General features: G+C 34.2%; 4 protein-coding genes and 1 pseudogene across 5 annotated transcripts; 3 read left to right on the top strand and 2 right to left on the bottom strand.

The window, feature by feature from the left end:
* Positions 1-4040: 4040 nt before the first annotated feature.
* Positions 4041-7513, bottom strand: LOC121980803 (subtilisin-like protease SBT3.9). The gene is made up of 10 exons (XM_042533019.1): positions 7055-7513; positions 6896-6987; positions 6712-6809; positions 6482-6637; positions 5759-6369; positions 5624-5676; positions 5245-5514; positions 5058-5175; positions 4798-4969; positions 4041-4723 (listed from the first exon to the last, which is right to left on the bottom strand). Exons 1-10 carry the CDS (start codon positions 7145-7147, stop codon positions 4167-4169), a joined length of 2220 nt encoding a protein of 739 aa, XP_042388953.1. The 5' UTR covers positions 7148-7513; the 3' UTR covers positions 4041-4166.
* Positions 7514-47886: 40373 nt separating this feature from the next.
* On the top strand, positions 47887-50380 carry LOC121980802 (50S ribosomal protein L35, chloroplastic-like). The gene is made up of 3 exons (XM_042533018.1): positions 47887-48222; positions 48300-48416; positions 50092-50380. The coding sequence occupies exons 1-3, from the start codon at positions 47971-47973 to the stop codon at positions 50167-50169; spliced, it is 447 nt and encodes a 148-aa protein (XP_042388952.1). The 5' UTR covers positions 47887-47970; the 3' UTR covers positions 50170-50380.
* Positions 50381-51153: 773 nt separating this feature from the next.
* On the top strand, positions 51154-58805 carry LOC121980801 (BRAP2 RING ZnF UBP domain-containing protein 2-like). The gene is made up of 12 exons (XM_042533017.1): positions 51154-51457; positions 51580-51695; positions 51807-51915; positions 52011-52125; positions 53294-53391; positions 55101-55207; positions 55303-55552; positions 55671-55724; positions 55856-55999; positions 56983-57047; positions 58266-58320; positions 58638-58805. Exons 1-12 carry the CDS (start codon positions 51158-51160, stop codon positions 58803-58805), a joined length of 1581 nt encoding a protein of 526 aa, XP_042388951.1. The 5' UTR covers positions 51154-51157.
* A 571-nt stretch (positions 58806-59376) lies between these two features.
* LOC121980800 lies at positions 59377-65700 on the top strand (annotated as a pseudogene).
* Positions 65701-66139: 439 nt separating this feature from the next.
* LOC121982967 (probable WRKY transcription factor 40) lies at positions 66140-67733 on the bottom strand. 2 transcript variants are annotated; one of them, XM_042535963.1, is made up of 5 exons: positions 67552-67733; positions 67333-67398; positions 66996-67244; positions 66772-66888; positions 66140-66707 (listed from the first exon to the last, which is right to left on the bottom strand). In XM_042535963.1, exons 1-5 carry the CDS (start codon positions 67621-67623, stop codon positions 66396-66398), a joined length of 816 nt encoding a protein of 271 aa, XP_042391897.1. In that variant the 5' UTR covers positions 67624-67733; the 3' UTR covers positions 66140-66395. The 2 variants fall into 2 exon arrangements, with proteins under 2 accessions (XP_042391897.1, XP_042391896.1); XM_042535962.1 differs by having other exon boundaries at positions 66996-67262; positions 67552-67730.
* Between the last annotated feature and the right edge of the window lie 4356 nt (positions 67734-72089).

Raw genomic sequence — 72089 nt, 5'->3', positions numbered from 1 at the left:
TCTATTTAAAAAAAAATTAATTTAAAATTTACTTTTTAATTTTCAAAAATACAAAAAAAATTTATCGAAATTAAACAAAATAAGTTGATTAGTTTACTAATTTTTCTAAATATATAAAATAAATTATTTAATGACATGAAAATAAAAAATTTTAAATTTCTATTTTCTTAAATTTTTAACATTAAAAATTAACTTTTCAAAAAATAATCATAAAATTTTTATTGTTTATGAGAAAATTCTAAAAAAAAAGTTCCCTCAACAAAAATACTACTGTTCTATTAGTATAAAAAATTTGAACAAAAAATTCAAATAGAAGATTATTCAAAAAAGATTTTTTAATCAAATAATTTCTACCCTAATAAATAAAATGAGGAATTTAATCTAAAAAATATTTTGGAACTCAATATAGATTTCTCCCTATTAGATTCACTAAAAATTTTGATGGTACATAATTTTTTTAGAGATTTTCATTATTTGCCCCTTATCATTTCTAATATACCAATTAATTTTGAAACTTGATTTTCGAAAAGCATTCAAATTCTAACCTGCATTATTTTTCATTTTCTTTATTTGTGCTTTTAGTTTTCTATTTTCTAATTTAAGGGTATCATACATGTCTAAAGGATATGAATTTATTAAATTTAATTTTAATTTAACATTTTATTTCTCTAATTCTACTATATTTTTAAAAAGTATTTTAATAAATTGAAATAATTTTTCAGGAGGTAATGCACGTACCTTACTAATCTCGTGGTCTAATGCTCCCCTTCGTCACTGCTTTTTTCTAAAGATCCTCCCCCTTCGTCACTGCTTTCTCCTGAAGGTCCTCTCCCTTCATCACTATTTTTTTCTGAAGATCCTCCTTCGTCGATGCATATTTCTGAGGAACTTTCGTCGTTCCTCTAGTAGTCTACCATCATGGCTAATCTGGCGTATTCTTCTAACTTCGATTTTGATGATGACGATTCATCTCATATCGCTTTTAGGGTCTTGTGCTTCAATCTTGTTGGTCTTTTTCCCTTGTCTTTCTCTTTTCTTTTTAATTTTGGGCAATCGTCCTTGATGTGCCCTTCTTCTTGATAGTTGTAGCATCAAATTTTCCTCTTGCTCCAAAGGTGGTGCTTCGCCTATGATTTATTCAATTTATTAGCTTTAAGAAATTTACTAAAATTTCTTGTCATTAAGGTTGCCTCGTCTTCGTCGATGGATGCTTCAAAGTTTGGATCGTATATTCTTGCCTTCAGGGCAATTATCTGACTTGGCTTCTTCTTTAATTCTGCACATCTATGTTAATGAATTTCTAAAGTGGAAAATAAACTTTCTAATGTACTTACCTCTACACCTTTAGAAATATAGTAGGAGTCGATTATTTAGGATTATTGGGTATTCTCATAAAAACATTCAATTCATACCTTAGAGAATCTCGATTTGTTACATTTTCTCCAAGATTTGTGAGTCTGGTGATCAGTTCCTTTAGTTTGGCGTACGGTTGCGCTACTGACTCTCCTTCTTTCAGTCGAAAGTTCACTAGTTGGTTCAGTAGCAGGTCTCGTGTCACAAGTTTTACTTCGGGCATTCCTTCGTGTAGCTCCAAGAACTTGTCCCAAAGTTCTTTTATTGATTCATAGCTCCAGCCTGAAGTGGAAGTACGCTCAGCAGGTGAAACTCAGCTCATCCGTTCACTACAAAGTCAATTTGTTCTTTTTTAGTCCACTGATATTCTTCCTTTTCAGTTCCTTATTGATCTTTGGGAACTATAAAATTATATTTTATTATTAGGAAAATTTTAAAATCAGTTTTGAAACATACTTTCATTCGCTTTTTTCATTGGGTAAACTCCCCCTCAAACTTCAACGGATAGATACTCATCCGGCCATCATCTTATTTATTTTTGCCACGATTAGTCCTTTTGAAACGGTTAGGCTCTGATACTAATTGTTGATCCTGGTGCGATCGCCGAAAGGGGGTGAATTGTCTATAAAAATTAAACAAGTCCTTTCGCTATCTTTTGGATTTGATTAATTATGCACAATTAATTAAATAAAATAAGAATACATAAAATTAACAATTTCTAAGAGAATAGTAAGAAGGCTAAATTTATTTGGTCACAACTTAGATGGTTGTTAATCCAAAGTGTTGAAAAACTCCACTAGAAGTCTCATTTGTTAAAGGCAAAATAGCCTCTTATGGACGATGATAGCTTAAAAAAAACTAGGAAGTGATTATAGAAGTTGTAGTTGAGTTGTTGTTCATTTTTTAACTCCAAAGATCTTTTTATAATCCTTGGAAATATCTATCCGTGGCTCAGAGGTGCCTTCATGTAGATGCAAGGCGTCTTCAATAGATTAAGTTTTATCTGTCGAAGATAAAACTTTATTTTCAACTAACGGGTATTGAAAGTGCATTCCATGAGACTTTGAGGGTGCCTTCCATAGGCTTAGAGGCGTCTTCCACAAGGCAAATCAACCTCTAGCTGGTCTTCTTCGTATGGGTGATGCTTCGGTTATCCGGAGTTGAGCTCATCCGAACCCAACTCCGACCTTCTCCCTAAATAGACTTCCTCCTCGACTTCTCATCCTCGCATGTGTCTTTCTTATCCACCGATGTACTCTTCCATAGCTTCTCATCCCTCGGATGCACCGAACCCGTTGACTTGATTTCCGTATCATCCTTCTCATCCACTGTATCTTCTGCTCGACTTCTTATGCTCCTATGTTCCTGCACACTTAGACACAATACATCAAACACAAACAGGATCTAACTTAACTCGATTGATCACATCAAAATAACCACGGGATACTTACAGACTCCACACAATAATCTAATCGAGTTAGGCACTAATTGTTGCAAGGGGATATGAAAATAAGAAAAAACTTTCGAGAAAAGGGGGTGAAAGAAAAAATGGAGGCCGACAAGGAACTGATCCTTGGAAAAGGCAAAATAGCTAGCCGGGGGGAGATGGGGTCGATTTGTTGAATTATAAAGTGATGTTTTATTTTTTTGGTTCGCAATTTTTTAGTTAAGATTTAAATATTTTATTTTATAATTTGAAAGGTTAATCATTGTCTGAGTCTTTAATTAGGATAATCTTGTCCGAGTCTTTAAGTGATTAGAATTTATCTTTGTGATCCTAATTTATAGGATCTGGTCTTACGTGATCCTATTTTATAGGATCTAGTGATAGTTTGTAAAGCCTATTCATAGGCTCCTTCTTTTCTGAATTTTAATGCAAGAGAGTCTTTATTATTCCATCGTCCAGTTTTTTATCTCTTAAAATTTCTTCATATCAAGAGCTTCTTCACGGTAAGTCACTTCGATATTCTTGGAGTGACGGAAGTTTCGTCGATTCTGGTTTTCTATACACGATTGTGGCTAGAAGGGATGACTAAGTAATGGTCATGAGAAATGTGATAGGTTAAACGCAGTTGGTTCACCTCCTCGCTTTTGAAGTAGATGTGGTGGATGTGTACCAGAGCCCATGAATAACGACAGAAGGAGCGGAAGCCATAGAAGGGGAAGAAGGTTGAACAAGAAACTGAAGAGAAGGAACTTATGATAAAAACAAAGGACTTTGAGAATCACCGGCGACAACCGATGGAAAAGGTGAGGAGAAAAATACGAGAACGATGAAGTGGCGTTAAGACATGAACCTTGAAAACCCTACTAAGGGTTCCTAAGAACCATCCAATCAAGTACGAAGGAGAGAGAATTAACCTAGATCATTGAATTTGAACCATTAACAGTCACATCGTATCTCAACAGATGTCTATCACATCAGATATTCTTTTCATCTATTACTACTGTTCATCAATGTTCATCACATTCGACTAGATCACTAGCGTGAGCATCGGAACGCCTACACCGTTCCCTGACCTAGTTGCTAGCGTTATTTTTAATACACAGGAGCGCTTTGAAGTTCTTCTTTGCAGTAAGGAGTCCTCATTCAGTCAATATCAGAGCTATGTAGCAAACAAGCCGTCTTCCCCATTTTCAACCAAGATTATCCAACAGAACAAGAGGGCCAATTTAAGAAGCATCAATTCCCATAACTTAATACTAAACTTTTATTCTACTTCACGGATAACAAGTCATAAGTAGTTGGGATCGAGGAGCTAAGAACTAGCGGTAATTATCACATCACACAGAAACACAACGATGTGTAGCCCTTAAGAAGTGTCGGCATACAAATCCTCAATCACCGTACGCACTGCAATGGGGATCCTCACAAAATGAGCAGCGCTATCGTGCCAAGCTAAGCTCCCAAAGCGGTAGATTCCCTGCACCCTATGGATTGCGGTGAAGGTCACGTTGAAGGTCTTCACCTTCGCATTTGCATCAAACACCAAAGTCGACGGCTGCACCACCATTCTTACACCTGCCGGGGCCTCTACGATGGCCTTGTACACTGCACGTGCATCATCGGCCACGTTGGTGACTGTGCGCGTCACGATGAGCTCCTTCTTCAGGTAAGGGAGTGCAATGGAGGGGAGATTGAGATTGTGCAAGGGTTCGTTGAACTTGAACGGGCAGTTTGCATCAATGGATACACCTTTGTTGCAACTGATTTTTCCATAGTTGTACCGTGGGTCAATGTCGTAGATGAGGCCTGGATCCACAGCTTTGTTTGGGTTCACTTGGCCTCCACCGAAGTCGAAAGGATCAGCCAATTTACGAGGAATTCCCTCAGCCACCAACGGCATTCCGTGCGCATCAGTCACGGACGCTGCAACCAGAATTGAGTCATCGATCTCATGGAGAACAAGGTTAAAAGTGTTTGCAAAGTTGAGAAAAAGAAACCTGTAGTGACTAGTGCTGATTTGATTGCAGCGGGAGACCAGTGGGGGTGGATGACCTTGAGCAATGCAACTACAGCAGAGACATGAGGAGCGGCCATGGATGTTCCTGAAAGGACAACAAACTTATCCTCGCACGCTCCAATTATAGCGTTTCCCGGCGCAGCTATGTCGGGCTGTGAACATTGCTTGATTGTATTCATCATTGAAAATAAAAAATCTTTAAGCATCAAAATCTTTAATTGATTTAGGTTTCATGCGTACTTTGAGTATCTCAGGTTGCCTTGCACTTGGTCCTCTCGAAGAGAATGACGTGACCCTAGGTGCCGCCTCTCGGCCGATCGAATATTGCGTCGGCATTATTTTCACTACCGGCTGAGTCCTGCAACCGCGACCCATCAATCTTGGATTTAATGGCTTTAAAGTCTTTATGGAGTTTTAAAATGTGTACCTTGAGCCGTCTAAGTAATCTGAGATGCGTTGTGCGATCTCGAAGTCGACCAGAATACAGGGAATGCGTGCAAGAACGCATGGGGCAAGATCTTCGATGTGATTGAAAGGATACTGTGCAAAGATGAGCCCTTTGGCTCCCTTATCCAACACTGCAGAGATAGCATCCGGCAGCGTCTTCGTCGGCAGGAAGCCTTCCGAGTTGAAAGGATCGTAACAAAATACCATTTTTCCCTTTACCTTGAGGCCTTCGAGTGTCCCGTTGGAGCAGCTGCATATAATTTACTCATGATCAAAAAACAGAGTGTGTAGCTGCATATAATTTACTCATGATCAAAAAACAGAGTTAGTAAATGATGGAATGATTGGTGATAGATTACTCTGGGGCTACTAATTCAAGATTCTTCGTCCTGTTTCTGAACAATGATTGTCCCTGCGATTATGAAAACGCATAGATGTTTCATGTTTATAGTTCTGACAAGCTAATTATCGATTGAAATTTTGATTTACACTACCATTAGTTTTTGGCCGTCTCCAAGGGCAAAGGCCGTCGGAAAAGAGCGGTCGATGGTCGTTGCTGCCACTGTGATCGCCCATGGCACCTCGTTGGTGACCGTCATCGGCGTCGGGCCGTCGTTTCCGCCGGCGAGGATCACCGGGATCCCCTTCATCACCGCGTGCAGCGTCTCCAAGGGGTACCCGAGCCCCCTAATCGACATCGAGATCAAGTCGACCCCGTCGTGGATTGCGTCGTCGATGGCCTTGATCACGGCGGCCTCGACGCACGTGCCGCCAGCCCAGCAAGCCTTGTACATCGCGACGCGCGCGCGGGGAGCGCCGCCGCGGGCGGCGCCAGCGGGCATCCCGACCACGTCGACGTTGGGCACAACGTTGCCAGCCGCGATGGAGGCGACGTGCGTCCCGTGGATATTGGAGTCGCGCGCGGAGAGGTAGACGCCCTGCAAGAGCTCGGGGGCGACTCCACGCGTGTAGTAGCGGGCGCCGATGAGTTTGCGGCTGCAGTTGTGGGCGTCGAAAGCTTCGCCGGGCACGCACTTCCCCTTCCACCGCGTCGGCACCGGGCTGTAGCCGTCATCGCTGAAGCTCTTCGACTCCGGCCACACACCTGTAGCAACATGTAGACACGCCGGCACAAAAACGCGTAGGAAAATTACGATGGAACTACCGTAAGTGGACGGAAAATTGACTCCGTTAGGTTTTAGTTTCCAGCAATCGACCTGAATCTATGACTCCAATGATGATATTCTCGCCGTAGTTTGCCTTGTGCAGTAAGCCGGAAGATTCGAAATAGTTGACGCCGAGGAAGTCCCAACTGCGCGTTGTCAGCAGTTTCCCCGTCCGACTTGGCTTCACGCTTATCACCTCTGGCAATTCTATACATGGCACACCCAGCGAACACAATTAAACGGACCATATCAAATCTAGTCACAATTTAAAACATTTGAACCTGCAATTTTCTGAGCTTGAGACTTCGACAGCTTCGCTGCAAAACCAGAGAATCCATGTCGATAGCTGTAGACGATGGATCTGAGTGCTTCCTCTTTGCTGTTCCCATCACGAAATCCTTAAGCACTTACCTTTCACAATCTACGACTGAACTAACTAACTACTAAACAGTGAAGTAAAATTACCTGCCAAGAACAGAAGTGAGCATTCGACTGTGCGATTCCGTGACGAGCTCCGGATCATCATGCTTCCTTTCTCCCAAGTAAACAATATATACCTTCAATAGTTTTTAAGAGACATTCAGACATCGAGTTACCAAAGGCTTCGTGAGAAAGTTTTAGTACCTTATCTGATGATGCTTTCACTGTAAGAAAAATCGATTGGAAGCAGAGCAAAACAAGGAGAAGGATAAGGGAGGAAAGTGATATGCTACCCATTTGCCTTAGCAATCACTAACACTGAGATGAAGAGGATCTTCCGAATAGCACGCTTAAAAAGAATGAAATGATGCTGATGGCGAGCCTAAAGGTGGAAATGCTTTGATTGAGCTGTGTCAAATGCAATAAAGAGTACGTGTCTGGAGATCTTGTTGGATTTTGGCATTGGATGAGATGTCTTTGCTGGATGCAATTTGCAGACGAGGAGAGTGGAAGTGGGGAGGATATTAGTTTTTTAATTTCTAATCTTCTGCCACGATATTCCCTCTGTTTTGTTCGGTTTCTTCCTCTCCTCTCATGTCATCTTTATCTGGGTCCGTAGAGGTACCTCGAAGAGCGTGAACACTGAACGGTGGCCTGGGACGATAAGAAGATTAGGATTAGCTATATAGTGTTCATCATACTGTGTAATTTTGTATCTATTTGATCAGAAGGATATCTGATCTGTTAAATGTTTTTAACATTAAAGAGTGACACTTGAATGCTTGGATAATTAAATAGCACTGTAATTTAATAGAATATTAATCTTCTATTCTAAAATAAATAAATAAATAATAATTTCTCTAATAATTTTTTCTTAAAAATATCTCAAAATTGAATAGAGTTAGAGAAATTAGTACGTGACTTCTATAATATGTACAGCTATCGATTAATTTATATAACATATAGAAGTTAGCTAGTTACTATATGTTATAGCAGTTACATGCATGCATGTACGTTCATTTGAATATAAAAAATATTATTACGGTAAATTAGAGAAAAATCCATAATGGTAATCATAACTTTGCATGTAATCCCCATACCCAAAAAATTTTGTTTCCACTCCCTGCATGCAAAGTATTACTTGTTTCAACTCCCTCATGCAAATATTGATACCTAAATTGCCCCTCAGATTTTTTAGGTACAAAAAGTCCAAAATTGAGTACAAAAAGTCTGAAAAAGAGTATAATTCTTCTTAAAGTCAGTACTTTATATTAAAAATCGAGTATATTTTCTATCAAAATTGTCCCTCTTATTTTTTAAGTATAAAAAGTCTAAAAATAAGTATAATTCCTGTTAAATTCAGCACTTTACACTATAATCCAGTACTCTATACTAGGATCGAGTATATTTTCTATCGAAATTAACCCATATTTTTTAGGTACAAAAAGTCAAAAATTAAGTACAAAAAGTTCGAAAATGAGTATAATTCTTCTTAAAGTCAGTACTTTATATTAAAAATCGAGTATATTTTCTATTAAATTCAACACATTAAACTAAAATCGAGTATATTTTGAGGTGAAAAAGAATCGTACTCAATTTGATAGAAAATATACTAGATTCTAATTTAATATACTGAATTTAAGAGGATTTATACTGATTTTTAGACTTTTTGTACCTAAAAATATCATGGGTAATTAGGTAAATATGTTTGATTGGGGAGTGAAAAAAAAGTTTTTCATGGATGGGGACTGCATGTAAAGTTATGTTTACCAATGGGGAGTGCATGCAAATTTACCCTTATTATTATGATGTCTTTGTCCTTTAATTTATTTATTAAAATATTATTTTAATTAAATTATCATTCTAAAAAATAAAATAAAAATAATATAAAATCATTGTTATGTAACTAATTTTTATATAGAAACTAATTTTTACAATATCATAAAGTCTTAATTATTTATATTATTTATTAAAATATTATTTTAATAAAATTATCATTAAAATAAGTAAAATCAAAATTATATAAAGAGCTAGCAATTATCTTCTATCTTTATAAAAGCAGTTCGGATCCTCTGTCCCCATTTTTCTCTATCTCTGTGTCTCATTGTCGATCGGACGGATCAGATTAAATCTCAAGGATACTTTACACATCACAAGGATACTGCACATATTTTAAAGATGTCATGATGTCTTAAGATTTAATCTGATCTGTCCGATCGACAATGAAACACAGGGACAGAGGATTCAAACTACTATAAAAAGCTAGTAATTAGTTTCAATAATTGTAAAAGTTATTTACTCGTTTTTATATTTTCGAATGATATATATTGTAGGTGTTAGTGGTTAGTTTTTATATATAGTAAAAATTATATATTAATTTGTATATTGTAGAGCTAGTTACTAATTTCTACTGATTGAATGATTAAATAATATATTTTTTTAAATAAATCATTTTAAATGAAATGTCCACTTTAATAAAAAAATGAAAGACTCATCTGATAAAATATAAATGAGTGGTCCATTTAATTTTTATCCAATAATTAATGATTAGGATCAAATAACAAATACAATCATCATAGCTAATAAATACTAAGTAATTTAGTAAATAGGAACCGTCGGGACGGGACAGATGTTGTGGAAGAGGGGTGAAGACAAGGAACAAAAAGTTTAAAAGAGAAACGAGGGAATAAAAAAATTAATTATTGATGATTATAATTGTAGTAGCGTGACAGCTGGTCTGATGACAGGCCTTTCAACATCGATCCACTCAAAAAAGTGGAAATTATTAGGAAGACGACATGAATTAGACTTGCGCAGTTAGTCATACAACAATATTATTACGAATAGAACTGAAATTAAATTTGTCGGATACTTATTTTCTTTTCGTATTCTATTTAATTATAATGATCTTTACCCTACTAGATAGGACGAAGCTTCAATAATTATTCATAATTTATTTTTTTTAATATTTAAAAATTAATTGACAAAATCCTTAAAATTATAATACCATAATACAATAATTAAATTATCATTAAATATTTATAATTTAATTCTCAGTTATAATATATTTATAAAAAAGATTTCTCTAAATAGGAAGTACAATTAAAAAATATTGAGTTGACCATCATATATATTTTTTGATTTATTTTAATAATTAATAGTAAATTTTTATAAGATTAAATTGATCATTTTAAAAATAATTAATAAAATTAATTGATATTATTATTTTTTAAAACTGACAGTAAAATGGATTGATAAAGATGACGAGTGAATCATCTCGCCCATGAATGGATCTAAAATCGATATCTTATTGGTTATCTTAACTTTTTATAATATGTGCAAAATTTTATATGATTTACCTCCCAAGTACCACCTTGATTCCAAAAGAATAGCCGAAATCGCGATTCCACTGTCGATGACCATGTTAGAATTTATTTTGATAAAGACATTCTAATTATATAAATCATAAAGAATATTAAAAAAATAAAATAAAAAGGGACTCCATCCGAATATTTTATCTTAAAATATTCATTATTTAATATTATTATAACAATGAGTAATTACTATAATATTTTTTATTTTCAATATTATTATAATTATTATGACTAATTATTATCGTGTAAAAATTATTCTATAATTATTAAAATATACAAAATCTACTAAATAATTAGTACAATAATTTTAAATAATTTTAGCTAAATTAATAAAGAAATTTTTGATATAATAGTGATCATAATAATTTAAAATTTTAGAGTTTAAAATTTTAAAGTTCAGGGACGATTAGTTTAGAGGAACATGGATGGAGAATGACAATAGCAATTATTAATTGTCATTATTATTGTTTAGATTACAAGAATGAGAATACAAATAAGGGAATGAATCTTATAATTGAGCAATGTCTTACTCTTTTTTAACAATCAAAATATTCCCTTATTTTTAAAATACCCTTGACCTAATACTAATTTTTTTCCCTTAATACCAAATATTCTCGTGCCTCCCTTCATCCGCATCCCTCCGTGTCGTAGCCCCATGTCCTCTGTCAAGCAGCGAAGTGGAAGTTGGTTGGAGTAGCTCCGATGAAGGAAATCCGGAGTCTGAGTCAAGTACACCATGCTAATGCCTTCAATAGCAATAACCATCACTTGCAAGTTATGTTAGGGTCGAAATGTGCTAGGGGGGTGAATAGCTCGTCGCACTTGATTACTTGCTTCGTTGTTGTTGATAGGCAGCGGAATAAGACTACGAAGCACTCTACAATGCTAACACGAGGATTTACTTGACATTCATCTTAAGAAGAGGTGACTAATATCGGTTAGTCCTAGGAAAATCGTACAGATTTTACTGTACAAAAATTTTATACAAGTATCGAATCTGTACGTAGAGGCACTTCAAAGAGCATGAACACTGAACGGTGGTCTGGGACGATAAGAAGATTAGGATTAGCTAGATAGTGTTCATCATACTGTGTAATTTTGTATCTATTGATATCTGATCTGTTAAATGTTTTTAACATTAAAGAGTGACATTTGAATGCTTGGATAATTAAAAAGCATTGTAATTTAATAGAATATTAACATTCTTTTCTAAAATAAATAAATAATTAATAATTCCTCTAATAATTTTATCTTAAAAATATCTCTAAATTGAATAGAGTTAGGGAAACTAGTATGTGACTTCTATAATATGTACATGATTAATTTTTATAACATATAGAAATTAGTTAATTACTATATGTTACAGAAATTACATGTTGACTTCAAGGTATTGGATCATAATTAAATTATATTCATTTGAATATAAAAAATATTATTATGATGTCTTTGTCCTTTAATTTATTTATTAAAATATTATTTTAATTAAATTATCGCTCTAAAAAATAAAATAAAAATAATATAAAATCATCGTCGTACAAACTAATAACTAATTTTTATATAGAAGCTAATTTTTACAATATCATAAAGTCTTAATTATTTATTTTACTCATTAAAATATTTTATTTTACTCATTAAAATATTATTTTAATTAAATTATCATTAAATAAGTAAAATCAAAATTATATAAAGGAGCTAGCAATTATCTTCTATCCCCTATAAAAGCAAGTAATTAGTTTCAATAATTGTAAAAGTTATTTACTGGTTTTTATATTTTCGAATGATACATATTATAGGTGCTAGTTGTTAGTTTTTATATATAGTAAAAATTATATATTAATTTCTATATTGTAGAGCTAGTTACTAATTTCTACTGATTGAATGATTAAATAATATAATTTTTTAAAATAAATAATTTTAAATGAAATGCCCACTTTAATAAAAAAAAAAAAAAATGAAAGACTCAGCTGATAAAATATAAATGATTGGTCCATTTAATTTTTATCCAATAATTAATGTTTAGGATCAAATAACAAATACAATCATCATAGCTAATAAATAGTAAGTAATTTAGTAAATATGAATCGTCAGGAGAGGACAGATGGTGTGGAAGAGGAGTGAAGATAGAGATGCTAATGGGACAGGATGAGGATAGATTTATTATTTCTATCTCTGTCCTTGAATTTCATCCCTGTTTTTATTTTCATCTCCATCCTTACTTTTTCGGAGAATCCTCAAATTTGAATCATCGGGGATCAAATCTCTATCATCCTCCGTTTTCATCCCCAAATTAATTTAATATTCTTATTATTTTACTATTAATAGTAATGTCAATATTAATAATAATTTTATTATTAATATTTTAACTTTTTTTAATATTAATATTATTATCAATATTATTAATACTATTTTTAAAAAAATCATTATTATATTAATAATAATATTATTATTATTATTATTCTTATAATAATAATAATAATAAATTATTATTATTATTATTTTCGAGATCTACCCGCTCCGAACATGCTCCATTCAGAAAAAAAATATATATATATCCTCGAATCCTTCTCAGATTTTGTCCGTGGGACTCCGAATTTGTAGAGAAAATTATCATACCTGGACGAAGACAATGAATAAAAGGGATAAAGAGAAACGAGGGATTAAAAAAATTAATTATTGATGATTATAATTGTAGTAGGGTGACAGCTGGTCTGATGACAGGCCTTTCAACATCCATCTACTCAAAAAAGTGGAAACATTGAAGACGACATGAATTAGACTGGCGCAGTTGCTCATACAACAATATCATTTTGAATAGAACTGAAATTAAATTTTTATTAGTAGCATACTTATTTCGTCTTCGTATTCTATTTAAGTATAAGGTTAATAATTATCTGGTTAATAATTATCTATAATTTTTTTTATAATATTTAAAAATTGACTGACAAAGTTCCTAAAATTATGATATATAGAATAGTTAAATTATTTAGATATTTATAATTCGATCTTCAATTATAATATATTTATAAAAAAATGTATTCAATTAGGGATATAACTAAAAGATATTAAACTACTCGTGATATGTATTTTTTAATTTATCTTGATAATTAATAAAAAAAATTTATAGAATCAAATTATTATCCTAGAAGTAGTTAATAAAATTAATTGTAATTATATTTTTTTTAATTAACAGTAAAATGGACTGATAAAGATGACGAGTGAACCATCTTACCTATGAATGGATCTAAAATTGATATCTTATTGGTTATCTTAACCTTTCTTAATACGTGCAAAATTTATATATTTACCTCCCAAGTATCACCTTAGATTCTAGAAGAATAGCCGAAATGACGATTCGATTGTCGATGAGCGTGTTAGACTTTATTTTGATAAAGACATTCTAAATTATATAGATCATAAAAAAATATTAAAAAAAATAAAAAGGGACTCCATCCGAATATTTTATCTTAAAATATTCATTATTTAATATTATTATAACAATGAGTAATTACTATAATATTTTTAATTTTCAATATTACTATAATTATTATGACTAATTATTATCGTGTAAAAATTATTCTATAATTATTAAAATATACAAAATCTACTAAATAATTAGTACAATAATTTTAAATAATTTTAGCTAAATTAATAAAGAAATTTTTGATATAATAGTGATCATAATAATTTAAAATTTTAGAGTTTAAAATTTTAAAGTTCAGGGATGTTTAGTTTGGAGGAACAAGGATGGAGAATGACAATAACAATTATTGATTGTCATTATTAATGTTTAGATTATAAGAATGAAAATATAAATAAGGGAATGAATCTTATAATTGGACAATGTCTTACTCTTTTTTACAATCAAAATATTCATTTATTTTAAAAATACTCTTGACCTAATATTAATTTTCCCCCCTTAATACCAAATATTCTCGTGCCCCCCCTTCATCCGCATCCCTCCGTGTCGTAGCCCCATCTCCTCTGTCAGTCGGCGAAGTGAAAGTTGGTTGGAGTAGCTCCGACGAAGGAAATCCGGAGTCTAAGTCAAGTACACCATGCTACTGCCTCCAACAGCAACAGCCATCACCTGCAAGTTATGTTAGGGTCGAAATGTGCTAGAGGGGGAGGGTGAATAGTGTTGGTTGCTACTCGGAAAGCCTATAGGTTCCACTGTACAAAAATTTTGTACAAAGGTCTGAATCTTTTTCCTAGCTACCATGTGTTCTTTTAAATTAAATTTTGGATCTCCTGCGGAACTTAACACGTTTGATCCAAAACTTAATCTATTTGTTCTTTTAGGTTTTGACTTGGATCTCCTGCGGAACTTAACACGTTCGACCCAAGTCTCCTTAAGTTATTAATTCCATTAAATATTAATTTCCATAAAAGGTTCTCAGTACTGACGTGGCGAGGCACATGGCCTTCTTGGATATGGGAGCAACCACCACCGACTAGACAAAACCTTTAATAGAAAGCTAATATTTAATTTCCTAAAATAACTTTAGGTTAACCAAAGAGAACAATCAAATCACAAGGAAAAGAAAGAAACAAAAGAACACAACTTCGAAAAAACATATTCGAAATACTAGAACGTAAGCCTCTTGTATTTGATATTATTTCCATAAATAACTAGCATGATGCGGAAATAGAAATTACTAGTTATACCTTGTAGAAAAACCTCTTGATCTTCTACCGTATTCCTCTTCTAACCTTGGACGTTGTGTGGGCAACGATCTTCCAAGATGAGAAACCACCAACTACCTTCTTCTTCTCCAAGCAAGGTTCGGCCACCAAAAGAAAAGCTTCACCAAGGAGAAAAACCAAAATACTAACCAAGCTCCAAGAGACGCTAGCTTTCTCTCCTTCTTCTTCTTCTTCTCCAAGTAGTATCCGGCCACCACAAGAGCTCCAAGGAAGGGAGAGAGGTTCGGCCACCACAAGAGGAAGAGATGGAGAGGTTGGCCGGCCACACCAAGGAACAAAAGAGGGAGAGGAATAATAGATGTTGTGTCTTGTGAAGGCACCCTCACCCCTTCTTTTATATTCCTTGGCCTAGGTAAATTAGGAAATTTAATTACAATAAATTTTCCTTAATTTCCTTGACATGATTTAATTGAGAAAAATAAAATAATATTTCCCCAATTAAACAATGATGGCCGGCCAAATCAATAGGAAGCAAATTGGACAAGTTTCAATCAACAATTAAAACTTTCCTTATTTGTTTCCGGAAATTTTAAAAAAATAAAATTTCTCTTTAAAATCTCTTCATGGTTAATAAAAGGAAATATCTATAATTTTAATTTTATTAACATGTGAATAATTTTAAAGAGAAAATAAAACATCTCTCCAATCTACAAATAAGGAAAAAGATCTAATCTCTTTCTTTAATCTTTTGTAAATCTTTTACAAGAGAGATATTTTAATTTTAATTCTCTTTAAATTAAATCTTCCACATAATAATAAACATTAAAATTAAATTTTCTTTTTAATTAATTATGGTCGGCCCTACTAGCTTGGGTTCAAGCTAGGGCCGGCCACCTTAAACCCAAGCTTAGGCCGGTTGGTTCCCAAGCTAGCTTGGCCGGCCCCCTTTAGGTGGGTATAGAAGGTGGGTATATGTGGGTATAGTACTCTATAAATAAGAGGCTACGATAGGGACCGAGAGGAGGAATTGGTTTGGTCTCCGATAAAATTAAGCATCCCGTGTTCGCCTAACACACAACTTAATTTTATCAATGATAATTCATTCCACTAGAGAACTATCATTGAACTACCGCACCAATCCCAAATTACATTTTGGGCTCCTTCTTATTATGAGTGTGTTAGTCTCCTGTGTTTAAGATATCGAATGTCCACTAATTAAGTGAGTTACTGACAACTCATTTAATTAATGTCTAAGTCCAAGAGTAGTACCACTCAACCTTATCGTCATGTCGGACTAAGTCCACCTGCAGGGTTTAACATGACAATCCTTATGAGCTCCTCTTGGGGACATTATCAACCTAGTATCTCTAGGACACAGTTTCCTTCTATAATCAACAACACACACTATAAGTGATATCATTTCCCAATTTATCGGGCTTATTGATTCATCGAACTAAATCTCACCCATTGATAAATTAAAGAAATAAATATCAAATATATGTGCTTGTTATTATATTAGGATTAAGAGCACACACTTCCATAATAACCTAGGTCTTTGTTTCTTTATAAAGTCAGTATAAAAGAAACGACCTTAAATGGTCCTACTCAATACACTCTGAGTGTACTAGTGTAATTATATAGTCAAGATAAACTAATACCTAATTACACTACGACCTTCTAATGGTTTGTTCCTTTCCATTCTGGTCGTGAGCTACTGTTTATAATTTATAAGGTACTGATAACATCATCTTCTGTATGTGACACCACATACTATGTTATCTACAATATAAATTAAATGAACAACTACAAACAAATGTAGATAATTTGACCAAATGTGATTCTTTATTCATAATGAATGTTTACAAAGCTTAGACTTTCAGTATACACTCCAACAAATAGTTCGTCACACTTGATTGCTTGCTTCATTGTTGTTGATGGGCAACGGAATAAGACTACGAAGCACTCTACAATGCTAACACGAGGATTTACTTGGTATTCACCTCAAGAAGAGGTGACTAATCCAAGGATCCACACACGTGAGCACTCTCCACTAAGAAAATACTCCTTATCGGTAACTACCGGAGGTGGAAAAACCTTGTACAATACTCACACATACAACACTCAACATAAGAAGAAAAATACAAAGAGTATAAGTGTAAAACCCTCTCTTCTTACTTACTTATTACTTGTTGTTGCCTCTTGAACCTTGGAAGTGCATCAGCACTTGCCCCCAAGAACCTTCAAGAACTGGCGGAAAGAATCACTGAGAGTGGAGTCGAAGAACAGCGGAGGAAGACGCTCGACAACGGTTATAACCTGCGCAACAGTCGAATCCCAATCGATTGAATGACTCTCAATCGATTGGGGAGGCTTTGAATTGATCAATCGATCGATTCAGAGTGCCTCTGTTCTATCTGGAAATAGCCTGAATCGATTGACCAATCGATTCAGGCTTTCTCGCGATTGCGTAAGAAATCTAGCTTGTCTCCAATCGATCGGCCGATCGATTGGAGGTTCCCAATCGATCGGCGGATCGATTGGGAAAACTTCTGTACACACACAGGAGCTTTCCCAATCGATTGGGCCATCTTTCTTTGCAGCGCACCTCCAATCGATCAACTGATCGATTGGACTTTGGTTCAATCGATCGGTTGATCGATTGAACCACCTTTAACTTGCCTAAAACCAAGTCCAAGGTCTCCAATTCCAACATCCGATCAACCGTAACCTATAGGAATATTATGTCTGGCATCCGATCAACCTTGACTTGCTAAGACTTCTTCACCAAGTATCCAGTCAATCCCTTTGACCCACTTGAACTTCCTTCCACCAGATGTCCGTCACCCTTGACCTATCTGGATTTCCTTGTGCCAAGTATCCAGTAATCCTTCGACCTACTTGGACTTCTCAATATCAGGTGTCCGGTCAACCTTGACCCACCTGGATTTTCACGTGCGTGGCTTCACTCACCAGATCTTTCCATCTGCCTAGCTTCACTCACTAGGACTTTCCATCTGTCTGGCTTCACTCACTAGGACTTCGTAATCCTTCGACCTACTTGGACTTCTCAATATCAGGTGTCCGGTCAACCTTGACCCACCTGGATTTTCACGTGCGTGGCTTCACTCACCAGATCTTTCCATCTGCCTAGCTTCACTCACTAGGACTTTCCATCTGTCTGGCTTCACTCACTAGGACTTCCCATCTGTATAGTTTCACTCACCAGGATTTTCATATATCTTCACTCAATAGGATTTTCACCTGACTTCACTCACCAGGATTTTCCCACTGCCCAGCTTCACTCACTAGAACTTTCACCTACCTGACTTCACTCACCAGGTCTTTCCACTGCCCGACTTCACTCACCGGGACTTTCACCTGCCTGGCTTCACTCATCAGGACTTTCACCTAGCTTCACCCACTAGGATTTTCCAACTTCCTAACTTCACTCACTAGGTCTTTCACCTGACTTCACTCACCAGGATTTTCCATCTGCCTAACCTCCAGTTAGGACTTTCCCAATCAAGTATTTAGTCAACCCTTTGACCTACTTGACTCTTCTTCATATCTATCTGGTTAACCTTTACTAGAGGGGAATTGTATCAATAATCTCTCCAAACGGACGATTATATCTGCAATCTTCATGTATTGTCAAACATCGAAACCCAAACATCAAGACTCAAGCTTGAGCCCACTCAAGCTTAGTCAACCTGGTCAACCTGACCCAGGGGATATTGCACCAACAATTTCCCCCTTTTTGATGTTTGACAATACCTTTAAGTTAGGCTAATCTCATAGCCTCAACTTCTTCTCATGTTAATGCATGAATGAGAGTTTAACCTGTTAGTTAGAGCTCTAGAGCCAATCATATGATGATTGTTGTATAGACTCGATGTATCATATTCCTATATGTTTATAAAGACATTTCTTTATGGTTATTATACTTACTTGTATTGGTGTCAAATAACTAAGTATAATAGCGTCCTTGAGTAGAAGGTTCTTATTTATATCAATCGATTGGTTGAATCGATAGTGAGATGATATAGAGAACACTACTCTTAATCATTCCTAGTCAAGTATTAACATTCAGGGACAATGTTAATGCGACGAGACTAGCATGTAGGTCAACTCGATGACTTGATCTCACAAGTCATGGATATAGAGATATCAAGTTGACATATGGGTATGCATTGGAGAATGTATACTGAATGACCCGTCATGAGAAAATATCATGGATCGTTATATGAGTGTCATATACTTTCTCATGTGACTATTAGTATGACTATGGGTTCTTGAACCTGAAGTCACCATGGTTCCCTACATAAGGAGTTACATACTTTGGTTTCGTCAAACGTCACCCGTAACTGGGTGGACTATAAAGGCGATTACTGGGTATGTAACAAATTATGCGGAGGGATGTGAGTGATGTAGATGAGATCTATCCCTCCTATATGATGGGAGTGACATCATCATTCTTGATGGAGTGAGACCACTAAGTGCATGGTCATGCTCAAATGAGTCAATATGAGATATTGAGCTCATTTGATTAGAGTGAGTCTACTTGGAGTTCAAGATATAGATTGATTATAGGATGACACGGTCTATGCCTCAATTTAATCAATTTAGATGTCAAGGATAGAAGGACATTATCATATATTGTGAAGGGTCACAATTAGTAGTCACAAGATGATGTTGGATCTCAACATTCTTGTAACTTGGGTAGTAATGATGTGTTGCTAGATACCGCTCATTCTTATACTTCTAAATGGGTTTAGGAGCATTGCCAACGTTACAAGAACCTATAGGGTCACACACAAAAGGCAATTAGATGGAGAATGTGTTCATATGATGAACCAAGAGGATTATGTTCATATGATGAACCAAATTGGATTAAGAGTAATCCAAATTAAACTAATTGAGTTGGACTCAATTTGATTCATGTGTCCAATGAGTTTAATTTAGATTATGACTCATTAAATCAATTTAGTTTAATGAATAGAGATTCATTAAATCAAATTGGCTTGAATCAATGGTTAGATTTGATCAACCATGGGAGAATGTTTAGTTAAGTTTGACTTGACTTGAGAGGGAAGATGAAGAGTCAAGTTTGACTTGACCTTGACTTGACCAAATGCCATGTCATTGTGACTTGGCATATGGTTGGCCAATGATGGTGTTCCACATCATCAAGGCTTCTTTACTTGGTCAAGATTGACTTGACCAAGTGTCATCTCATGAGGGAAACGAAGAGTCTTGACTCTTGAGATTCCATGGAGGTTACAAACCTCATTGAAGTGGCCGACCACTTTTAGTGATGGAATGAATTGATTTTTCATTCAAGACATCATCTTCTTCCTCTTCTCTTCTTCTTGCTCTCCCTCTCATCCTTGCCGAGACTCCTTGGGGTGCTAGCACACTCTAAGGTTTCCTCTCCATCTCTTGTTCGTGTGGACACTTCTAAAGGTGTGTACACTTGAACATACTTGAGATCCGACGGACCTTGGATGACGACGGACCTTGGACGAGCGGGATTTGCGAAGGGCTTCGCTTCAAAGGTATACTCACTTTCTTGTAGATCTAGTGTAGATCTAGGATAGGAAACATGTACATGAAAAAATTTTATATGTCTTCACACGGATTCGTGGCAAGACTTCGGGGTTTCCGCAACGCAAAAAGCAGTTTTTGCGGCCCAAAAGTTCCAACAGTGGTATCAGAGCCACGTGCGAAACGTGTATATGTTTCATTTGTATTTTTATGAAAAATTATAGATCTATAAGTTTCTTTAAATTTACTAATTTTATAGATTTTATGAGTATTTTTCTTGGAGATGCGAAGCAATAAGTGCTTGGACACTTGTAGGCTTCGTATACCGAGAAAAATCTTCTGAAACGGCAAGGTCTCGCCCAAATTGTTTTGGGACAGCGACTTAAGGCGCTGTAAGATCATAGTAGGACACTCGTGAGACTCATTTCACGAGAAGAGGTGCTGCCCCTAACCCCTCAAGGGGCATTGTCCCGCGATCGCGCCCGAAAATCGCTAAACGGGACCGCCGGGAAATTGTAATCATAAAATTGTAAAAACAGTAGTAAAATTACAAAAATTTATATAAAATACATAATTTAGAATTATATATGATTTTTTGATGGTCATGGCCCAAAAACCCAATTTGATTGGACTAAATGTGTTGTAATTCATAATATGGCATGCGCGCCATTTGTGTGATGCGCGTGTTGTATATATTATGCGACCTGCGTGTCGTACCTCCCTCATTTTTATATTCCTGTTGTAAAATAATTTTAGACTCGAATGTAACTCGAGTTTCATATTTGTAATGTACAAAAATTGGAGCGGTGGAAGGTGCACTCGAGAAGGAACGACGAGGAGGGTGCGAGCAACACATGGTGGTCAAAGGGAGGAGCTTGGAGAAGCTATTGACCCTAGGTTGATCGTCCGATCTTCTCATTGGCTTGAGAAGATCATAGTAGGGCCATGACCTAATCAAAATTTAATTATTCATTGCTTGTGTGTATGTGATGCATGCTAGTGTAGGATAATTAGTGTCATGATGCGTATAAGATGCGAATCCACGATTAGATTAGATCTTAATCGAGTCAACTCGAAATGCCTACCAAGTCTTGATACCCATCACTACCTCGATCATTTATTGTTGTTGAATCTGCCAAAGCAGAGCAACACATATTATCTTGGTAGGGTGCAGAGGGACAATCTTGGTCCTGCTTATCAAGGCTTGGGTGAGTACAAACTCAATTAGATTGAGTACAACTAGTTAACTCAATTTGATCGGGTATAACTATAGGCATTTTTCAAAGGTTGGACGATAGGATAAAAATCACATTTATACTAAATCTTAGGCGATTTAGCCAAAGCTAACTCAAGTTTTAATGTAAATGAGATTTTTGATCCTATAAACAAGAGTTGCATAGAGATGTAATTGATAAATTCGTTATCTACCGATCATACTAAGTCTTGGGCGATTTAGCCAAAGCTAACTCAAGGCGTTGTATGATGTGGATCTTGTCCCGTAAAAATTATAGCTAATCGGTTAGAATCTAATAAGTGTGGTTTGACCACATCCATGACTTGATTCTACAAAATTCTATAATTCAGTGGGAGCATCATTTAATTAAAGGCCTAATTAAATGATTAGTGGAAGATGATATTTATTTTCTGCATTATTTCTGTTGTAGATTGCCATGTCGACAAACACGAACACCTTCTCCCTGCGTTCTGCCCTTGACAAGGACAAACTCAATGGAGCTAATTTCCTGAACTGGTACAGGAATCTGAGAATTGTTCTCACTCAAGAGAAAAATTTGTACGTCCTGGAGCAGCCCATTCCGGAGGCACCTCCTGCCACTGCCACGCGAGCTGACCGAGATGCTTATAAGAAGTATCAAGATGGTGCATTAGATGTGTCATGCCTCATGCTCGCAACCATGAACTCTAAGCTTCAGAAGCAACATGAGTTGATGTCAGTTTATGATATGGTTGAACATCTTCGTCAACTATATCAAGGACAAGGAAGGCACGAGAGATTCGAGATCTCCAAGGCACTGTTTCAGTGCAAGATGCAAGATGGGACTCCCGTAGGTCTATATGTGCTCAAGATGATTGGGTACATAGAAAACCTACAGAGGTTAGGATTCCCACTTGGCCAAGAGCTGGCCACTGACTTGATCTTGCAATCCTTGCCAGAGAGCTACAGTCAATTTGTCATGAATTACAACATGAATGAAATTGACAAGCCACTGCCTGAACTGCTAAGCATGTTACGAACTGCTGAGCTTAACCTTAAGAAGGTGAAGCCTAACTCCATTTTGATGGTACAAAGGCATAAAGGAAAGGGCAAGCCTAAAGGTAAGGGAAAGTCCCAAGCCAAGGGCAAAGACAAGACACTGAAACCTAAAGGAGGGGTTGCCAAGGATGTTGTTTGCTTCCACTGCGGTCAGACCGGGCACTGGAAGAGAAACTGCAAAGTATATCTGGAAGATCTTAAAAAGAAGAGAAGTGAGACTTCTACTTCAGGTATATATATTATAGAAGTTAATCTATCTATTTCTTCATCATGTGTATTGGATACCGGATGTGCTTCTCACATTTGTACTAATGTGCAGGCGCTGAGAAATAGCAGGGCATTGACGAAGGGCGAGGTGGACCTACGAGTAGGCAATGGAGCATGAGTTGCTGCTGTTGCTGTAGGAACTTACTATCTATCTCTGTCCTCTGGGCTTGTACTAGAATTAGATGAATGTTGTTATGTGCCTGCTCTTACTAAGAACATTATTTCAGTTTCTTGTTTGGACAAGAAAGGCTTTTCGTTTATCATAAAGAACAAATGTTGTTCCGTCTATTTAAACGATATGTTCTATTGTACTGCACCTCTGATGAACAGACTCTATATTCTAGACTTAGAGAACCCCATCTATAACATAAATACCAAACGGTTAAAATCAAATGAAATGAACCAAACCTATCTCTGGCATTGTCGCTTAGGTCATATAAATGACAAACGCTTATCCCAGCTCCATAAAGATGGTTTGCTGGACTCATTTGATTTTGAATCATATGAGACATGCGAGTCATGCCTACTAGGCAAGATGACCAAGACTCCCTTTAGTGGACACAGTGAAAGAGTGACTGACTTGTTAGGACTTATACATAGTGATGTATGTGGCCCTTTTAATGTTGCTACCAGAGGTGGTTATAGGTACTTCATTACATTTACTGATGACTTCAGTAGATATGGTTATGTGTATTTGATGACACGTAAGAGAATCCTTTGAAAAGTTCAAAGCATTTAAGAATGAAGTACAAAACCAGCTTGGCAAGAGTATTAAGATACTTCGATCAGATCGAGGTGGTGAATACCTTAGCCATGAGTTTCGTGACTATCTAGCTGAGTGTGGGATTCTATCCCAACTCACTCCTCCTAGAACATCACAGTGGAATGGTGTATCCGAAAGGAGGAATCGTACCCTATTAGATATGGTGCGATCTATGATGGGTCACACAGATCTTCCTATATCTCTTTGGGACTATGCTCTAGACACAGCAACCTTCATACTCAACCATATTCCATCCAAGGTTGTGATAAAGACATCATATAAGATATGGACTGGGAGAGATGCCCAAGTGTCTTTTATGAGGATTTGGGGTTGTGAGGCTAACGTTCGACGTCAAGTCTCGGACAAACTGGGACCCAAATCCGATAAGTGTTATTTTATTGGATATCCCAAGGAAACGAAGGGATATTACTTCTACATTCCCAGTCAACATAAAGTAGTTGTGGCTAAGACTGGGATATTTCTAGAAAGAGACTTTGTTTCTAGAAAAACTAGTGAGAGTATGTTCAATCTTGAAGAAGTTCAAGATATGGACCATAGCACTGAAGCCTTGATGGAAGTTGAACTGGAACCACAAAGTGTTGTGGATGATGAGATTGTTCCACAAGGAGTTGAGGAACAACAACCAGTTCAAGTAAACATACATCTTCACAGGTCTGATAGGGTACGTCGTCAGCCTGAGAGATACTCTTTTCTCTTGTCTGACCATGATGATGTTATGCTCGTTGAGAATGAGCCTACCTCCTATCAGGAAGCTGTGATGAGACCAGATTCTGAGAATTGGCTAGAAGTCATGAGATCCGAGATGGAATCCATGTACACCAACCAAGTATGGACTTTGGTTGATCCACCTGAAGGCGTCAAACCCATTAGGTGTAAGTGGGTCTTTAAAAGAAAGACTGACATGGATGAACTTATATATAAGGGTCGTCTGGTAGCTAAATGTTTCAAGCAAATTCATGGTATTGACTATGATGAAATATTTTCTCCAGTAGCGATGTTTAAGTCCATTCGAATCATGCTTGCTATTGCAGCATACCACGATTATGAGATCTGGCAGATGGATGTCAAAACCGCGTTTCTGAATGGAAACTTGCTCGAGGATGTGTATATGACACAACCTGAGGGTTTTGTAGATCCACAGCATACTGGCAGAGTATGCAAGCTGCATAAGTCCATTTATGGGCTAAAGCAAGCTTCTCGGAGCTGGAATCTTCGATTCGATGATGCAATCAAACAGTTTGGTTTCATCAAGAATGAAGATGAACCCTGTGTCTACAAGAAGGTTGTTGAGAACATAGTTGTCTTCCTTATATTATATGTGGATGACATACTACTCATTGGGAATGACATTCCTTTGCTGCAGTCTGTCAAGACTTGGCTGGGGAATTGTTTCTCAATGAAGGACTTAGGTGAAGCAGCCTGCATTCTAGGCATAAATATCTATAGAGATAGATCTAAGAGATTGCTTGGCCTAAGTCAGAGTACATATGTTGACAAGGTATTACTACGGTTTGCCATGTAGAATTCCAAGAAAGGATTTCTGCCGATGTCACATGGTGTGAGTCTTTCGAAGACTTAAAGTCTCTCTTCTAGAGAGGAGAGAGACCGCATGGATAAGATCCCTTATGCTTCAGCTATAGGATCTATCATGTACGCCATGCTATGTACTCGTCCTGATGTTTCGTATGCCTTGAGCATGACGAGCAGATACCAGTTAGATCCAGGTGAGTGTCACTGGATAGCGGTCAAGAATATTCTTAAGTACTTGAGAAGGACTAAAGAATATTTCTTAATATATGGAGGCGATGATGAGCTAGCTGTAAAGAGTTACAGTGATGTCAGCTTCCAAACAAAGAATATCTATTTGTTGAGCCCAAAGCTAAACGAGAATCTAACACAAAAGTTAAACCAAACCCTAAAAAATTGAACTTAACTTCATCTCACAAAAATTATAGGTTTCCTTGATTAAAAACATAGATCGGGTGAGATGACTAAAAACTTCGAATCGAACCAAACTGAATCGAACCAAATCGATTCGAATCGAATCAAATCAAATCAAATCAATTCGAATCGAATCAAATCAATTCGAATCGAATCAAATCAAATCAAATCAAATTAAATTATATTAAAATAAATTAAAATTAACTTAAAATAAAAAAATTAAATTAAATTAAATTAAAAATTATTTTTTAAAAAATATTTTAAAAACTTAAAAAAATTTTTAACTGAAAAAATTATTTTAAAATTTTAAAAATTTATTTAACTTTAAAAATAATATTTTAAAAATTTATTTAACAAAAAAAATAATTTAAAAATTCATTTAACTTAAAAAAATTATTTTAAAAATTTATTTAACATAAAAAATTATTTTAAAAACTTAAAAATTTATTTTAAAATTTTATTTTAAAATTTCATTTAACTTAAACAAATTATTTTAAAAATTTATTTACTTAAAAAAAATTATTTTAAAATTTTATTTAACTTAAATAAATTATTTTAAAAACTTAAAAATTAATTTTAAAATTTTATTTAAACTTAAAAAGTTATTTTAAAAATTCAAAAAATATTTTTAAAATTAAAAATTTTATTTTAAAAATCTATTTAACTTAAAAAAAATATTTAAAAATTTATTTAACTTAAAAAATTATTTTAAAATTTTATTTAAATTATTTTTTTTAAATAAAAAATTATTTAACTTAAAAAAAATTATTTTAAAATTTTAAAAATTTATTTAACTTAAAAAAAATTATTTTAAAAATTTATTTAACTTAAAAAATTATTTTAAAATCTTAAAAATTTATTTTAAAATTTTATTTAACTTCAAAAAAATTATTTTAAAAATTTATTTAACTTAAAAAAATTATTTTAAAATTTTAAAAATTTATTTTAAAATTTTATTTAACTTAAAAAATTATTTTAAAAACTAACAAATTTATTTTAAAATTTGTAAAAAAATATTTAAAATTAAAAATTCATTTTAAAAATTTATTTAACTTAGAAAAATTATTTTAAAAATTTATTTAACTTTATAAAAAATTATTTTAAAAATTTATTTAACTTAAAAATTTATTTTACTTAAACAAATTATTTTAAAAATTTATTTAACTTAAATATTTATTTTAAAAATTTATTTTACTTAAAAAAATTATTTTAAAAATTAAAAAATTTATTTAACTTATAAAATTATTTTAAAAATTTTAAAAATTATTTAAAAAATTTATTTAACTTAAAAAATTATTTTAAAAATTTATTTAACTTAAAAAATTATTTTAAAAATTTATTTAACTTATAAAATTATTTTAAAATTTTTAAAAAATATTTTAAAAATTTATTTAACTTAAAAAAATTTATTTTAAAAATTTATTTATCTTAAAAAATTATTTTAAAAAATTATTTAACTTTAAAAAATATTTTAAAAATTTATTTAACTTAAAAATTTATTTTTAAAAACTAATTTAATTTAAAAATTGTTTAAAAATCTTTACCTAAATAGTTAAACTTAAATCATTCCATGTAAAATTAAATTCAAACTCAAACTAATTTTAATTCCTACCTATTGTAGAAAACCAAGTGAATATTGGACAGCGGTTGCTCTAAACATATGACTGGGGATCACACCAAATTCACTGAACTAACACATAAAAGCTTAGGAATAGTTGCCTTCGGGAATAACGGTAAACTTAAGGTAATTGGTATAGGTAACATTAAATTTAGAACTGATTTTATTATTACAAAAGTATTATTCGTTGAAAATTTCAAGTTTAATCTTCTTAGTATTAGTCAATTATGTAACACTGGATATAAGGTTAGGTTTTTATCTTCGAAATGCTTAATCAAGCACTTAGACAACCCTTCTATAAGTTTAAAAGGGTTTAGACAAAATAACATCTATGCAATTAACCTAATTACTTCTTCAATTAAATGTTACTTAACACAAAAAGAAGAAACCTGGTTATGGCAAGAAGAATGTCACACACTAACTTCAGAAATATAAGTAAATTAAATGGATTAGTTAGAGGATTACCAAAATTACCTAACTTAAACTCAACAATTTGTAATGCTTGTCAACAAGGAAAACAAACAAAATCTACTCACAAGTCAACTGATCAACTTCAAACAAACTCAATACTGGACCTTTTACACTTAGACTTATTTGACTCCCATGGGGTCAAATCAATAAATGGTAGTTTATATTGTCTAGTAATAATAGATGATTATTCTAGATTCACCTGGGTAAAATTCTTAAAAAATAAAGATGAAACATTTGAAATCTTTATGAATTTTTGTAAACAAGTTGAAAATGAAAAAGATCTAAAAATTAAAAGAATTAGAAGTGACAACGGAAGTGAATTTAAAAATCATAACTTCAGCCAATTTTGTCTTGAAAACGAATATTATCATGAATTCTCGTATCCTAAAACACCTCAACAAAATGGAATTATAGAAAGAAAAAAATAGAACTTTACTTGAAGCCTCTAGGACAATGCTAAATGAATATAACTTACCTAAATATTTTTGGACAGAAGTTGTTAGTATAACATGTTATGTGCAAAATAGAACTACACTAAATAAAACTCATAATAAGACCTTTTTTGAAATATATTATAATAAACAACCCAATATCAAATATTTTAAAGTATTTGGATGTCCAGCCTACATACTAAACACAAGAGAACACTTGGGAAAGTTTACCTCTAAAATAGAAGATGAAATTTTTGTAGGATATTCACTAAACAGTAGAGGTTATAGAATTTATAATAAAGTCACACTAAGAATTGAAGAAACCTTAAATATGAAATTTGAAGAGTCTAATCGAAACCTAGAACAAATTCAAATTCAACCAATTGATTTTGTTCAAGGTAACAATAATCAAGAGGAAACCAGTGAATCTTTAAATAACGAAGAAGAAGATCACCTTCAAGTGAATCAACCCCCTAGAATCATAAGAGTCAACCCAAATTACCCAATTGATCAAATAATTGGTGATCCAGACCTAAGGGTTCAAACTAGGTCATCATTTAGAAACCTAAGCCAAATATCCCTAATTTTAAAAATTGAACCCAAGTCTATAGATGAATCCTTACTTGACCCAGACTAGATCATAGCTATGCAAGAGGAACTAGCCCAATTTGAGAGAAATCAAGTCTGGGACTTAATATCACCACCTAAAAATAAAAAGGTAATAGAAACAAAATAGGTGTTCAGAAATAAACTAAACAAAACTAGGGAAATCACTAGAAATAAAGCTAGGCTAGTTGCTAAAAGGTTTAGTCAAGTAGAGAGACTTGAATACGATGAAACTTATGCCCCAGTAGTTAGACTAGAGTCCATTAGAATGTTACTTAGTTATGCATCCCATAAAGGGTTTAAATTATATTAAATGAATGTCAAATCTATCTTTCTAAATGGACTAATAAAAGAAGAAGTCTATGTAAGATAACCACCTGAGTTTGAAAATTTAGATCATCCTGACTATGTCTTTAAGCTAAAGAAAGCCTTATACGGACTTAAGCAAGCACCTAGGGCATGGCATGAAAGGTTGACCTCTTACCTAATATCCAAAGGGTTCAACCAAGGTCAAATCGACCCAACCCTATTTGTCAAATCAATAGAAGAGGATATCTTTATAGCCCAAATCTATGTAGATGACATAATCTTTGGATCAACCAACTCAGAATTTTTACAAGAATTTACAACTCTAATGGAACAAGAATTTGAAATGAGTCTAGTAGGTAAACTAACTTACTTTTTAGGATTACAAATAAAAAAAACAAATGAAGGTAATTATATTTATCAACAAAAATATACTGAAGAATTACTTAAAAAATTTGGGATGAAAAATACTAAAGAAATAAAAATACATATGGCAGTTAACATAATCCTAGATGACGACCCTAATGGAAAACCAATTGACTTAAAATACCATAACTGCAAGTTAACCCGATATTTTATTTGCAGTTAGTATGTGTGCTAGATACCAAACCTGTGCTAAAGAATCTCATTTGACTCAAGTCAAGCAAATCTTTAGGTATCTTAAAGGAACATCCAATGTAGGAATTTGGTATCCTAGAACTAACAATTTTGAACTAATAGGCTATTCTGACTCAAATTATGCTGGTTGTAAGTTAGACCATAAAAGTACAAGTGGTGGATGTCAACTCCTGGGCCTATCACTTGTCAGCTGGTTTAATAGAAAGCAACACTGTGTTGCTCTATCTACTACTGAGTCAGAATACATAGTTATAAGAGAATGTGTCGCACAACTATTATTGATGATGCACACCTTAAAAGACTTTAATTTAAACCTTACAAATTTAAAAGTATTAATTGATAATGTTAGCTCAATTAACTTAACAAAAAATTCTGTGCATCATTCAAGAACCAAACACATTGAAATTAGATACCACTTTATCAGAGATCATGTTACTAAAGGAGATATTGAATTCAAATACATTGAATCCAAGTTTAATTTAGTTGACATACTCACTAAACCCCTCCTTGAAAGTGAGTTTAGTAATCTACGTCGAAAATTAGGAATGTGCTTAATAGACTAGCATTCTTAAATTGCAGAAATTCTTTTCAAAAATGTTTTTCTTAAATTCTAGGATAAAACTTTTATGTTTTCAAAATTTCCCATTTTTAGAATTTCAAAAATCAATTTTAGCCTTAGATTAGATCAATCCCTTAGAAAGCATGCTCCTTTAGATCTACGGTTTGAGCATCTCACTAGCATATTAGGGCTAACTTGTTTGTGTATTTTTCAACTTAGAAAGGGGTGAGATGTATAAGCAGATTGCTTAGACTTAAAGATGCTTATATCAGTGCATCATCATAAGTCTGGGCGTTAAAAACTAAACAAATATTAATCAGGTTAAGTATTTTAGCTTAGTCAAATACTAACTAAATACAATTAACTTAACCTGACTAACCAAATGAAAGTTGCTATCTTCTGATAGTCAGTAAGTAACTAAATGATTAGACAGTTGAAGTTTTTTTTTGTCAGGTTCAGGAGGAGGATTAACTCAAGTTATTTTCATACTTAGTAAATTTTTTTAAAAAATATTTGGTAAAATCATTTTTTAAAAATGTTTGTCAAAAATACTTTAAAAGTGCTTTAATCTTACAAACCTAGTTTTGAAAATTGACTTGTCTTTTAAAATTGGTTTTAAAACTGCCTTTTACAAACTTATTTTTGAAAATTGATTTTAAAATTGACTTTTACAAACTTATTTTTGAAAGTAAACTTTTACAAATTCATTTTTAAAATTGGCTTTTATAAACTTATGTTTGAAAACTGTTTTTGAAAAATTGCCTTAAGAAAATTACTTCAAGTTTTTGCAAACTTAAAAACTACGTTATTTTGGCAATTATACAAAAGTTAGTTTTTGAATATATGCTATTTTTCAAAAAAACTTAGCTATTTTGATAAAGTTAGACAATGTTGAAAAATTTAAAAATCTTTCAAAAATGACTTTTTAAAAAACTTTTAACTCCCCCGGTCAACCTGAAAATTTTATCAAAATTTTTTGTTGTCAGATTTATTTTCTTTTACGTTACCATTTTTTTGTCTATGCTTGCTATTATTTTTGATGAATGCCAAAGGGAGAGGGTTAGGTAGTTTAAGTTAGTTAGCAACAAAAATATATAAAACCAAATCTAACTTAAAAACCAAGTCATTGCTTTCTACTTACTTTTTGCATATTTTTCACTAACTTAACCCAGGTTGTCATTGCATAAAAAAGGGGAAGATTGTTGGTGCGGTTAACACTAACAATCTAACTCAGGTTTTGATGAATGATAAAGTAGGTTAAGTTAGTTTCATTGTGATCTAACACTTTAACTAAGTATGCAGGAGAAGTCCAGCTAGGTCGACGGGTTGACCGAATAGCTAGCACGAAGCCCGGACTAGTCGACGGGCTGACCGAATGTGTGGCATGAAATCTAGCTAGGTGAACGACCAGACTTGATAGCTGGCACAAAGTCCATACTGGTCCACGGGCTGACCGGATGTTTGGCACGAAGTCCAGCTAAGTTGATGGGCTGACCTGATAGCTGACACAAAGTCCAAACGGGTCGACGGGCTGACCAGACGTCTAGCAGGTAAGTTAAGGTAAGTCACTGGAGGGGAGTGACTTGGTGAGGACACGTTCCCCGTTCGAGGGAACAGTAGGCGTTGATCCAATCTAGAACCATTTTGGGAATCTAAGTTGAGACCGTGACTAGATTCCAGTCTCGGTGAGACGGAATCTAATTACTACTCTTTTATTATATTTGTGCTAACTTTTATTTTGTAGGGTAGTATAACTTTTATTTTTCCTCGGACTAATATTTTCTTGTAGGAGAAGGATTTTCTGGAAGATGGTGGTCCAAGCGCCCGGAATCGGTCCGAGCGCCCGGAAGGCAAAACTCTATCCTATCACAACGAGGAGCGCGCTGATTGGTCGGACCTACGTCACGGTCTAGGCGCTTGGAAGGGATTTGAGCGCCCGGAGCGTCCTATATAAGGAAATCTCACCCTGGAGCAAAACACAACAACGTCTTCCAACGACTGCTCTACTACGCTATGCTCCTGCGATGCTGCTTCTCCGACAACTTGCTAAAGTTTTCTTTCTTTCATTATTGTCGGTATTTTTCTTAATATTTCTTGTACTCAATATTGTAATCTGATTTTGCGAACTATGAGTGATTGCCCAACGAAAGCACTTGACGAGTGCGAGCCTTGGAGTAGGAGTCAACCAAGGCTCCGAACTAAGTAAATTGGTTTGTGTTAGCATTGTTTTGATTTTATTCTTCCGATGTGCTTACTCTAATTTGATATAATAATTTTTCGATCGCTATTCACCCCCCCCTCCCCCTCTAGCGACTTTCACGATCCAACAGATTCAAGCATCTCTCGTGATACCTAATTGTTGATAAAGGAAAATTATCCTCCTCTATCACAAATAAAAGAATTATCTTATCAACTTCATCTCTCATTGTGAACACAGTTTTGAGAAAAATAGCATTTGTCATCTCTATTTTAGAGATGATTCCATCTTGTTGCTCACCAATAAAAACATAACCTTAGAAATATTAACATTTCTTACCTCTAGGTCCTAATTTTCTATAGTTGTAAGTCTTATCATGAATATAAGCAGCTAAGCCCAAGGTCTTAGATTACTCAAATATGGTTTCCTGCTTGTCCAATGTTCATATGGAGTAGATGGAACAGATTTAGAAGACACTCGATTAAGTATATAGGTTACAACTAATAACGCATCTCCCTAATAAAAAATTAACAAATTACCTTGAGTCATCATAGACCTATCCATATCTAAAGAGTTCGATTTCTTCTTTCAGCAACTCTATTTTGCTATAGAGTTCCAGGGATATATAACTGTCTAATAATCCCTTTCTCATTATATATTGTCTTGAACTGAATAGATAAATATTCACCTCCATAGTCAGTACGTAAGGTTTTAACCTTTCATTTCAATTGATTCTCAACTTCATTCATATAATGATTACGGTAATCTAATGCTTCAAATTTGTAGGAAATTAAATATACGTGACCAAAATATGTGAAGCCATCAATAAATGTAATGAAATAAGAACTTTTATGTCTAGCCTTAACATTTATTAGACTACAAATATCCGAATGAATTAATTGTAATGGTGATTCAGCCCTAATGGCTTTACTAAATGATTTCCTAGTTACTTTTCCAACAAGGCAATGCCCACATATAGACAAGTTAACTTTAGCATGAGTACCTAGTAAACCCTCTTTAGCTAATCTATTCATTCGTTCTTGTCTTATATGTCATAATCTAGCATGTCAAACTTCATCATTTATATCAGCATTGCTAGTAAAAATAATGTTTAAAAAATAACTATTATTGTCATAATTAAAATATGGTTCTACATCAAGAACCATGAAACCATTCAATATATAATCATACCCTAATAATATAGAGTTAATTCTTAGTTTGACACAACGACAATAAAAGTTTATACAATAATACAAATCAAGAATATTATTAATAGAAACTAAATTCCGTCAAATCTCAGGAGCATACTGTTGGATCGTGAATCTCGATAGAGGGGGGGGGGGGTGAATATCGAAAAATGTTCCAACAAGAGTAAATGCAGCGGAAAAGTAAAGTAGAAAAGAGCAAGGCTAACACAGGTTCTTTTTACTTGGTTCGGAGCCTGTGTCGACTCCTACTCCAAGACATGCACTCGTCGAGTGCTTTTGTTGGGCAATCCACTAGCAATTTAAATAATTGATTATAAAAATTAAGTACAGAAAAGCTAGAAATAAAATACCGACAAATATAAAACAATAGAAAAGGAGCAAAGCTTTGTCGGAGTAACGTCGCAACGTCGCAGGAGCGCAGGAGAGCAGATCGTCAATTCTGAGTTGTTTTTGAAGCTTCAGCCTTGACCCTCCTTATATAGGAGGGTTCGGGGCGCCTGGAACCTTTAGAGCGCCTCGATCATGATGTGGCTGACCTAACCAGCGAGCTCCACGTGTTGACACCGCGATCAGGATAAAACTTGCCTCCAGGCGCCCGAACCACCTTTCTCCAGAAAACATCTTCTCCTGCAAGACAAGATTAGTTCGAGGCAAATAAATAATGTATATCCTGCAAAACAAAGTATTAGCACAGTTTATAATTAGACAGAAAAGAGTATGACTTAGATTCTGTCTCTCCGAGACCGGAATCTAGTCAAGATCTCGACTTAGAGTTCCGAAATGGTTCTAAGTTGGATCAGCGCTTAAGTTCCCTTCCCGGGAACGCATCCTCATAGTCACTCCCTTCCAGTGACTTACCTTTACTCACCTACCAGACGTCCGGTCAACCTTTCGACCCGTCTGGACTTCTCGCCAACTATCCGGTCAGCCCGTCGACCTAGCTGGACTTCGTGCCAAGCGTCCGGTCAGTCCGTCGACCCGCTTGGATGTCTTGCCAACTATCCGATTGGCCCATTGACCTAGCTGGGCTTCGTGTCAGACATCCGGTCAACCCGTCAACCTGTTTGGACTTCGCTTACACACTCGATCAGAGTGTTAGACAACGACAAACCTAACTTAACCTAATTTGTCATTAATCAAAACTTGAGTTAGATCGTTAGTGCTAACCGCACCAACAATCTACCCCTTTTTGATGGAATGATAACGTGGTTAAGTTAGTGAAAACAAAAAAGTATGCCAAAAAAAAATAATTTTTAAGGTTTAAGTTAGTTTTTAAATTTGACATTTTGTTGCTCTAACTTAACCACCTATCCCTCCCCCTTTGGCATTCATCAAATAAGGACATAAGTCAAGCAATCAATAATACAGAATACAGACAAAGTAAAAATTATAAGAAATGATGTCAAGTTAACTTGGGGGAGTTTAAATTTTAAGACATAGTAATTTAGCTTTTATTTCTTAACTTTTGTAAAATAACTAAGTTTTGAAAAATAGCTAATTTAGCAACATAACTTAGTATTTGGTACATTTTGAGTAATTTTTAAAGAAAATTTTTGCAAAATTAAATGAATTTGCAAACTCAAAGAGAATTTTCTAAAAAAAATTTAAAGGCTAATTTTCAAGTATAAGTGTAGGAAAGCTAAGTTTAGATAGTCTAATTTTCAAACATAAGTGTTTAAGTTTCAAATTTCAAGATCAGAATTTTTTAAATTTTTAAAATAAGTTTCAACTTTGAAACACTTTTCAAACATGAGTTTTCAAAACCAAAGTCTCAAGATCAAGGTTTAAATTTTCAAAATAAGTTTCAGCTTTGAAACACTTTTCAAAAATGAGTTTTCAAAACCAAAATTTCAAACCTAAGTTTGAAAAATCTACTAATTAAAACTAAGTTTGCAAAAGATTCAATTTTCAAAATCTTAGTTTATAAAATCCAATTTAAAAGCTTCATTTTATAAAAGCTAGTTTTCAAAAATAGATATATCAAATTAGATTCCAAAGATCAGATTTAAAAAGAAATTTTAAGAGAGGACATTATTTTTAAAGCGGAGAAAATAATTTTGGTGCTAAGTGTAAAAACAAGAAAAATTGATTTAATCCTCCCCATAAACCTAACATTCAAAATAGTTGTCTAACCAATTAGGTACTTATTAACTATCAGAAGATAGCAGCTTTCACTTGGTTAGTCAAGTTAAGTGCATTGTAATCAGTTAGTGTTTGACCAAACTGAGTAACTTAACTTTATCAACATATGTTTGGTATTTAATGCCTAGACTTATATCGATGCACTGATATAAGCATCTTAAGTCCAGACAACTGACCTATGCATCACACCCCCTTTCTATGTTTGTCAATTACAAGCAAGGTAAACCTAGGGTGTTGGTGAGATGTTCAAGTACTAGTCCTAGGGGAACATGATTTCTAAGGGAATATTTCTAGTCTAAGACTAAAATTATTTTAAAATTATAAAAGTAGGAAAGTTTTGAAAAATAAAATAATTTTAACCTAGAATTTAAAACAATCATTTTTTTAAAAACAGTTTTAAATTTTGAAAATCCTAGTCTATTAAATGCATCCCTAATTTTCTACGCAGATTGCTAAATTTACTTTCAGGGAGTGGTTTTGTGAATATGTCAGCTAAATTAGACTTGGACTCAATGTATTTGAGTTCAATGTCGCCTTTAGTAACATGATCCCTGATAAAGTGATGCCTAATTTCAATGTGTTTAGTTCTGGAATGATGCACTGGATTTTTGTTAGGTTAATTGAACTAATATTATCAATTAAGACTTTTACATTTGTAAGGTTCAAGTTAAAATCTTTTAGGGTGTGCATCATCCATAATAACTGTGCAACACACTCTCTTATAGCTATATATTCTGACTCAATTGTGGATAGAGCAACACAATGTTACTTTCTACTAAACCAGCTGACAAGTGATGGGCCTAGTAGTTGACATCCACCACTTGTGCTTTTGCGGTCTAATTTGCATCCGACATAATCAGAGTCAGAATACTCTATCAATTCAAAGTTGTTGGTTCTGGGATATCAAATTCCTACATCTGTTGTTCCTTTAAGGTATCTAAAGATTCTTTTGACTTGAGTCAAATGAGATTCTCTAGCATAGGTTTGGTATCTGGCACACATACTAACTGCAAATAAGATATCTGGTCAACTTGCAGTTAAGTATAGTAGGCTACCTATGACACTCCTATAGTATTTTAAATCAACTGATTTTCCATTGGGGTCGTCATCTAAGATTGTGTTCACTGTCATGGGTGTTTTTGTCTCTTTAGTGTTTTCCATTCCAAATTTCTTAAGTAACTCCTTAGTATATTTTTGTTGATAAATGTAATTTTCTTCATTCGTTTGTTTGATTTGTAATCCTAAAAAATAGGTTAATTTACCTACTAGACTCATTTCAAACTCGTGTTCCATTAGGCTTGTAAATTTATCTAAAAATTCTGACTTTGTTGAACCAAAGATTATATCATCTACATATATTTGAGCTATAAAAATATCTTCTTTTATTAACTTAACGAATAGGGTTGGGTCAATTTGACCTTGGTTGAACCCTTTAGAGATTAGGTAAGAAGTTAGTCTTTCATACCATGCCCTAGGTGCTTGCTTAAGTCCATATAAAGCTTTTTTCAATTTGTAGACATAGTCAGGGTGTTCTAGATTTTCAAACTCAGGTGGTTGTCCTACGTAGACTTCTTCTTTTATTAGTCTATTTAGGAACGCAGATTTAACGCCCATATGATATAATCTGAGCCCTTTGTGGGCTGCATAGCTAAGCAATATTCTAATGGACTCTAATCTGGCTACCGAGGCATAAGTCTCATCATAGCCAAGTCCTTCTACTTGACTGAACCCTTTAGCAACTAGCCTGACTTTATTTCTAGTAATTTCCCCAGTTTCACTTAATTTGTTTCTAAATATCCATTTTGTTTCTATTACTTTCTTATTTTTGGGTGGTGGTACTAAGTCCCAAACTTCATTACACTCAAATTGAGCTAGCTCTTCTTGCATAGCTATGACCCAGTCTGGGTCAAGTAGGCATTCAGCTATGGTTTTGGGTTCAATTTTTGAGATTAAAGATATTTAGCTTAGATTTCTAAAGGATGACCTAGTTTGAAACGTTAGGTCTAGGTCACCAATTATTTGATCAGTTGGATGATTAGGGTTGACTCTTATAGTTCTAGGATGTTGATTCTCTTAAGATTGATCTTCTTCTTCATGACTTCGGGGTTGGTTGGTTCCTTCATAATTGTTTTCTTGAGTAAATTCAATTGGTTGTAGTTGAGTTTGTTCTAGGTTTTGATTGGATTCTTCAAATTTCACATTGGTAGTCTCTTCAATTCTTAAGGTAACCTTATTATAAACTCTGTAGCCCCTACTATTTAGGGAGTAGCCTACAAAGATTCCATTTTCTACTTTAGAAGTGAATTTTCCTAAATATTCTCTTGTGTTTAGGATGAAGACTGGGCACCCAAATACTCTAAAATATTTTATATTGGGTTGTTTGTTATAGTAAATTTTAAAAAGGGTTTTATTGTGTGTTTTATTTAGTGTTGTTCTATTTTGCACATAGCAGTCTGTACTAACAGCTTCTACCCAAAAATACTTAGGTAGATTATACTCATTTAGCATCGTTCTAGAAGCTTCAAGTAGGGTTCTATTTTTTCTTTCTACAATTCCATTTTGTTGGGGGGTTTTCGGACACGAAAATTTATGATGATATCTTTTTCAAGACAAAATTTACTAAAATTGTAGTTTTTAAATTCTCCCCCATTGTCGCTTCTAATTCTTTTAATTTTAATATCTTTTTCATTCTCAATTTGTTTACAAAAATTTGTAAATATTTTAAAGGTTTCATCTTTATTTTTTAAGAATTTGACCCAAGTGAACCTAGAATAGTCATCTATTATTACTAGACAATATAAGTTTCTATTTATTGATTTGACTCCGTGGGAGTCAAATAAGTCTAAGTGTAAAAGTTCTAATATTGAATTGGTTTGTGATTGATTAGTTGGTTTATGGGTAGATTTTGTTTGTTTACCTTGTTGACAAGCATTACATATGGTTGAATCTAAGTTAGGTAATTTTGGTAGTCCTCTAACTAATCCATTTAGTTTGCTTATGTTTCTGAAATTCGTGTGTGACATTCTTCTATGCCATAACCAGGTTTCTTCTTTTTGTATTAAGTAACACTTAATTGAAGAAGTGGTTAGGTTGATTGCATAGATGTTGTCTTTTCTAAACCCTTTTAGGCTTATGTTAGGGTTGTCTAGGTGTTTGATTAGGCATTCTGTAGATAAAAACCTAACCTTATATCTAGTATCACACAATTGATTAATACTTAGGAGATTATACTTGAAATTTTCGACAAGTAAAACATTTGTGATAATAAAGTCAATTTTTAGTTCGATATTACCTATACCAATTACCTTGAGTTTGTTGTTGTTTCCAAAGGCAACTATTCCTAAACTTTTGTAAGTAAGTTGAGTGAATTTGGTGTGATCTCCAGTCATATGTTTGGAATAACCACTGTCCAAAATCCACTTAGTTTCCTACAATAGGTAGGAATTGAGGTTAGTCTAAATTTTGGACTTGTAAGTTGAATAGAGTAAATTTTTAAATTTAATTTTAAAGTAAAATTTTAAGTTAAAAAGAGTTAAGTTTAATTTTTAAAATAAAATTTTAATTTAAAATTTTAAGTTTAATTTTAAAATAAAATTTTAAGTTAAAAAAATAATTTTAAAATTAATTTTTAAGTTAAAAAAAATTTAAGTTTAATTTTAAAATAAATTTTTAGGTTAAAAGAATTTAAATTTTTAAAATAAATTTTTAAGTTAAAAATAATTTAAGTTTAATTTTAAAATAAATTTTTAAGTTAAAGAAAATTAAGTTAAAAAAATTAAGTTTAATTTTAAAATAAATTTTTAAGTTAAAAAATTTAAGTTTAGTTTTAAAATAAAGTTTTAAGTTAAAGAAAATTAAGTTTAATTTTAAAATAAATTTTTAAGTTAAAAAAATTTAAATTTTTTAAATAAATTTTTAAGTAAAAAAAATTTAAGTTTAATTTTAAAATAATTTTTAAGTTAAAGAAAAGTAAGTTTAATTTTAAAATAAATTTTTATGTTAAAAAAATTTAAATTTTTAAAATAAATTTTTAAGTTAAAAAAAATTTAAGTTTAATTTTAAAATAAATTTTTAAGTTAAAAAAAATTTAAATTTTTTAAAATAAATTTTTAAGTTAAAAAAAAATTTAAGTTTAATTTTAAAATAATTTTTTTTTAATTTTTAAAATCAATTTTTAAGTTAAAAAAAATTAAGTTTAATTTTAAAATAAATTTTTAAGTTAAAAAAAAATTGAAATAAATTTAAATATTTTTTTTAATTATTAGTTTATTTTTAAATTATTAATTTTAATTTAATTAATTTAATTTAATTTAATTAATTTAATTTTAATTTAATTTCAATTTTAATTTAATTTTAATTTAATTAAATTAATTTAATTTAATTTAATTAATTTAATTTAATTTAATTTAATTTTAAATTTAATTTCATTTAAGTCCTTAGTCATCTCACCCGATCTATGTTTTCAATCAGGGAATCTTATAATTTTGTGAGATGAATTAGGTTCAATTTTAGGGTTTGTTTTTAATTTGTGTTAGATTCGAGTTTAGCTTTGGGTTCAACAAATAGGCGTTCTCTGGATAAACTTCTGGGCTATGGTGAGTCACTTGGACATCATTAGAGTAACCATGCCTTCGAGGTTTTCCAAATAGTCCTATCCACTGGACTTAGTACAAAACCTTGGTCTAACTGGTTTGGATCCGTAGAGGGTAGCTTCGGTTAGTTCCACTTAGCCAAATGCACCAGGTCGAAGCCATATCTTCCTAGACATGCATAGACTAAGATTCCCTAACGTACTATCATCCAAAACTTCACTGGTACCATTTTTCAAGTTAAACTTGAACCCTTTTTAACTAATCCTAATTACCCTGTCGGGTAGGTTGGTTAGGGTTACCCTGTCGGGTAGGTTAGTTTTGGAGGTGCCAGCTATTCTGGAGCCTCCCCCTGAATTATTGGTCGTTAATTTAATTTTTAGTTCTAGGTTTATGCCTATTTCTTTTATAGTTAAAATTTACTTGGTGATAGTCTAAGTTTTGGTGAGTTTTAATATATTTAGATTTTAATTTTTTGGTTTAGGTTTGTATTGATTTGGTTTATTTGATTTTATATAATATATTTTTTCTTTAGGTATATAGTATTGGTTAAGTCCTACTTGCGTGATCAAACACACTTTCGGAACCCAGGCTTTACTCGTTGGTTTGTGTTGGGTTATTAATGATTTAAAAGTTTTGTTTGAGTTTGACTTATATCCAAGTCCGGTTTTGTTATAACATGCCTTTTGATTATTTAAAATTAGATCTAAGTTTTTTGATCTTGTTGTAAATTTTTCTAACATTTCTTTTAAATTATTAATTTCTGATTTTAGTGATAAATTTTCCTCCTTAAGTGTTAGATCTTGAGTTGGATTACTATTTACAATTGTTCCTTGAGGTTTTGATTCTCCTCAATGAGTGATTTGTTTTCACTTTCTAATTTATCTAATTTACTATTTAAGCAAGAAATAATTTTAAAAAACTTTCGATTTAAGGTTAGGAATACCTCTTCGGAACCTTCGGAAACGAGTACGGACTCGTGGCTCGATTCGGATTCGGACCCGTCTTTCGATTCGTCTTCCGACTCTGTTTCGCGGACCATCAGTGCGAGGTGGCTCTAGTACTTATGATCTTCGGCCTCCAATTCATCCGAGGAGGAGTCGTCCCACGTCGCTTTGAGAGCCTTCTTTTTGGTCGGCTTCGTTCTGTCGATCTTCAGTCTTGGACACTCGTTCTTGTAGTGCCCCTTTTTGTTGCCTCTGAAGCATGTTACGCTCCTCAAATCGGCTGGAGAACTGATCTTTTGTAGATCCTTCTGGCTAAAGCTTCTCTTCCTCATGGTGAACATCTTCCTTACCAGGTTCACCAGGTGCTCTTCATCTTCAGAGTTCTGGTTAGAGTCTTCTTCAGGTTCAGGCTTGTTCTTCTTTTCTTTAGAGGAACCTACAAATAAAGCAACACCTTTCTCGGCTCCAGCGTTAGTCTACTCATGTAACTCCAATTCACAAAACAATTCATCTAATTTAAGTTTAGATAAATTCTTAGAAATTTTGTAGGCATCCACGATGGATGCCCACAAACTATTGCGTGGGAATACGTTTAACGCGTACCTGATTAGGTCTCTGTTGTCCATTTGGTGGCCTATCGCATGGAGCCCATTGAGGATGTCTTTGATCCTCGCGTGCAGCTGACTCGTCGTTTCTCCTTTCTGCATTTTTATATTAAAGATTTTATTTAACAACAAATCCCTTTTTGTTACCTTAGCGTCGCTAGATCTTTCGTGCAGCTCGATCAATTTATCTCATAGCTCTTTAGTGTTCTGATGCGGTTCTACCCGGTTTAGCTCTTCCCTTGTCAGTCTGCATTGCAATGTGTTGATCGCCTTGTTCTCCGTTGACGCCTTCTTCTTTATGTCTGCCGTTCATTGTTCTGGATCAAGCAGATTTTCGGAGTTGTCAACTGGCGGTTTGTAGGCTTTTGTGACGCTAAGCCACTGGTCGAAATCCGTCTTGAGATACACCTCCATCTGTTTCTTCCAGTACGGGAAATCATCCCCGTTGAATAGGGGAGATCGCATTGTGCTAAAGCCCTCAAGCTGCGACATTTTAATCTGCACACAAGAGTACAAACAAGAGTGGTTCCAAGACTTGGTCTTGGATTAGTAGTGCGGGAAGAAATAAAAAAATAACTAAATTGGTGTTGCCCCAATTTAGATTTAATTACAACGGAAAGAAATTTTCAAAAAGGTAATAATACGAGTTTGGAATTATACGAAAAACTGAAATTTGAAAAGGAAACAAAATTTAAAAACAGATCACCCCTTGTCTGATTGGTGGTTGCACCAAATCAGAGCGGTACCTGCTCTGATACCACTTGTTGGATCGTGAATCTCGATAAAGGGGGGTGAATATCAAAAAATGTTCCAATAAGAGTAAATGCAGCGGAAAAGTAAAGTAGAAAAGAGCAAGGCTAACACAGGTTCTTTTTACTTGGTTCGGAGCCTGTGTCAACTCCTACTCCAAGGCCCGCACTCGTCGAGTGCTTTCATTGGGCAATCCACTAGCAATTCGAATAATTGATTACAAGAATTAAGTACAGAAAAGCTAGAAATAAAATACCGACAAATATAAAACAATAGAAAAGGAGCAGAGCTTTGTCGGAGTAACGTCGTAACGTCGCAGGAGTGCAGGAGAGCAGATCGTCAATTCTGAGTTGTTTTTGAAGCTTCAGTCTTGACAGTCCTTATATAGGAGGGTTCAGGGGGCCTGGAACCTTCAGGGCGCCTCGATCATGACATGGCTGACCCAACTAGCGAGCTCCACGTGTCGACGCTGCGATCAGGATAAAACTTGCCTCCGGACGCCTGGATCCCCTCCGGGCGCCCGGACCACCTTTCTCCAGAAAACATATTCTCCTGCAAGACAAGGTTGGTCCGAGGCAAATAAATAATATATATCCTGCAAAATAAAGTATTAGCACAATTTATAATTAGACAGAAAAGAGTATGACTTAGATTCTATCTCTCTGAGATCGGAATCTAGTCAAGATCTCGACTTAGAGTTCCGAAATAGTTCTAAGTCGGATCGGCGCCTAAGTTCCCTTCCCGGGAACGCATCCTCACAGTCACTCCCTTCCAGTGACTTACCTTTACTCACCTACCAGACGTCCGATCAGCCCTTCGACCCGTCTGGACTTCTCGCCAGCTAGCCAGTCAGCCCGTCGACCTAGCTGGACTTTGTGCCAAGCATCCGGTCAGCCCGTCGACCCGCTTGGACTTCTTGCCAGCTATCTAGTCAGCCCGTTGACCTAGCTGGGCTTCGTGCCATACATCCGGTCAGCCCGTCGACCTGTCTGGACTTCGCCTGCACACTCGATCAGAGTGTTAGACAATGACAAACCTAACTTAACCTAATTTGTCATTCATCAAAACCTGAGTTAGACTGTTAGTGCTAACCACACCAACACATACAGGACATTATGTAGAAATAAGGTATGTCTACCACGTAGGTTGAGTTTGCATGTGTCAACTCCTTTAACTTTAATCCTTGCATTGTTTCCCGTATATATATATTTATTGTTAGTTGATACCCGATGGTACTCTATGTATGTAGCTCAATCACTAGCTCCATGATTCGTTGCTCCTGAATCTACAATCCACAAAGGATAATAATAAACTAACAACACCGAACTAGCAGCATAATGCTTATGGAAAAGAAACATGGATCTACCTTTTTTAGCTTTGTGCATTCTCTAGCAAAGTGATCCTTCTTTCCATACTTATAGCAAGTCAACTCAGTTTAAGGTTTCTTTCTATATTTCTTTCATTTCTTTTTGATTTGGCCTTGCCCAGTAGCAACACTAGCTTCTTTTCCCTTTCCTTTTCCTTTCTTAAATCATCTTTTCGTATTCTTGAAACCAGATGCTCCAACAAAACCTTCAGCTACAAAAGCTTGTCCAGAAATCCTTACGGATTCAATTATCTCCTCTTCAAATTCAACATTGCGTGAGACATTAGTAAAAGTCTTGATATTCTCATTGTGTGTTAGATTCTATTTCATTGTTTCCCAAGAATCAAGAAGGGAATGAATAACTGCTCGAACATGTTGTTTTGTCAGTCAACTCATGATTGACAACCTTTAAATCTTGAATCATATTTTTCATTTCCCTCATATGCTGGGCCATGGTAATATACGGGTGTTTTTTATAGTTGTCAAACTTGATTGTTAGCTAACGAAGCTTGTTTAAACTGACTTCACTGTACCTTTCTCTCAAGGCAACTCAGATGACATGAGCTAATGGTAGTGATTCATATTTAAATATTAGGTTGTCTAATATTGAACTAATTAATATACCCTTAGCAGTGAAGTCTTTTTTCTTTCATGCTTTATAGACATTAAGGTCACGTATGTGCTGTGTTGTAGAACCATCAGTAGGTTCTTCATAAACTACTGATTTATGATTTCTATAACTTCTTGTTCCTCAATAATAGATTGTATCTTAAGGTGTCACATTTTATTGTTATTTCCATATAATTTCTCTCTCTTATTGAGTTCAATTATAATATTTTTAAAAGTCATGATCTAATATAAATAAACACATTATTTAGTAATTCAGTGTATTTCATATGTATATAATTTATGATTGACTCAATGTTAATTTAAGTTGGTTTACAAATCAAGTGGCAACTACGTTTCCACTCATCATTTGTATGATTCAATATAACCAACATTGATTAATTATATTACACACATCCCATCAAATGAAACTAATCATTAAGTGACCAATTATGAAATGAACTCATAATTTAAATGAACTAATTATTTTTTTAAGATTGTTAACACATAACATTCCTTTTCTAGTTTGTTAATGCATAACACAGTATTTCATAAAGTAGTATTATTCATATATAACGACAGTTTCTACTATATAATTTTATTGAACTTAATTGGCTAATACTATTTGTACATAACGACAGTAACAATAATAACACTCTAATCAGCTAGATAAATTAATACCACCCCCACTAGGAAAAACACTAGTGCAGTGGTCAGTACCATCCCGTTTATCTCAGACTCGATTAGGTCAATCTCAAGTAGACCATCTTCAAGATTCTCCTTTTGATCTATAGTCAAATCTTTTTCTGGATCTTCTTCAAATTCTTCAAGATTATTCTCAAGATCTTCAGGATCCTCTTTTGGATCCTCCTAAGACTCTCAGTATCCTCTTCTTTATTCTCTTTAGATTTTTTAGGATTCTCATCTGGATACTCATGGTGAAGTAGCTTCACACACAATTCTACATATAAGATTCACCCTTTAAAGCACCCTCATATATGGTGTGCTACCACCTTGAGATGCCCTGACAATGATTGAATCAAAACTCATATCCTATAATTGTCGAGAATTGGAAACTCTAAACTTCTAGAATAGTCGATCAAGTCATCCAATATGTCCTCTGAGTTCATAAACTGGGTCATACTCAATCTCCTCCCTCAGCTCGTTGCACGTCACGACGAGTCATCGTGTATATCATCCTGGACATTTAGAATTGAAAATAATAATATCAATACAAAATCGATAAATCAATAATAAAATTGATTCATTTCAATTCATACATATATATAGAACCAATACACAAAATAATTAAGTAAATAAGAGAAATAATTTTTCTTTATTTTTTAATCTGTACGGGATATTCAGCGTAAGGTCTTTAAATAATTTTCCTCGTAAATTTATGATGTAAATGAAGAAAATGTTGATCTTATACTTAGATATCTAGATTATAAAAAAAATTAATAAAATTTAAAATATATTTCCTTATTTTTAAAAAATAATAATATATTTAATAATAATAATAATAATAACCATAAATAATACGATAAATTAGAGAAAAATCCCCAATCACAATGTTAACTTTGCATGCAATCCCCATGTCCAAAAAACTTTATTTCCACTCCCTACATACAAAGTATTACTTGTTTCAACTCCCTCATACAAATTTTGTTACCTAAATTGTCCCTCAGATTTTTTAGGTACAAAAAGTCCAAAATTGAATACAAAAATTCAAAAAACGAGTATAATTCTTCTTAAAGTCAACACTTTATATTAAAATCAAGTATATTTTCTAACAAAATTGTCCCTCTTATTTTTTAGGTATAAAAAGTCTTAAAACAAGTATAATTCCTGTTAAATTCAGCACTTTACACTAGAATCCAACACTCTATACTAAGATCGAATATATTTTCTATCGAAATTAACCCTCATATTTTTTTGGTACAAATAGTTTAAAAATGAGTATAATTTCTATTAAATTCAGCACATTAAACTAAAATCGAGTATATTTTGAGATGAAAAAAGAATCGTACTCAATTTGATAGAAAATATACTATATTCTAATTTAATATATTGAATTTAAGAGGATTTATACTGATTTTTAGACTTTTTGTACCTAAAAATATCATGGGCAATTAGGTAAATATGTTTGACTGGGGAGTGAAAATAAAGATTTTCATGGATGGGGACTGCATGCAAAGATTTGTTTACCAATAGGGATTGCATGTAAAATTATCCATAGGGTGCGTTTGGTTGGGGGTTATCCTTGATAACCTTGGTTATCCATCCAAAGTTATCAACAAAAATCCTGTTTGGTTTAGGTAATCGACGATTCCCGAGTAATGTTCCATACTCGACACGTCAGCAAAAGGGGCATGCAACCAGGAATCAGAAAACCTCAGAAAACTGAGGTTTTTCTTGATTCTGGGGTTATCGAATTTTTTTTACCCAAAATATCCTCGGATAAAAGAAAAATGTGAAAAAAAATAAAATGTAAAGAAAAAATTGAAAAACATAAAAAAAAAATGTAAAAAGATTTTTAAAAAAGTAAAAAATCATTAAAAAATAATAAAAAATAAAAAATGGTAAAAAAACTTTAAAAAATTTAAAAAATAAAAAAATAGAAAAAACATTAAAATTTTTTAAAAAATACAGAAAAACATTAAAAAAAATAAAAAAATTAGGGAAAACATTAAAAAATTTAAAAAAAATACAAAAACATAAAAATAGAAAAAATATTAAAAATTTCTAAAAAATACAAAAAAACATTAAAAATAGGGAAAAATAAAAAAATAAAAAGTAAAAAATAATAAAAAATGTTAAAAAACATTAAAAATTAAAAAATAGAAAAATGTAAAAATCCCTAAAAAATAAAAAAATAAAAAAAACTTAAAAAATTAAAAATTAAAAATTAAAAATTAAAAATTAAAAAACATAAAATAAAATAAAATAAAATAAAATAAAATATATATAAATAAAAAAACATGAAAATATAGTAAAATATAATAGAGTTTAAATAATAATAATAATAATATTATTATTATTATTATTATTATTATCTATAGTTAGTTTTGTAATTAAGGATAATCATTTGATTATATTTTATATTTTATAATCTTGATTATGTGATTATATGATAATTATATAACTAATGTTTATACATGATAACTTAACAAAAGTACCCATAATAATATCCACGACTTCTCGCCTTCCGACTCCTTTCGTCCTCAAAGCCTTTCATCGCTGAGAAGGGCCAGAAATCACAGATAACGCAATCCATGGCCTCATTTTCTCTCTGTTTTGCGAGGCCGTTTGCTTTCTCCCTGCCTCCATTCCATTCCTCCAATGGCCTCCGCCTCTCTTCCTCTCACGCCGTCATCTCCCTTCACCGCAGCCTCGGCTCCTTCACTTCCATTTCCGGTTCCCCCCTTCTACTCAGCCGAGATCCCTGCCCTTCCCCTTCCTCCTCCGGAAGGCCTTCCGCCTTCACCGTCTTCGCCTCCAAGGGCTACAAGATGAAGACCCACAAGGTATCGCCCTTCCTGCCTTTTCTCTCCCTCTTTCATCTGCTATGACACGGAAAGTTTGGCCCTTTGTGACTTTTAAGGCTTCGGCAAAGAGATTTCGAGTGACCGGAAGAGGGAAGATTGTGAGGAGACGGGCCGGGAAGCAGCACTTGTTGAGGAAAAAGAACACCAAGAGGAAGCTCCGACTTTCCAAAATGGTAAGTTGATCCCTCTGATCACTCATCCACACTTGCTTCTCTTATGTATGATTTCTGGTTGTCTTTCATTAGGAATTTTGGTATTTCATTTTATGAATATGTCGATATTACATGGTGTTTAGAACTTCTGTATCAGATAAACATCTTATTGTTGAGATTCTCTTTTTTGGTTCATTTCTGGAGGTTGCAGAAATTGGTCACAAACATGGTACAAGGGAAATTATCCTAGTGGATCGATGGGTTTTTTTATGTCCAATAAATGATAATTAGGTTTCCATCCTATTTCGAGCAGAAGAGTTCCAAAGGATGGATTCTCAAATTGATCTCTTCAAATATCTATTTTCTCTCTTTGTCCAACAAAGGGAACAATAGAAGGATGATTTATCGTTCAACTTGTGTTGTAAATCCATCTTTTGACTTATCCACTCAAGGAAGCAGACCCTTCATGTCAAAGTAGCAAATATTTGATACAAACTGCTTTTGTTCTTCCTGACACACACCAATGCATTTGTATTTGTTTGTTGTATATGCTTAGGAACTTAGGAACTTTTGATGTTAAGAACCCTGTGCTATTTTATCTTATCTCCGACATTAAGAAATACATAGATTCAGATTTTGGACATTGGTTTAGATGCAAATCTGGTGACATGGAATTGGCTTATGGCACCCTATCGGTTTCACAAATTTCTTGTGACATTGTGTGCGACAAAAGAGCTGGATGGATATTCATTTCAGCAAAGACCAAGACCTAATAGCTAACCTAAGAAATTCTTAAAACTTGAAATATTTAGTACAGTACCCTAATTGTTGCCGATCATAAATTGCAACTACGTGGGTATCTTTTATGCAATTTAAACAGGTCTAAGATGTTAAAGGAAAACTGTCTATTCTAGAATTTTATAATGTTATTAGAAGTTTGACTAGCCGATGCCTTGAGTCAGCAGTGAATATCATATTGAAACACCTCTTGTTTGATGGTTTGAATCTTAAATATCAACGCTCTAGAAAAATACCTCCTCACCTGTAGTTCTGGATTGGTCTATCATCTAACCATTGAAACACTATGACTATGCTATTCTGTTCAGGTATTACCTTTCAGCATTGCGCTTGTAAAACTGTTCTTAACAATTTGCCTCAGGGGAATGTTAATTTTAGAATTTTACCTAGACACTCCAGTTTCGTGTAAAATATATATATTTTTTAAAGGGTACCTTTTTTATTTTGAAGAAAAAGAGAATGCTGATATCTTCTGTTTGAGCCAAATAATCAATTACGCTTAGTAGCTAGTGGCCCATGGGGCCAACAAAACTCTAAGTGATGCAGTTCAGTGCTATTCTGTGTCAGTTTGCTATGTTTGATGTGTTTACTTACATGTCATAGGTAAGATCGCCTCAGGGTTACACACCTCGTAGTTCTGTTGTTTTGCCTCATATCTCCCGCCGTTCAACTTCACTCAAAACTTAATTATGTGTGCTCACAATTGTTCATCTCTTTGCATCCTGAATGCTTAATCAGTGGTATTTGCCTCATATCTCCTGCCGTTCAACTTCACGTCGAAACTTAATTATGTGTGCTCACAATTGTTCATCTCTTTGCATCCTGAATGCTTAATCAGTGGTATTTCTTCACATCATTTCAGTTTGTTTCTGAAACACGCCTGAATTTTTCTTTGCAGCACCCAGTTAACAGAAGCGATTATGACAATGTGATCGGTGCACTGCCATACCTGAAAGTGAATCGAAAGGCAACCTGAGCTTGCTCTTTTTGTTTGCCTTTTGCTGATCCGTGCTTCATGCTCGCACATAATGTAACTTGGGCTACTCATTGTTCTTGGTATATTTGATGCAGCTTTTTTATTTCATTATTTGATCATGTTGTAAATGATCACTGGGAATTGTTACATGGTAATGAGCTTGCTGAACGTTCAAAATTCAATTGAAACTACAGTGACCAAGTTAATTGTATTTCAGAGAAATTTATTACCAAACTCATGCAATTTCTGTGATCGATACACAAATTTATGACTGTGAGTTGCGGGTATCGACTGTGCAAGTAGTTGAACATTCACACATTATATCAATACCCAAATTTATGCCTAGTTTACTTTGGAACACACGATTGGATTTTTGTTTTAGAGTTTTCATCCTTCTCATAACAACTATTTGGATAAATTTTGATAACCAGTAACTCTCATCAATGACTAATGACCAAAACATAGCCGCAAGTTTGCTGCCTAGCCGCGGCTAGTGAGACCGGTATAAGTGTGAGTTATAATAATCCTAGTTAGTCTCATTGATTATCCTGGGGTGACCGGTACAATCCACGGAAGTTTTCCATCGACCACCAAGGTAAATCGGGAAACGCACACGGTGGCCAGTGTAGAAGTTCAACATCCTTTGATTACGTCCCCCATTTGAAGGAAAAATTCCTACAAATACGTCGTAACTGACAGTATAAGTGTGAGTTGTTGGTATGGATGGTGGTCGCCATTTAAATTAAAAATTCAAATTTTAATTATTAATTTGTGTCTAGATGGTTAGGAATGTTAAAAGTCTTATTTGGTCGATACATTTTTTTTTTTTTTCAAAAATAAATTTATTATTATTTTTAAAATATCTTATTAGATCATTCACTTGTTATAAAAATATATTTTTTAAAAATTTACTTTTTAAGAAATGATTTTTTTTAACCAAACATTTAAACTCGAGTCAATAAATAACGTGGTTTCGAACGGGATTACGATGCGATCCAGAGCGACACAAAACGTCGGCCGCGCTCGTTCCTTCCACCGACGCCCCATGGCCGCTGCGACCACCAGTGGCGGCATCATCGCCGCCGCCGCCGCCGCGGCGCAGGAGGAAGTCATCCAGCTGATGCCTGCTCCTCCCCCTCCTGCTGATTCACGCGACAAGCCAGGGGAGCCCACTGGTTGGGGCTTCACCCTGTCCGTTTCCTTTTCCTCCGGAAACCCTAGGATCGAGGAGACTCGAGGAATCATGCACCTCTACCCGGATGAAGTCGCCTCCTCCGACAATCTCCCTGTGCGAATCGCTTCATTTGATGGCGAAGTTTCCAAAATCTTGGAACTTTACACTATGTGATTTTGGCGCGTTTAAGTGCTGAATACTGTTAGGGTTTATTAAAATGTGTTATTTTTTACCAGATTGGAAGGAAGCCTCTCGTTTGTGTGATTGCGGTGCCTAACCACATGACTTATGCTGATTTCTGCCGGTTCTGTGGTGCCTTCATCATGCACATGGCCGAGATGCGAATCGTTAGGTAAATGATTCGACTTTTAGGTGCTACTTTGGCCATTTTTAGAATATTTATTAGGAATGGATACATTTGCTTGTTGATAAGGCTCTCACGATGTTTATGTATCCTTCTTAGAACTGATGGTGTGGACGATCAATATAGTGTGATCATCAAGTTTGATAATCAAATTTCTGCTGATGGATTCTACCAACACTTTAATGGGAGGCAGTTTTCGTCTCTGGAGGTGTGCAGCGGAGTTCTTTCATATATAACATCAAATAATTGGGAAAATGCGCCTCACACTGTCTGAGTATTCTTGGACCTTCTTTTGTTATACAGGGTGATCAGTGTAGTGTTCGTTACACTATTGATGTGCAGTACACTGGATCGATTGAACATACACAAAGCTCAGCAACAAGCTCTGCTGAAGAGCCTTCTTGTCCAGTTTGTCTTGGTAGGTTTTTCCAACACTCGGAATATATGATTCTCTTATTGATAAAGTACACAGGAAAATTTAGCCATTGAAATCTCGTTCGTACAACTTGGCTTAGACTCTCTTTTAGCAGTCCAATTCTACCCAAAAATGGAGTGCCGCACTATGCATGTTGTAGGCTAATTGTCATTAAAATAATGCCCACATGCCATATTGTTTTTTCCCCATAGTGCAAAATCTACTGGTTTCTGCACCTTTTCTATATATTAGACATCTCATCTTTTGTTGAAATGCCAAACACTTATTTTTCTCGATTCCATGCTTTGAACTCTGAATTGCTATCCTTTTGACAACCAAAATTACCTGATATGATAGCTTATTTGGCTAGATAGTTGTTATCCTCATAAATCTATGATTTCGGAAACATATTCGGTTCAACTTTCTCTGCAAGACTAGCCTACAGCTACTCTGGATTTTTCACATAGTGATTCTTGTTCATCTAAACATATTGAGCTCATTAATTATTTAAAGGATAGAAATTTAATTTAACTTATAATCTATGATTAAATTTTCACTCTCTCTTGCTATCAGTAATATTGGAATTACAATCCCTACTTATATGGGACAATTGAGAGGAGATCCTCTGGACCGCTTTTTGCGGTCCAGAGGATGCTCCCTTTCCATGCATTGGTGGGGATGCATGGTCCCTACCTATTTTACAAATGGGGACAATGCATCTCCACCAATACATGAAAAGGGAACATTGGTCGGCCCAGAGGATCCGGGCTCGGGACAATTCTATCAATTTTTAGGTTGAAACCTCTCAGAAAGAATCTAGCAAGGATATTTACTGTCAGAGCTCATTTCATAAAATTCCCATATCTATCTCTTTTAGATTTTGAATGTTGACAAATAACATAAATTTGGACATAAATATCCCTCCACCTTTCAACACATTTTTTGAAAATTTGAGCATTCCTAATTAGTCGAAGTAATGTGATCCTGAGTTCATGAATGATTATGTAAACTATATAAAGATCTTTGCTTAACATTGAATATATTGTTCTCTAGTACATTATTAGTTTAGCTTGCCTGTTTTTGGTTCTCTTCATTGTTCAGCCCAATTATTTTCATGACTTACATTATGTTGAGATTTGAGTCTTTACATTTTGTTTTTGTCAATTTATAGAGAGACTAGATCAAGATACTAGTGGCATTCTCACAACAATTTGCAATCATTCTTTTCACTGTTCATGCATATCTAAATGGACGGATTCATCTTGCCCGGTAAGAGACGTGATTTCTTTATATTGATGTTTATTTGGAACTTCTCTACCCATCCTTTTTCTATGAAATTAGCTATAGTTAGTCCTTTTATGTGTTGATTGACAAGTATATTTTGTTTATTGAAACTTGTTAGCATTTTCTGTGACTGATTCGTTTTACGGGATGAATTCAGTTCTTATGGATTATGGAAATTGTATTTCTCAATTACTGATCTTTTTAGAAGTGAGATTTTGACATTTTTTAAAAAAAAAATGATGAAGGTTCTGCCTTGTTCTATTGGGGCCCTGCTGTGACAATTAAACATCATACAAGCAACAAAAGTCAAATAGAAGTGTTTACTTATTGTTCAATGGTCTTTTTGCGGTATATAATATGAACTTTTACCTAGCAACATGATCAATCTGTAAAATTTTGGCACTAGTGCAGCAAATGGTGATAACTCTCACCTCGAGGGCCGCTTCAGGACTGCCCCATGCGATAAAAAAGGGAGGTAAGTCACGAGGCCCTTTGTATGGGGTCAGGTGACCTGCGATGTGTGTTGCACACGCTAGGAACAAAAAAAGGATGTTGCTTCCTGAAAAGGAACAAAATTTTTGGCACTAGTAAGGATAGAAAAGGATGTACCCTATGCAAAATCTTACAGGAGCAAATTTTTACCTTCCTGATTCACAAGGTGATGTATACAATCAAACTGCTTTTGCAATATAAAAGGAACACTCAACTATGGATATGAAAACTATGGAAATATGAGTATTGTGACTGCCATCAGATCTAATGAATTAACTTCTAATGAGCTGAAAATTTTCTTTCCTTTCTCAATTTGTTTGAGATGGTAAGAAAATCCTTAATGTTTTCGTGTATAATGAATGGTAAAATTATGACACAAAACTAAAACTAAACACGTCCAATGTATTTTGGTTGGAAAATGTATTCATGAAGCAACAGGTGAAAGGGTGTGGACATTCTTCTGGCATTATTAGTACTTTGCTGCTTCAAATAGTTTTTGGCTATTATGATTTGAAACTATTGCAATTTGGCAGTTAATTGATTATTATTCTCTCCAGTATAAATGTGTTTTATATCCACTTTATTATAATTATGCATATGATGAAAAGGTGGTCAGATGGCACAATCTAGTTGAATGGGTCCAGTTTTATGATACAATAATAGGTATTATGATTTGAAACTATTGCAATTTGGCAGTTAATTGATAATTATTCTCCACTATAAATGTGTTTTATATCCACTTTATTATAATTATGCATATGATGAAAAGGTGGTCAGATGGCACAATCTAGTTGAATGGGTCCAGTTTTATGATACAATAATAGGTAGAAATATATTTTTTTTGGTTCTACAAGTAGGTTTTGTTTGTCCAATGCAACTTAGCTTTCTGCAAAACAATGTATCCAAGGCTAACAACCAGTCAATTATTATTTATAATATTCAAATTTGAATTACCATTTCATTTATCCAATGCTATCCTTCCTTTCTGCAAAGCAATGCATCTAAGAGTTGGTCAATTGTTTGTATTATTATATTACAACATTTTTCTTGTACTTGCAGGATCCTTGATGTACTTTGGTTCTGAAAAAAATCTATTTCACATGATGTGGTCTATAACTATTCAAATATATATTGTGTTTGCACTTTGTTGTCATTGCTGTCAAGAAATCTCAATTACTATGGCTTACAGATGTTACTAATAGGTTTGCAGATATTGCCAACAACAACCTGAAACATCAACATGCTCTGTCTGTGGAACTTCTGAGAATGTTTGGATATGTGTTATTTGTGGTTTCATTGGGTGTGGAAGGTAGCATGTTCCTCCCTGTAGCATCATACTGTGTGGAGTATGTCTCTGTTTATATTTTTCATTTCTTTCTTATTTTATGCCATTGAATATGACAGATACAAGGAAGGCCATGCTATCAGACACTGGAAAGAAACACAGCACTGTTATTCACTTGAGTTGGAGACTCAGCGTGTGTGGGATTATGTTGGGGACAACTATGTACACCGTCTAATCCAATCAAAAACTGATGGAAAGTTAGTTGAGTTGAATTTCCATTGTGCTCATGCTGATGATAAACGTGGTAGCTGTGAATATAGCGAGGACCTTGGTTTTGATGAGGCTCTTCTGAACAGTAAACTCGATACTGTAATCTGTCAAAAATCTAAATTCAATTTGTACAATTAAGGACTGCTATATCTCAGTCCCATGTTATGCTTTCTGAAATCTTCTCACTTCTCTATTCCTTGTTTTTCACCCATAACAGATAGCTGGAGAATACAATGATCTTCTCACATCTCAACTAGACAACCAAAGAAAAGTATGTTAATATGCTATTTGTTATCTAATAATCTACTAGTGTGACCTACCTTTTATTGTTAGTTTAATGAAGCATTTACAAACCGTCAAATGACATTCAGTAGTTTTAATTGTTTTCTTATGGCATTACAGTATTATGAATCACTGGTGCTGGAGATTAAGGAGGAGACTGAGAAAGAAATTTCGGAAGCTATAAAAAAGGCTGTTAGTCTAAAACTTCAGAAGTTTCAAATAAAGCTTGATAAATGCATCGAAGAGAAAAAGTTTATGGAGGATGTGAGTTGCCCTATCATTAGGTTTATATATTTTGTGTCTCTTCTGAATTTGGTTTGGCCTTTCACAGTTTTCTCTGATGTACAATTTGGTTGGCTATAAATGCAATTGCTATTTGTAAAAGTGGTTCTTTAAATGAGTACAAATACATGTTTGTTATGCATAGTAACCAATTTGAAAATAAAATTATCACTATTATACTAATCTTTAAGTGCACATGCTGTTCTTTTATTGACTGAACTCTTAACTGTCTTCATGCATAGTTGGTTTTGCCATCCATGCGACATTTGCTAATTAGCCTCTTCGCTGCAGCTTACACCTTGTCTGTTATTTTGCAACACATGACATCTCTTGTTTGGTGTGAATAGTTTTAGGATAATTTTACCCTTAACAAAATTTATTTAATGGATACAATGATATAGTGTTGATGTCGTATCTTTAAAAACTAGCTGCAATAAAATAAAAAACAAAATTAAAATTTAATCTTTATTTTTAAATTCATTAGTTGTGATAAAAATGACGCTTAGCTAATATTTATTTAAAATTCCTTTAGAATATATCTATTTCCTTTTACATTCTTTATTTGTTTTCAAATTAAAAAAATGCATTGATATCATCTAAAATATTTTAGTTTATTATATATTTATTTGCAGTAATGTTTTATTCTGTACTTGAGTATTTCATGTTGCCAATGTATTGTTGATATTATTTATAGGTTGCAAATCTAATATATGGGATTTTCATTACATGTGGATTTGCATCTTGTTTTAAGGTTTAACTTCAAATGGATTTGTAGCTTGCAGGTCATTTTCAGGCAACCAAATGCCTGGAAATAGACCATTTCCTCTAATTGCTACTTAGAATCATGTATTTGTATAAACCAAATAATCCCTGTTGACCATCATAATGTGTTTAATTCTCTGTGATGAAAAATGTGCTTCCTTTGTCGTATTATTTGGGTAACTTGGTTTTCTGTTTCTTTGTAGATTAACGAAAACTTGTTGAAAAACGAAGATATGTGGAAAGCAAAAGTTCAACAACTGGAAGAAAGGTAATGTATTATCATTGACATAATTCTCATCTAATGATTTGTAATCTTATATATATATATATATATAAAATATTCAAAATGCTTGTGCAAGCTGAAGTGCACTATCTGTATAAGAATTTCTTCATTAGATGAAGGCCATATAGTTTCTAATCATCATTAACACACACATGCACATCATCATAACTGTACTGACACACACTTTTTTGAGGTGAGAGGGAGTATATCTTTTTCTGGCTTTATAGCCTGAATCTAATTATCTTGGACATAACGGATGAGTTTTTTTTCCTCATATTTCTTCTTAATCAATAATTTTGTATCTTGATGTTGAAGGCAAAATGTTTCTATATGTTGAAAGCAATATGAAATTCATAAATTGATGCATGTTAAAGGAGGTAGAGGAAGAAACAAGAGCTAGAGCTCCATTCCTTGAGACATATTTGTTTTTTGCTCAATAGCATGAAACTAATTATCTTGTACGGAATGGTCAGTTATTTATTTCTCATTTCTTCTTAATCAATAACTGAGTGTAGAGGTAAAGAGAAAGAGATGAGAGGTTGACACTTCTTTCCTGGTCTCATATGCTGACTTAGGCTTCTTTAGGCATGCTTAAATATTTAGAGAGCCCCTAGCTAAGTGTGTTGACATTGACTTAGTTTGAACTCTCTTGTTGGTCTTTAAAATCTCACTGATAAGTGGTAGGCTAATCATGGGTTATTATAAAACTAAATGATTGGTTAATCATTAGCTTTTGTTTAAGCATTTTGGGCAAGCGATTTGGGTTATAGTGGGTTGGGTCTAACAAGTTAATAGATCATTACACTGGTTTGGAAAGAGTTGCATGTGTGATGGCAAAGCCAATATTTGGGCCCTGTATGCTTCTTATTTGGATGATTTTGGATCATGAATTGGACTTCCTTGTTTTGAGAGGACATCAATCCTTAAATAAGGAGATTCTTAAATTTAGATAAGCAACCATTGACTTTGCTTGAACAATTAGGCCCCGGCGAGATAATGGTTCTCATATTCATGGGAGACATGAATATGTTTAACTCTTATATTTGCAATTTAGGAGATTGTTTTTGATTCTTCTTAAATGAATAGTGCATCGGGCATATAGTTGTTACTGGTTTGGTATTTTTTTTAAAGGGTTAGTAAACTCAAATCGTAAATATTATGCTGAGTCAACACATTTGATCTATTCATCACTGTCGTTGTCAGGGAGCAAGCTGCAGTAAAATGGAGAGATGAGAAGATTCAAGGTTTGGAGGAACAAGTATGTGATGCTCTGTTTTCTTTTTGAAATAATGTGAATTGTAGATCTAATCTTGTCCTTCAATTATATAATTCTTTGGCTTGATAATCCAGATTCCACATTCTCGCCACTTTTTAACTGAAGAATTCAGTTTCTCATTACTCATTATAATTCGCGTTTCAGAATTTTTGATCAGACAATTCTCTGTCTCATAACTGCCAATTGGATAGATTTTCTCTATTTTTTTTTTTTTTTTTTTTTTTTGCTTTGTTACGATTACTGAAGATATTACTTTCCATTCACAACCATGACTAATCCCCAACTGTATCTGCCTGCAGCTTGGAGATCTGATAATGCACATTGAATCCCAAAACGTGATCGATGAACCTCCAAAGGACTCCGTTGCGAGTGAGATCACTGGCGGCACTGTTTTGCCAGTCGAACCGGCATCCTCTTCCAGTACGGGCAGCAATGAACATGGTAAAAAGAACCGAAGAAGGAACTAAGGTGTGCTCGTCTTTCCACAACTACTACTACTATAATACAAAGTGAAGCTTTTGTACACATTCAGGAGTTTTCCAAGTGTAGAATCCGATGCTTTTGACGGAGCAACTGAAGAAACTTGCAAAAAAAAATTGATTGTATATGTATCGATGATAGATCTAAGTACTTACCATAAACGTAGGTTTATGATCCAGCGCTGATAGTTTTAATTACTTTGTCTGGCTAACTTTAAACAATTATGAATCATATTTTGCTAAATATTTTACTTATTATTGAAATGCCAATTATTGTTTTCTTGAAAATATTTACAAGAAAATATTGACAATTTTAGTTGAGTGAGAAAAGTATTGATTTTAGGGTTACCGCTGATACGGATCTCGCTCATTAATTATCTTTTAATCATCGCTGTTTATTGTTTCTATCAATTTAATTATCTACTAAAAGCTCCTTACTGAATTCGTATCGATTACGCACGAACATTTTCTTACCCTGCCCCCTTCTCGTTTGACCCCTGATCTCGTCGGCTTTCTCGTCGATCCCTCGCCAAAACCCTAGCTTCGGGTTCACCGCTGCATGGCTTCCGATCGCGGGGATCTCCATGCTTCAGCCGGGAAACGCAGGGTCAAGCTCCGGTACAGCTACGGCGGGAAGATTCTTCCTCGACTCAGCGACGGTGCACTCCGCTACGTCGGAGGGGAGACCCGCATCCTCACCGTCCACCGCGACACGTCGCTGGCTGAGATCCTGCGCAGGATGGGCGAGGTCTGCGGCGGGACGGTCGTGCTCCGGTACCAGCTCCCCGACGAGGATCTTGATGCCCTCATCTCCGTGTCCACGTCGGAGGACCTGGAGAACATGATGGAGGAGTACGATAAGATGGTGGCCGATAATACCAACGCCAAGCTGCGAGTTTTCCTCTTCTCGCCATCGGATGTGTCTGGAAGCGGCGCCGGTCCTCCACTTGCCCCGTACCATGATTTGCAGGATACTGGCGCGAGGTATCTCGAGGCCGTCAATGGATTAGATTCGAGCATCAGGAGAAGGGACAGCGGGACGAGTTTCTCGTCCACCCAGAATTCAGATGGATTGATGGCTGTCGAGGCGCTGGCCAACGAAGGTACTTCGCCTGCTCATTTGTCTCCTACTGGTACATCTGCTCTTGTTGCATCAAAGTCGAATTTTGCAGGGCAAGATGTTCCAGGTCTTCTGCCGACTACAGATTACAATGACCAAACCCAAATTTTGAGTTCGAGTCAGTATGAACTGCCTCCTATGTTGCCAAATCAAAGCAAATTCTTCAATTCGGTACAGCCTGAATTGCTGTCTGCACCACCAACTGTGCCTCGGCGCTACATAGAGCAGCGACATGACTATCCCCAACCTTTTTTAGGGAGGGGAACTCCACCAATCAATGTTGTGGTGGCACCAGATGCTTGTATGCCACCGGAACAGATTGATACCACAACTGCTCATGCTGGTAATGGGATGACAAGAGTGGATTTTCAGACGGACCTTAATACTGGAAGGGTAGTGAGGATTCCCGGCGATACAAAGTTGCAGCCTTTATCAAAGCTACCTCCACTGCCTCCTCCACACTTTCTCGCACCAAATATGGAACGACGTCCAGTGCCTGCATCATCCCAAGGGCTGACTATTAAATTTGTGGACTGTAGTTTATGTCAGAAAGCCTTGCCCCATGTCCATTCAGATACCTTGATAAATGAGCAAGGTATTGGCCATGGATATGCCATTCCTGCGACAAATATGTTGTTGCAGAGTCACGACTCTGAAGATTTAGCAAAAAGAGTACCACTTCAAACGGCAGACAGTGGTGCGGATATCCAAGCTAAGAATTTAGCTGTTTTAGCTCCTAGGAACCATGAGTTTTTTGAGAGAGCTCCTGCTATGCCTCATATTAATGTGAGGCCATCTGTAAATTCAGCCAACCTGGACCATGCTAAGACTTCTGAACCACCAGTTTCTGTGGGTCTATCAGCAGCCTTGCAACCATCAAATGGAACTGAAAGCACTCCTGAGAAATCTCATAAAGAAGGCTCAGTGTTAAAACAGCAACCATTGCCTATAAATCGTGATCATTCTAATATAGTACTGACACCAGCTTCATTGTCTGCACCACACAACACCTATGGATCTCTCCTCACTCCTCAATCTCATCGAGAGGATTCTTTGCAACAACAAATGCATTTTCCACAGAAGATTGGATTTCATAACTATCCATTTAATCCAAGTTTTATACATAAATCTTTTGTTACTGATGTTAATTTAGGTGCAAATCCAGATGTCCTGGCCTTGTATAGCCATGTTAGGCCTATGGATAGCATGAATCCTCCTAGGGCTCCAGGCTTCAGTGATCACCCAAGACCAACAGTTGTCTTGGCTGATATTGGCATCTCCAAGGGTTTAAACTCTGAACAGCCGCCATTTGTTGTGGCGAGTAGTCATAACATTGGGCCACAGGATAGAGGGAGTGAACTGTCTTTTAGTAATCCCCCAATTGCATCTGGAGTTGTTCCAGAGGGAAATTCTAGTTTGCTATCTAGTCAGCTGCCATCTGTGATGAGGGATGTTGCTCATCTCCAGAGTGTTCAACTTTCCAATAACATCCACAGTCCATACATCACGGGGAACCATGAGCTATACTTATATCATCATGAAGCAGGAGCTGGACCTAGAGGGATGTTCAATTATGCAGATCCTATCAATGATAATCAAGCCTGCAACAAAAATCTTAGTGACAAAAACAATGAGATCCCCAGTGTCCATCCAGTTGAAATATTTAGCAATGGGTTTATTCCCCAAACGGACAGCGCTCAGCTTCTCTGCAATATGAACCAAATGCAGCAAGTTGTATCCTCAGACCCACTCGTCAGCAATATGGATCCTCAGAAACTATTGGACAGTACAATCCTGCCTCCCGGAGCAAGCAATGTTTCTTCAGCCACAAAGGACTTTTGCAACAGGAATTATCCTGTAAATAACATAGGGTCTGAGTTAACTGTTCCTGTAGCTGTTTCCGTTCAGACACCAAACTCTTTAAATATGGATTCACCCAAAGAGCTTCCACATCCTTTAAAAGGTTTTGTCCCTTCCATTTTATGAATAGTTATTGGTGGTCTTCTAAGTCAAGGACATTCACAATCTGTTTTGTTAAAGATTTAGGAGATGCTCAGATTAAAGAAGATAACCAGAATACTGAAGGGAATACATCCACATTAGCAGTAACACTGCAATCATCTGAACTTCCAGTTCCTGATTTCAATTCTCGTGAAACAAAAGAGACCATTCACGGTCCTTTCAGAGAACATACAACTATAGAGGACACTACTGTAACAGATGAAAAGAAAGAGGTAATAACCATTTTCTTTTCATTTTTATTTTGTGTATGTATTTGTGCTGTTACCATGTGTTTAAAATGATTGTAACACAGACTAAGACCAAACAATTAGGGAAAGCTAAGAATGGATTTCCTAATACAGATGAGATTGGAAACCTCCAGGTTAGATGATAGCGTTGGATATTCTTCATTATTTAATTTGTTATGTCCATAGTTTACATTGAACTTCAGATTATTGATATTTGTTATCACTTCAAGGTAATAAAAAATAATGATTTGGAGGAGTTGCAAGAACTTGGATCTGGGTCTTTTGGGACCGTGTATCACGGCAAGTGGAGAGGCACAGATGTGGCAATCAAAAGAATCAATGATAGGGTTTTTTCTGGGAATTCATCAGAGCAGGATCGTGCAGTATGTTTCTAGTTAGTAATTTGCGTCATATGCTTCTTTTTGTGTAGAATTTATGCTTACGTGCGTGTATGAATAAACTCAGAGGGCTGATTTTTTAAATGAGGCCTGTAAGCTTGGTAGCTTGCACCATCCAAATGTTGTGGCATTTTATGGTATTGTTCTTGGTGGCCCTGGGGGATCCATTGCAACAGTAACAGAGTTTATGGTTAATGGTTCACTTCGGCATGCTTTGCAGAAGAGTGAGAAGTAATCACTTCATGCTATCTTATTATTATGCTATAGTGCTGTGTTAATAATGTATTCACAATTGACAATCGGAACAACTGTAACTGGTTGGATCTAGAATTCCTAGCTGAAACGTAGGTTTGATTAAGTTTAAATTCAATTGTTACTTTTTGTTCGCATTGAAGGAACCCAACCAACCAATTTTCTGTGAATATGAAGATCCAACTTATCCAACCAGAGTAGATTGGTTCTAAATGCACAAGCATTTAAAGGCTCCTCTACATTTCTATTCCTATTAGTTATTACTAAATGTTCTATTTTCTTTAGTATTTTAAAGACAAAGGAAAATAAAGTAAATCTAAAGAATAGCAAGTATTTTGGCAAAGATTCACGGCTTGCATAATTCTATTATTCTTTCTTTTTTGTGTTTGTGCTTTGGTTTTTATGTTGCTTGCTACAAATGAAGTGTTGCGCTTACCAATCTTCTAAGAGATCTTATATAGGTGACTGCATTTCATTGGGTATTTTATCTTTTGATCTTATTCATGTTATCATTACCTTTGAATAGGATGCTTGATAGGCGCCGACGTCTTCTTATTGCAATGGACGTGGCATTTGGCATGGAATACTTGCATAGTAAAAATATAATACACTTTGATTTAAAAAGTGATAACTTGCTTGTCAACATGAGGGATCCTCAGCGTCCAATATGCAAGGTAAGGATTGTAATTAATTTTAAAATATTATTTGAGTTTATTTCAAAATGCTATACTGGAATTCCAAGTCTCATATGCCTTTGTTAATTATGTTTGAGCGGTTTAACTAGTGCTGTTTGACTGAATCAAATTTGCATCTTAAAATTTATCAATTCTGGAAATCATTTAGTTTCCGCAAATGTTGTGAACTGATTGAATGCAACTGATTATGGTTGTTGATTTATTTTGTGAACTTATATTGATCTTTTGATCATGGACCACAAATTTTGATTGTTAAGTTCATTGGCCTTGCAATATCACCCAACAGTTAATTTATTTCCAGAACAAAGAAGAAAAACCCAAGAGAAGTTTTGGGAAATAGAAGAAAATGAAAAGAACAAAACAAATTCAGCCTCTATACTTTTCTGATGGTTCTTTAGGTGAGGTACCATACATTTTGATGCCTTAATGCAGTACACCATGTTTACCTTTGATGAAGTGAACCTTAACTCAGGTTAAAGTTTTAACTATTTTGCACTTTCATTCGTTTAAATTTTATATGCTTATTTAGTCCTGATCAAGCATGGTTTTAAAAGGGACAGCTTGGATTATCTTTTCTGGATTGTATTTTTTTTCATATATTTTATTTTTATTTTATGTATTCTAATTATTGTATGATTTTAATTATAGTACCTATGATATCATTGTTTTATCTAGAGTTATCAGATTGACCAGCTGAAGTTGAATTTAAGATTAAATAGTGAAATAGTTTAAGCAATTTACGAAAGATAAATCAATTTTCCAGTTTAAGTTGTATTTTCAGCTTTGGCTTAAAAATTCTCTCTATCAAAGATTTTCTCTCGACTAAACACCAGAAAATGTGAAAAATAACAGTAATAGGTTCCAGTAAAACAAATAAAGCCAGCCTGTGATTTTACATTACTACTGTTGGAAATAAAAAACTGTTAGAATATAAAAATTTTCAGCTTCAACGTAATTCCTGAGTTCAAGGAAACAATAGTAGATAAAGATTTAACCATTGCACTTTGTCAAATTATTATGTGACATCTGTGGCAAAGAACAGGAAAAGGACAGGAAAAAAAGATATCACAAAGTGCACTCTTTGGAATTTTATAGTCGGACATTGCCCAGTCTGCTCGTGTTGCAATTTTTAGATAATTTCCTTTTAGCCTGAAAGCATATTACCCAATAATTACATGAAACACACTGTGCAGGTGGCTGATCTTGGTCTTTCAAAATTAAAATACGAGACAATGATGTCTGGCGGCATGCGTGGAACTCTACCGTGGATGGCACCTGAACTTCTTGGTGGCAAAGATATCAAGTATAGTGAAAAGGCAATGCTTAGTTGTGTCATTCATACTGTTGATGCCAATCCATTTTAATTTCCTTTCCATTTCCATCTTTAAGTTCACAAGTCCATCGTTAATCAAACTCAATTATTGGGCTTCAGGTTGATGTATTCTCTTTTGGGATAGTGATGTGGGAGCTCATTACCGGTGACAAACCATATCGAGATATGCACTATGGACTTATTATAGGTGAGTTTTTCATATGGTTGACTTGCTCTTAAAATAAATCTCTCTGCCCAAGTGGTCGCATAGCATTTTTGTTTTTGTTGTTTACATTATCGACAACTGCAGCACTAGGACGTGCAGGGTTGCATGCGTATTTCCTCTCATTTCTTTGCTCTCAACAGGTGGGATTCTGAACAATACACTGCGGCCTCTTGTGCCCGAATTGTGATCCTGAATGGAAATCACTGATGGAGCAATGCTGGGCCGCAGAACCTTCACAGCGGCCTAGCTTCGCAGAGATCGTGAACAGGTTGAGGGCTTTGGCGGCTTCTCTTCCTCAGAAGGGATAGGTCAATAGAGGCTTGACCTAACACAGAATCGGATAATTGTCAACCAGTGCCATTCACTGACCTATTTATCACCTTCATTAGTGTGTGCAGCTCAGCTTGAGATTTTTGATTTTCAGTGAAGAGGCACATGTTCATAGAATTTGTGAATAGAGTTTTGCTTATTATTGATTCTTTAAACTAGCCAACTAGTGAATGGCTAAAAAGCAACACACTACCAGATTAAAGGAAAAAAAAAAACATATAGTCGCCGATTGTATTGTTCTCGAACTCTTAATGGAATAATGTTATTTCGTCAGTTTTTATGCAATTGCTAGTTTGAGTTGTGGCTTGTGTAGTTGTGTTATTTGTTCGTATCAATAAATTATTTTTAGAAATGTTAAATGCCATCTCTGATTGACTGTTTGTCAGAGTTTCGAGTTGAATGACAGGAAACATTTATAACGCCGCCAGATTAGATCTTTCGTCGACTTCACAAAGGAATTATTCATTATTTGAGTCAATTTCACGTGGTGTTTCTTTCTCTTTCGCCATTAAAGCTCCCAGTTTCCTCGAAGTTTCTTCTCCCTGCTCATAATAATTGTGCATGACTAATATTCAAAGCTCCAGATTAATTCAGAGAGAGTTAATGGAACAAAGAGGTAAAAGTGGAAGAAGAGGAATCCTTTTTCTAATGTGTGCGAGTTTTAAGTTTTTAATGTGTTTTATTATATCATGAAATAACTGCAATGTAGTTGAAGCAACACTAACTAAACTTTTAACTCATGATAACTCACTTGTTTCTTAATTTTCATAGATCGTCGAATAAAGAAGTGAAGCTCATTGAAGAACAATTGGACAACTTGCCCACTTTGCAATCGCGATAGATAGACGATAAAGTTCTTACAAATGATATGCAAAGCTCATCGAAGAACAATTCGACAACTTGCCCACTTTGCAATCGCGATAGATAGCCGATAAGGTTCTTACAAATGATATGCAAACGACACAACTAATTCTTCTTCTTCTTTCTAAAAGAAGTTTATCGAGTCGTAGATTGTAGTTGCATTATTCTACCAGAGATAGCATTAGCCAAAGCGGCTGTAAAAGATGGATCTTTGCTCAATGTTCGAGCCATTTCCCCAACTAAATTATTACTATTTAGCCGGATCAATGGTTCCTCCTCCTCCAACAATGATTCTGATGGCTTGCGATCATATAATATAGTTGCATTGTCATCGCGATTATTGTTATCGTTGTTATTGTTATCGTCGAGTTGAGAAAGTGGATTGTGGTTATGCTTGCCTTCATAGGTCGCCACTAAGATTGTTGCATCCTTTACACTCCTTTGCACCTAAGTCATGGTTAAGTATGCCATGAAGAACTTAAATATCGACAAATCTTACTTAACGAATTACCTTCTTTTTAACCGGGCAAGAGGGAGCCATCGAACATTTGAAGTAAGCCCTCGGATTAGGATTATCTTTTGTCACCTTTTGACCGTATTTCCTCCATTGATAACCGTCTCTAACAACCTTAAAAAACCACAATATAGAATCGATAACATGAGTATTCAAAATTAATTTTATGATTGCTTTAAACATTATAGTGATGATGTACTTGGGCTAAAAATGCCAATTACCAAGTTTGAGTCGACGCAAATTTGAACCTTGCAAGCATTAGTGCTAGTCTCTTTTGTTACAATCTTGCATAAATCTTCTTCGCTAGACACACAATTAGAATGGCCAAGAGTACCTAGAATCTTGCTCTTCCTCATCGCGAGATCGATCATCTTGTTTGAAAGATTGGCATAGTCGCAAGTGATGGATTCTAGCATCGCGTTAAGCTTCTTGTTCTCCATGGTAATGCGAGCAAGCTCAGCTCGGAGAACCTCAAATATGGAAGAATCCTAACATATAGCAATTAGTTCAAAATTGAGTGTGTTCAGCAAGAATATAAAGAAGATCTTCATAACTCACTTCTGTCTTTTCCTTTAACTGCAATTCCTGATCGTCTTCATCTCCAAATTTTGTGGCGAGTGCTTCCTACGATACATTCCAATAGAGATCAGTTTACCAAGATAAAATAAGCATAAAAAACATGATCAAAGATCATAAAGCTTGAGGTAATTAATATCATCGATACTACAAAACCACCATAATGTTTAACAAGGAAGCATATAAGCATTAAACTTATACTCGAGAGTTGATCGAAAATGGATCGATAGCCACAGCATCGAGGTTGAGATCAAGGGAGCGATGATGATTCATGCTTTGATGAGAAATAAGAAGGGAGTACAGGAGGAACCATTTATAGGAATTAGGGTAATTAGAGACGAGCCATCCTCTCAAAGCATGTCGTGATCATGTTACATCACTTGCTAAAATGGCTTAATTTAGGTGTTAATTTTATGGTAAATAAAGTTCGATTTAATTAACTATGAAATGAGAAATATGAAAGAACAAAAGGAGTCTTGTGTAAGTCAATCCATTAATTCAATCCTCACAAATTAGTCGACATGAAATTTGGTAACAAGTGGCAAGAACTATTCAAGTCTTTTCTTGACTAATTTAGTGTCATAATGTGATTTTTTTACCTTTTTGTTTTAAAATTTTATTATGTTCCTTGTTTTTTTCAATTTGTTTTGTAAAAGATTAACCAGCTGGATGTCATTGACTAATTTGTTTTGTATTTTCCATTTTGTAAAACTCTGTAGTTTTGTTTTGTTAGAAGCTTCGAGGAAGGTGAGAAGTGTGATAATTGACGGAGGTTTTGAATGGATAGAAATAAATAGTTTGAATTTTCAATTTGACAATTCTAAGAAAATTTTAAATCTAGATTCTAGATACTTTTAGATTCTACCACATACTTTTTAAGGGATTCAGTATCATCAGTCCCCCGATTAGATGTAGACATGTAACTCATAAGGATATTTTTATCTTAACACAGTAACTTTATGTATGAAAAACGTCACACATTCAATTCAATGAAATATTTTGTACTCATTAAAAATTGATCCTAAGATTTATTAAAATAACTAGTAAATTACTAAGTGTATCAATTTGTGGAGACTATAGATAGAATTATGATCCATTGATTGTATATATTGTATGTCATTTTTTAAAAACTATTGTTTAATCTTTTACCCTTTCATTTATATTTACTTCCTAGTCTCTCCTAAGTCAATAATAAAACTATAATAAAAGATTAAAAAAACATGATTTTACTTTCGTTTACTTGTGATTGGCCCAAGACTAACCCAATGGGCCTTTTGGACCATCACAATTCAGCCCAAATAAATTATCCATATTAAAGCACATTGCCCTATTTAAGTTAGCGAAAGTAGAATTCTAGTATTTTTTTTTATACGTATATCCAGCTTATACCAACTAATATTTTCTATGGTAATCAATCTAATTCTACAAAAGTTTTACATTAACTATCATGATAAATCGAAAAATACTCGCAGTGGACAGTCTATCAATCTAGTATTCTTAGATCAACCGCTCATTAAAAAAAAATTTATTCATTAGTTTATCAAACGACTCAAGAATTCTAGTATTCATGAATGATAATACATATATTTTTCATTATTCTTCTAATGTTACAGTATAATATAATATTTGTTTAAAATTTATCTTCAATAATAATAATAATAATAATAGAGGAATATTCTTAGCAATAATGCAATAGAAAAACTAGAACTCATCTTCTCTTGCCTGAAGCAGGAGACAGAGAAATCTCTTGATTTTGTTTTTATCTGCTTTTCAGAGGATCAGGTGAGTTAGAATTTTGTTTTATACTTATTACACTACATTAATTAGTATAAATTTGCATTTATTTATAGAGTATATTTTTAAATCTTTAAATTGCAATCTTCAGTCATGATTAAGCAAGCAAGCATGGTTCCAATTTTCAAATATCACGCTTATAATCATAATTAACTCAGATAACAATTTTCTTAAGTAGAAGAGTAATGTTTAGGGTAGATATAGTCCTTACTATTGATCTTAGTTTAGCTAGCTAATCGAGTACTAATTGCTTAATTAATTTGGGTTAACAATTCGACAAGTAATAGATAGGAGAAGAAAGGAGAGCTACACAATACATAACTACCTCATCCCTTCCTTCCTCATAGTTTCATCGCGAATGACACCTATGCTTAGCCGTCGACCGATAGGGTTTTGCGGCCTGCAATGGGAGACTAACACGTAGACGTCTGTGCCGATGGGGCCATCCATGGACCAAACACAAACACTGACAGGAGTTTGGCTACAAATTAGCATCAAACCTCTCATGCCGATCGATTCCTTGTTTTCATGTCCTCTTCAACAATAATGCTCACAAGCAGACATTCATCTAGACATTCTTGGTCCCCATCCATGTCCCATGAATTATTCAGATAGAATAAACTAAACCGCCTTAAATGCGTCTATCTATCTCTATATATCTATTTGTCGATACACATATTAATTTCTTTCTCGATTATTGGCTATATTTTCAATACTGAAAAGTATAGTTTGCATGTGCTGAGACCTAATTTCTGAAGTAAATACAAAGTTCTCATGTTCTTCCCCAGTTGAAACCTCCCTGGTTTTCTAGTTAAGAGCATGCGGCAAGTCTGTTCTTTTCTCAATTATCTCCATTTTGGATGTTCCTTTTTTTTTTTTTTAAATCGTATTCCACTTTTATTGTTTAATTAAAAGGGCAACCTATATATTTTACTGTTCAGCTATGTATAATTACTTCATTGCTCTCTAATATTATTCAGTAGTATTATCTCTCATCTAAATCTTGAGTTGGTCGGGCATTGCAACTGTTATACATGTTGTAGTAGTTACGATTTCGTAACTGCTAAGATATATACTTAATTGATTCAATGTTAATAAGAATTCATATTATAGCAATTTTGGTTTCTTAATTGTTACAATGTGAATAATAGGAATTCATGTCATAGCAGTTACAAAATCGTAGATGTTATAAGGTAGATTTGACTTATTCACATAATATTAATGTTGTAATAGCTATAAAATCACAGTTGCTATAATATTTATAACAGTTATAATTTCGCAATTGCTAAAACACGCTCAACCAATTCAAAAATTAGACAGAAGATAGATAGAGAATAACAATATTGAATAGTAGTAGAGGATATTTAGGTAATTGCAAATAGTAGAACAATAGGGTGAGCGCCCTTTTGATTAAAAAAATAATAATAATGATCAAAGTAGACCCTTATTTGATAATTTAAAAAGAAAAATGTCTTCTTGATCTTTGCCCTATTTGTCTGATATATATGTTTTGATTAAACTATGTTGTTTTGGATTGGTTGGAAGTGAATTTTGATTAAGTTGTGAAACAAGTTTGATTAGTGAACTTATTCCACAAGTTCTTCCTTCCTAAGATTAATTAAACTATGTGTATTATTGATGTGATTTGATGGATATTCTATTGTTGGGATAAAATTATATAATTTGAAGCAAAATGATTGGTGTACTATAATTGTGGGTTGTCGGAGGGTCAAATTAACTAAAGGAATATTTTTCATAAATAATGGTGGATAATTAGTTTATTTTATTCTGTATCTAGTCAAATTACAATGGTAAAACGCTGGGAAGAACAATAAGTTTGAACAAATATTCTAAAAATCGATAAAATTTACGTAGGTTTGGTGTTGCTTCATGTCTCCAAGGACGCCAATCAATCAAGAGGCATGACACGATTCTAGTTTTATTTGTCGCATACAACATTTGATTTGACATCAATTAGCTTTATTAATGTATATATAATTTTTTAATATAAATATGACAAACGATTAGGATTCGAATCTTAAATGTGATAAATATTTTAAAGATCGATTTCCGAGTGAACGTAAATTTTAGAGTTGTGTGTAAGAAGTCTCCGAGTCCGAGGGCGGCCAGGCAAGATTTTAGCTTTATTTTTCAAATACACTTGATTTGAAATTGTAAATTAGGATTATTAATATCATAAATTGACAATTAATATTAATATTATCTTTTTAAGATGATCTAATAGTTAGTACATGAGATGAGATGTTATTAATATAAATAAATAAATTAATGGTAAAATGATAAATAAAATTGTTAGAGAGGTATATATATATATATATATAAAAGATCAATTAAATAAAAGGTTTAAATAATTTATTAAAATAATATAAAAGTAGTTCAACTTGTCTTGTATAAGATGATGTAATATACTTCCCTATCTAATTAATCCAAAACTTGTGATAAGAATTATTTATTAATCATGAAGAAGCGGTGCATGAATGAATTCTTTCCTATTTAAAATATTTAAGTGTACAAATTGAATATTTCTACTAACATTATTCAAAAATAGACAGCCTCGGCGCAGTTTATATCTATATGAATATTTATTCTAATAAATTTTGAAATTAATTTTTATACACGAAATTACTTATGGAAAAATTATTGTACTGCAACAAAATGTCCCATTTATTTTCTGTCAGAATGTGTAAGATAATTTGGAGGGACCGTTCCGTAATTATTCAGAAATAAACAAATTTGAAAATGGTTTTTTTTTACTAAAAATTTTTTTAAAAAAAAAAAACCATGGGCGGCGTCTCGGTGCATCGGACGGACAAGATTCGTGGGCTGGGCCCACCAACGGAGATTATCGTACGAGAAAGCCGACTTCGCCACCGCCTTCGTCTCTGATCGCGACAATCTCATCCGTTCCTTCGTCCCATCACCTT

This window comes from Zingiber officinale, chromosome 5A, assembly GCF_018446385.1.
Source record: "Zingiber officinale cultivar Zhangliang chromosome 5A, Zo_v1.1, whole genome shotgun sequence".
In the NCBI taxonomy this organism is placed as follows: domain Eukaryota; kingdom Viridiplantae; phylum Streptophyta; class Magnoliopsida; order Zingiberales; family Zingiberaceae; genus Zingiber; species Zingiber officinale.
Note: the sequence above shows the minus strand (reverse complement) of the source record. Positions and strands in the feature narration are given on the sequence as shown.

Coding starts and splice junctions, on each gene's coding strand:
- LOC121980801 (XM_042533017.1), top strand. CDS start 51,158: ATGCGATCCAGAGCGACACAAAACGTCGGCCGCGCTCGTTCCTTCCAC. Junction 52,126..53,293: donor TTCTTGTCCAGTTTGTCTTG/GTAGGTTTTTCC, acceptor GTCAATTTATAG/AGAGACTAGATCAAGATACT. Junction 56,000..56,982: donor AGAAAAAGTTTATGGAGGAT/GTGAGTTGCCCT, acceptor GTTTCTTTGTAG/ATTAACGAAAACTTGTTGAA.
- LOC121980803 (XM_042533019.1), bottom strand. CDS start 7,147: ATGGGTAGCATATCACTTTCCTCCCTTATCCTTCTCCTTGTTTTGCTC. Junction 6,638..6,711: donor TCAAGCTCAGAAAATTGCAG/GTTCAAATGTTT, acceptor TGCCATGTATAG/AATTGCCAGAGGTGATAAGC. Junction 6,370..6,481: donor CATTGGAGTCATAGATTCAG/GTCGATTGCTGG, acceptor ATGTTGCTACAG/GTGTGTGGCCGGAGTCGAAG.
- LOC121982967 (XM_042535962.1), bottom strand. CDS start 67,623: ATGAATCATCATCGCTCCCTTGATCTCAACCTCGATGCTGTGGCTATC. Junction 67,399..67,551: donor CATTTTCGATCAACTCTCGA/GTATAAGTTTAA, acceptor AATGTATCGTAG/GAAGCACTCGCCACAAAATT. Junction 67,263..67,332: donor AGTTAAAGGAAAAGACAGAA/GTGAGTTATGAA, acceptor GCTATATGTTAG/GATTCTTCCATATTTGAGGT.
- LOC121980802 (XM_042533018.1), top strand. CDS start 47,971: ATGGCCTCATTTTCTCTCTGTTTTGCGAGGCCGTTTGCTTTCTCCCTG. Junction 48,223..48,299: donor ACAAGATGAAGACCCACAAG/GTATCGCCCTTC, acceptor GTGACTTTTAAG/GCTTCGGCAAAGAGATTTCG. Junction 48,417..50,091: donor AGCTCCGACTTTCCAAAATG/GTAAGTTGATCC, acceptor TTTTCTTTGCAG/CACCCAGTTAACAGAAGCGA.